This window comes from Phyllobates terribilis, unplaced genomic scaffold (genome assembly GCF_046119375.1).
Source record: "Phyllobates terribilis strain yellow unplaced genomic scaffold, ASM4611937v1 Scaffold_4__5_contigs__length_816908805, whole genome shotgun sequence".
Taxonomy (NCBI): domain Eukaryota; kingdom Metazoa; phylum Chordata; class Amphibia; order Anura; family Dendrobatidae; genus Phyllobates; species Phyllobates terribilis.
Window position 1 is genome coordinate 624,973,316 of NW_027362764.1, and position 72,089 is coordinate 625,045,404.

At 46.7% G+C, this 72,089-nt stretch overlaps 1 long non-coding RNA gene across 1 annotated transcript; it reads right to left on the bottom strand.

Moving 5' to 3' along the window:
* Nucleotides 1–15,127: 15,127 nt before the first annotated feature.
* LOC141264453 (uncharacterized) lies at nt 15,128–36,392 on the bottom strand. Its single transcript, XR_012319951.1, has 3 exons — nt 36,267–36,392; nt 35,717–35,785; nt 15,128–16,586 (listed from the first exon to the last, which is right to left on the bottom strand). It is a non-coding gene; the product is annotated as an uncharacterized lncRNA (long non-coding RNA).
* Nucleotides 36,393–72,089: the final 35,697 nt, after the last annotated feature.

The following is a 72,089-nucleotide window of genomic DNA, read 5'->3' on the forward strand; positions in this document are numbered from 1 at the left end:
GATGGGAACAGTGCTCAAATGACATGAGAACAGCATGGCGAAGACCCCTGGAAGCATCTCTGACTCCCAGATCACTGCTGTCAACAACATTGTCACAGTATTACGCCACTTTTACGGACTCACAATAAAACATACAATAACGAAACCAAAATGGATTTTCCTGGGAAATATGTTAAGGAACATCCTTTCCAGGGTAATGACTTGTATATAAGGCAAAATAAATAACCGAAAGCAAAAATACTCCTCCACACTTGGGCTATGTTCACATGTAGCGTTTTTGATGCGTTTTTGCACTTTTGCATTGCTTTCAACCAAGACAAATGCATTCACCAGGAAATGTCATTTTAACATTTTACAACCTTATCTGGCCATGTGGTGTGTGACACATCATCAGACACATGCATACAGTGCTGAAAAGACATGGGAACAGCATGGGGAAGACCTCTGGAAGCATCTCTGACTCCCAGGTCACTGCCTAAAAGTGTGCCCATCATAAGTGATCCTTGGCGCATGCGAAGATGCCTCCCGCCATGCACCTGTCGTTGCAGACTTACAACAATCACCGTCCACGTCCTTGTCCCAGTGTATCGTTCAGTTGTCCCTACCCCATTCCTTGGAATGCATTTCTCCCAGGAAGTCCTCTAAAGCTGTTTTCACTTGAAATGTAGCCTTTTAGGCTCATGAAGGCGGAAGCTTTTCATAACCTCATGCCAGCAGCGGCCAGGTGTCCATACTCGGTCCCCAGCCGCCACTATATTTCTCGGTATCGCCTCCGCCTTCCACAAGCACGGGTCCCACAACATTACCCGTGCCCTCCCCAGTGCACCTAATGGGAAGGACCGCCTAACCACAAACACGTGGACAGGTGAATGTGGCCAGGGACGGTACGGAGCCAGTCCACAGATTTTTTTGCTGAGTTGTATTTCACCACAGCCATATTCTTTAGCTTGGTGAAAGGACTTGGGAAACCATATCTACCCAGCTGTCATTTCTCCCAGGAAGTCCTTTAAAGCTGCTTTCACTTGAAATGTGGCCTTTTAGGCTCGTGGAGGTGGAAGCTTTTCATAACCTCATGCCAGCAGCGGCCAGGTGTCCATACTCGGTCCCCAGCCGCCACTATATTTCTCGGTATCGCCTCCGCCTTCCACAAGCACGGGTCCCACAACATTACCCGTGCCCTTCCCAGTGCACCTACTGGGAAGGACCGCCTAACCACAAACACGTGGACAGGTGAATGTGGCCAGGGACGGTACGGAGCCAGTCCACAGCTTTTTTTGCTGAGTTGTATTTCACCACAGCCATATTCTTTAGCTTGGTGAAAGGACTTGGTAAACCATATCTACCCAGCTGTCATTTCTCCCAGGAAGTCCTTTAAAGCTGCTTTCACTTGAAATGTGGCCTTTTAGGCTCGTGGAGGTGGAAGCTTTTCATAACCTCATGCCGGCGGCGGCTGGGTGTCCATACTCGGTCCCCAGCCGCCACTGTTTCTCCCGGTGTCGTCTCCGCCTTCCACAAGCACAGGTCCCACAACATTACCCGTGCCCTCCCCAGTGCACTTACGTGGACAAGTGAATGTGGCCAGGGACAGTACGAAGCCAGTCCACAGCTTTTTTTGCTGAGTTGTATTTCACCACAGCCATATTCTTTAGCTCAGTGAAAGGACTGACATAGAGGGAAAACGTTTCTACTCTGGGTGTTATTTCTCCCAGGAAGTCCTCTAAAGCAGCTTTTGCAGAAGCAATGGCAGCCCGTCCAACATCAACTTGCACTTCTCGGTGGTGCTTGAACACCCAAACATCTTTCTTTGCGCATTTAGTTTCATGACTACATAGTTGGGCAATGGCCTGATCTGCAATCCGGTTTGAGAAATAACTTGCATAAGCACGTTCGATCCACATTAAAATAACAGCCATAGAGTGTCCGGGAACCACCCCCCACACTTTTCTTAGCCAGGGTTGCTTCTCGGCAGGGTTGGAAGAACCCACCAGAAAACCAGAGACTCCTCCGGTGGACCCTGGCTTCTCCTTCAGGAGAGTTCATAGTGAGGCCATGATGATGATAGAAGCCACCATCTGCTTAGTTTTATGTTACTTGGAATGCAAGCGCAAGTATGCAGACAGCCACCCACCCACCCACAGGCCGCAACACTAAACTGCCAGATTTCTGGGCAGCTGCTTGCCCTTGAAATGGGGAATTTTAGGCTCATAGAGGCGGAAGCTTTTCACAGCCTTATGCCGGCGGTGGCCAGGTGTCAATACTCGGTCCCCAGCCGCCACTATTTCTCCCAATATCGTCTCCGCCTTCCACAAGCACGGGTCCCACAACATTACACGTGCCCTCCCTAGTGAACTTACTGGGAATGACCGGCTACCCACAAACACATGGTCAAGTGAATGTGGCCAGGGATGGTATGGAGCCAGTCCACAGCTTTTTTTACTGAGTTGCATTTCACCACAGCCATATTCTTTAGCTTGGTGAAAGGACTTGGGAAACCATATCTACTCCAGCTGTCATTTCTCCCACGAAGTCCTCTAAAGCTGCTTTCACTTGAAATATGGCCTTTTAGGCTTGTCGAGGCGGAAGCTTTTCCCAACCTCATGCCTCGTGTCCATACTCGGTCCCCAGCCGCCACTATTTCTCCCGGGGTTGTCTCCGCCTTCTACAAGCGCGGGTCCCGGAACATTACTGCTGGTACTTTTCTGTGGGAATCTGCTTGCCTCCTACCAGCCTGGAATATTTCCAGTAAACTATGGTACGACACCATGGTATTAGCACTGCCCCCAGTACCAGTAGCAAAGCCTTTCCCAATTTCCTTCTCAGGAATTTTATTTGGTAGATTGAGTGACTGCCCAAATACATTCGTTTATCACAAAGGAGCTGAAGATAAAGTGGCAGTAGGTGCAAGTGTAGCGCCCCGAGGGTTCGGCCGCTACAGTGGTATTGCACCTCTGCCAGAGGTGTGATATTCCACTCCCGGGTAAGGATGGAGTGTGGACCAGGGCTCAGTTAGCTGCATACAGCACACTCACCCCATTTCCGAGGGACAGTTCAATGGTGCTCCCATTAGACAGAAATTCAGGCACGACCGACCATGTCCCTGGCTGGAGTGGGGAGGGGGGAGGAATACACAGTGGTGTAGGAGCAGATAGTGGTTGGTTTCTGAGCATAGGAAGGAGCCCATTGGTTGCTGGTCACCTGGGCTCATGGCTAGAGGGAGGTATAAAAGGTGGGCACCATCGGAGAACAGGGTCTGTCAGTGAGAGGAGAAGACAGGGAGTAGAGGCTCTGTGGGAGCTCTACTCAGGAGTGGGCCTAGTGAGAGGCCGAGGAGGAGAGTGGAGTGGAGAGAGAGGAGAGGTGTAGGGGAGCTGTGATTCCTTCTCAGTCCAGCTCCACGAGAAAGGAGAAGAAGGAGGAACAGAAAAGGAGAAGAAGAGACAGAGGAACAGAGGGGCTCAGGAACAAGAAGGTGGAAGGGACCCTAAGAACCCACGAGAATACCGGGTGAAGGGTCAGGCAAATTAAGGGTACCGGATCCCAAGTTGGTGGAGGAGAAACAACCCTCAGCCAAAGACCGGAGGCTGTGACCATTTATTGGTGCGGCACCTCATCAAACCTGCTAGGAAGGCACCATAAAGGACAGCGGGGAACGGGGCCCACGTTTAACCGCACAAGTCCGCGGCAGCTGGACAAAAGTGGGTCACTGGTGAGGCAGGCCTGAGAAAGGATTTAAGGGGGTCCTGGGCCACGCTCTTGAACTGTCTGGGAGTTGACCGAGCCCCGCACCTGGTGGACGCAGCACGGCTCGGGCGGTCACTGCTGACAGAAGTGACCCGGAACAAACGAACTGTGAGTAAAGACCCTGGACTGTAACTTGTTGTCTGTGTGCTCCTTTGCGCCTCCAGCACTACCGGTACTGGGACTCTCACCACCATCACTCCCCCCCCCATTCTTTACACTGCCCTGGGACTGCACTCTTCCCGTGGGGAGTCGCACCATCCCAGCTGCTTACACTATCAGCCCCAGCGGTCTGCCTTGCAGCGGCGGTTCATAATAACCGCGATCCACGGGTGGCGTAGTCGGACATTATCAACAGCGCATAGCAGACTACCATTGGCCTGACCACCCTGAGCCACGGAACAGGGTTGCCACTACTACCCCCATCGTTTCCCGATTGCCCGGCTCCGAGTGCCCCACGGCCCAGGGGGCGAGTCACAAGTTTCTCCAGCCTGTTAGATATCAGAGGGTGAACGGCAGCACATTGAATCAGTGGTTAGCACTGAAGCCTTGCAGCACTGGGATCCTGGGTTAAAATCCCAACAAGGACAACATCTGCAAGGATTTTGTATGTTCTCCCCATGTTTGCGTGGGTTTCCACCTCAGTAAAAAAGCAACCATAGAGTGTCCAGGAACCATCCCACACACTTTTCTTAGCCAGGACTGCTTCTCGGCAGGGTTGGACGGTCCCACCAGAGAATCCTCTGGTGGGCTCTGGCTTCTACATCAGGAGAGTTCATGATAGCGCTAACTTTGCAGCTGCTATGGGGCTCTTGAGCGGTGGAGAAAGGTAACCCCTCAGAATCAAATCCTCTGGTGGGCAAAATGTTTTTCAATCTGAAACAGCTTCTCAGTGGGAGCTGTATTTCACCACAGCCATATTCTTCAGCTTTGTGAAAGGACTGGCATAGAGGGAAACCGTATCTACCGCGGCTGTCATTTCTCCGTCACCAGGTTCCGCCCATTGTCACACACGACCATGCCTGGCTGTATGTTCAGCGGTGAGAGCCACAGATCAAGCTGCTGTGATACAGCTTTCAACAACTCTGCAGTGCTGGGCGGTTTGTCACCTAAGCATTAAGCATGTTATCTCCAGCATAGCCTGTTGCTGCTTGGCCAAGGCAGTGCTGCAATGCTTTCAGCTTGTGACTGATTTGGTAATTTCGGAGATGGAGGAGGAGGTGCAGGAGCTGAACAATGTGATTACATTGAGGTTACATTGGCGACTCTGTTTTTATACTAGAGAAAGATCCTACAGTATGTTTTTTTTTACGTTATTTTTTAAGGCAAATGCATTCACTGGGAAATGTCATTTTAACATTTTACAACCTTATCTGGCAATGTGGTGTGTGACACATCATCAGACACATCCTGTTTCATTGATGATGGAGGGACTCTGAAAGACACATAGAGCAGGGCCACAGTAACGAGTACGACATGTTCCCATTAGAAAGGAGAGAGTCTGATATACAGTGAGTCCAACAGCTGACCAAATTTAGGAAAAACCCCACTAAGAAATTAAAGACACATAGAGCAGGGCCACAGTAACGACAAATTCCCATTAGAAAGGAGAGAGTTTGCTATACAGTTATAGGGTATGCAGTGAGACTAACGGCTGACCAAATTTAGGAAAAACCCCACTAAGAAATTAAAGACACATAGAGCAGGGCCACAGTAACGACAAATTCCCATTAGAAAGGAGAGAGTCTGCTATACAGTTATAGGGTATGCAGTGAGACTAACGGTTGACCAAATTTAGGAAAAATCCCACTAACAATTTAAAGAGACATAGAACAGGGCCACTGTAGCGACAAATTCCCATTAGAAAGGAGAGAGTCTCCCATAGTGTTGGCCTATGCAGTGAATGCAAGGGCTGCCAAAAATTTGGAGGCACTTCAATGCCCCTTGGAAGAGACGTGGAGGAGGGCCTCATAAAACAATGTTCCCATTAGAAAGGAGCGGGCCTCCTATACTTGTAATGCCCATGCACTAAGTGTATGGGCTGACAAACATTTACCCCTGGGGGGTATACATGAACATACTGTATAAAAATTTTTTTTACGGGCATCATAAACACCCTTTAAAAAAATTATGTGGGTGTTGCATCACGGATCACGGTCACCCTGGTGATATGGTGGTGGAGGATGAGGAGAAGGAGGAGGACAAGAGCAAATAGCCAAAATCAGGAAGAGTATACCCATGTGTGGGTGTGAAAAGGTGCATGGGAATACACCTCCCAATAAAAGACACTGGATTTGAGTTTATGTTACGCTGCTATCATTTGGTGGTGTTGAGAAGTCTGCCCCAATCCAGCCCTTGTTCATTTTTATAAGAATCAGCCTGTCAGCATTTTCAGTTGACAGGCGGATGCGCTTATCAGTTATAATTCCACCAGCGGCACTAAAAACCAGCTCTGATAAAACGCTGGCGGCAGGGCAGGCCAGGACCTCCAAAGCATAGAAAGCCAGTTCATTCCACATATCCATCTTGGATACCCAATAATTATAAGGCACAGAGGAATCACGGAGGACGTTGGTACAGTCGGCAAGGTACTCCCTCAGCATCTTCCCAAACTTTGCACTCCTTGTGAGAGTACCCCACGCCTCAGGGCCTGTGCGATGGGAGGGTCTGAGAAAACTCCCCAAGAACTTTCACAGTGTTCCCCTGCCTCTGCTGGATTGAAGTTGTGTCTCTCTCGCCTGTACTCCTTGGTTGTTCAACGAAGGGATATTACGGTAACAAGAGGGCATTCACTAAGACTAGAAGAGAAAAGGTTTCAGCACCAGCATAGGAAGGGGTTCTTTACGGTAAGAGCAGTGAGAATATGGAATTCACTGAGTGAGGAGACGGTAATGTCGGATTCACTAAACCAGTTCAAGCGGGGACTGGATGCATTTCTAGATACCAGGCAGATTTCATCATATACTTAAAAATAGAATAAAATAGTATGTTGATACAGGGATTTATTCTGACTGCTGGTTTCAGAGTCGGGAGGGAATTTTTCCTCAGGTGAAGATTGGCTAAATCATTTGGGGTTTTTGCCCTCCTCTGGATCAACTTTAGCAATTACAGAACTAACAGGTCGAACTTGATGGACGCAAGTCTTTATTCGGCTTTACAAACTATGTTACTATGTTACTATGTTACTATGAAGTGTGCCCTCTGCCTCCAGCGTTTTTAGATGGGAATTTTTTTAATAGTTCCGCAACAAGGGCCTTCTGGTACAGCCCCATTTTTGTAGACCTGTCCGCCTCAGGAAAAAGAGATATAAAGTTCTCCTTGTAGCGTGGGTCTAGAAGTGTCACCAATCAGTAATGACTGTAACCCAAAATTTTGAGAACGCGAGGGTCATGGGAAAGGCAGCATAACATAAACTCAGCCATGCGTGCCAGACTACTAACAGGCAAGACTTTCATGTACTCACCAAGAGGATGACTGACCATGCTCTCCTCCTCCTCCTCGTCCTCTCTGTCCTCTGGATATCCACGCTGAACAGACGGTATGACAGCTGTGCAGGTAGTACCGTATATAGTGCATGAAACTAGCTCCTGTCCTTCCTCCTCCTCCTATTCCTCATTGTCACCCGATCCACGTTGGGATGTTGATGAGGCTGGGCTGTGTGTAATCACCCTGTATGGTTCCTTGCTCCATCTCATTGTGCTCCGCCTGCAATGCATCCTCTTTGATTGTGAGCAGAGAGCATTTCAGAAGACAGAGAAGCAGAATGGTGATGCTAATTATGGTGTCATCGCCGCTCACCATCTTGGTGGAGTCCTCAATGTTTTGGAGGATGGTACATATGTCTGACATCCATGTCCACTCCTGAGGTCTTATGTGTGGAGTCTGAACTGAATACCGACGGCCTTGTTGATGCTGGTACTCAACAACTGCCCTCTTCTGCTGACAAATCCTTCCCAACATCTGCACTGTAGAGTTCCAACGCGTGGGGACATCACACACCAGTCTGTGAGCCGGAAGCTGCAAACGCTGCTGAAACACGGCAAGGGCGGCGGAACTGTAGCTGACTTTCTAAAATGGGCACACAGGCAGCGTACTTTAACAAGTGGATCCGGCAGCTCCGGGTAGGATTTGAAAGACCTCTGAACCACGAGGTTAAAGACATGGGCCAGGCATGGTACTTGTGTGAGCTCGCCTCACCTCAGAGGCGCCACCAGGTTCCGGCCATTGTCACACATGACCATGCCTGGCTGTAGGTTCAGCAGTGGGAGACACAGACCTGCCTGCTCTTTCAGAGCTGTCCACAACTCTTCAGCATTGTGCGGTTTGTCACCTAAGCATATTAGCTTCAGCACAGCCTGTTGCCGCTTGGCCAAGGCAGTGCTGCAGTGCTTCCAGCTTGTGACTGATGTGGTCATTTCGGAGATGGAGGCTGAAGAGCAGGAGGAGGCTGAGGAGGATGAGGTGCAGGAGCTGTAGACCGTGGGGGCAACCCTGATTGACCTAGGGCCCGCAATCCTTGGCGTCGGGAGGACGTGTTCCTTCCCAATGTCCGACTGGGTCCCGGCTTTCACTATGTTAACCCAGTGTGCCATCAGTGAGATGTACCGTCCCTGCCCACAAGCACTTGTCCATGTGTCTGTGGTTAAGTGGACTTTCCCGGTAACTGCATTGTTGAGGACATGGCTAATGTTTTGGGACACGTGCTTGTGTAATGCGGGGACGCCACACCGGGAGAAATAGTGGCGGCAGGGGACCGAGTACTGAGGGACAGCCGCCACCATCAGGTTGCGGAATGCTTCCGTCTCCAGGAGCCTGTTTGTTAAGATGGATATGTGTAATGTACGGTTTTTCTCCCTACACTTCCTAATACACAAGCAAATCTCTCCCTGACGCAGCAGCACCTCTCCCTACTCTGCCTGATACCGGAGTAACTGTGACGAGCATGGCAGCGCCAGGTCTGATATAGACCTGATGACGCTCTGCGGCCAGCCAATCACCGTAATGCCACAACCACCATGGCTGCGGCATTACAATGAGTGGCAGGAAATCCCAGCATGTTGATTGGCGCCAAACATGCAGGGAGAGGACCAGAGCTCCCGCCGAGCAACCCCGGAAATACTCAGCGAGCGCCGAGCATCTCGAGCAGTGAGATGCTCGGGCGAGCACCGAGCAGTAATGAGCATGCTCGCTCATCACTAATCATCACTGTCAATATCATCTCTTACTATGTGTATTTTTCCTGTTCAGTGACATTGCTGTGTTTATTATCCCTGTGCTGCACCCGGGGCAGATTCCCGGGGACCGCCGGCAAAACAGGGCCACTATCCATTTAATTCTACCTTACACTGTGAGCACGGGCATACAGCTCTCACTACTGAACGCTTCAGTGCATACAATGAAGGATGTCAAGACGTTCTTTTCGGGTGGAGATAGCACGCTGTGTGCTCCAGTCCCAATGGTGAAGGCAATAGTCGCAGTGTCTCCAATGTAATGTATATGCTACAGCCCAAGTGTCCGCTATATGATGTTTATGCTCCAGCCCCAGTGTCTCCTATGTGATGAATATGCTTCAGCCCGAGTGTATCCTATGTGATATATATGCACCTACCCCAGTGTATCCTAGGTGATGTCTATGCATCAGCCCCAGTGTATACTATGTGATGTACAGTCATGGCCGGAAGTGTTGGCACCCTTGAAATTATTCCAGAAAATGAAGTATTTCTCCAAGAAAATTATTGCTATTCCACATATTTTGTTATACGTATGTTTATTTCCTTTGTGTGTATTGGAACAACACAAAAAAACAGGAAAAAAAGGAAATTGGACATAAATTCACACAAAACCCCAATAATGGGCCAGACAAAATTACTGACACCCTCAACTTAATATTTGGTTGCACACCCTTTGGAATGAATAACTGCAATCAATTGCTTCCTATAACCATCAACAAGCTTCTTACACCTCTCAGTTGGCCTTTTGGACCACTCTAAGCAAACTGCTCCAGGTCTCTCATATTTAAAGACGCCTTCTCCCAACAGCAATTTTAAGATCTTGCCACAGGTGTTCAATGGGATTTAGGTCCGGATTCATTGCTGCCACTTCAGAACTGTTCAGTACTTTGTTTCCATCCATTTCTGGATGCTTCTTGAAGTATGGTTGGAGTCATTGTTCTGCTGGAAGACCAATGACCTAGGTCGCAAACCCAGCTTTCTGACACTGAGAACTGCATTGCGACCAAAATGCTTTGGTAATCTTCAGATATCATGACGCCTTGCACACAGTCAAGACTGTAGGTACTGTGTTCTTTTCTTTCTAGGCCTCATTCTGTTTTCGATAAACAGTAGAATGATATGCTTTACCATAAAGCTCTATCTTGATCTCATCTGTTCACAAGACACTTTCCCAGTATTTGGGCTTACTCACGTACATTTTTGCAGACTGCAGTCTAGCTTTTTTATGTCTCTTGTCAGCAGTGGGGTCCTCCTGGGTCTCCTGCCATATCATTTCATTTCATTCAAATGTCAAAGGATAGTTCGTGCTGACACTGATGTACCCTGAGTCTGCAGGACAGCTTGAATTTCTTTGGAACTTGATTGGGGCTGCTTATCCACCATCCGGACTATCCTAAGTTGCAACCTTTCATCAATTTTTCTCTGTCGTCCATGTCCAGAGAGGTTAGCTACAGTGCCATGGGTTGAATACTTCATGATTATGTTGCACAAGATGGACAAAGGAAATTCAAGATCTCTGGAGAGGGACTTGTTGATATTTTTCAACAATTTTGGTTCTCAAATCCTCAGACAGTTCTCTTCTCCTCTTTCTGTTCTCCATACTTAGTGTGTCACACACAGACACACAATGAAAAGATTGAGTCAACTTCTCCCCTTTTTATCTGGTTTCAGGTGTGATTTTCATATTGCCGACACCTGTTACTTGCCAAAGGTGAGTTTGAAAGCGCATCACATGCTTGAAGCAAAGTTGTTTACATACAATTTTGGAAAGGTGCAAACAATTTTGACCTGCCCATTTTGTTTTTTCTTGTGAAATTATGTCCAATTTGCCTTTTTTTTCTCAGTTTTTTTGTGTTGTTCCAAAACACACAAAGGAAATAAAGATGTGTATAACAAAACAAGAGAAGAGAAGAGGGAGAAATTTTGCTTTCCATCTTCTCCTTACAGTGTGTGCCGATTCTCTCATCAGAGAGAATTGGATCACACTTTGATGACATTTGAATCAAACTCTGATCAGAGTGTCATTTACATAATTGGTCCAATTCTCTCTTATGAGAGAATCAACGGCCGTCTGCACCTGTCCTTAGGATAAGCCATAAAACGAAATCTGTGGAGGTCTGTTAGCACCCTAGCTGATCAGTTGTTTGAAGCGAACTTCAGGTATTGGTAATTTTCACATTGGCTTCAGGCTTATACTTTTTTTAAGCGGTTCCTGAAGGTATTTTAGAGTTGTTCCATCAATGAAACAACCTTCTTGCACCACTATTTAGTTGGCCAATAAATAGACCAGCACTGATGTGAAATTGAAGACCTATCCTAAGAATAAGGCATTGATTTTGAAAGGTTGGTTACCCCCTTTAAATGTACGGCACAATTTGTTTCTGAGTATGTATTTTATGACACTTTTTTAGGGCTTTTGTGTGTCATATGGTTGGAGGGTATCATGTATACGGCAGCAGGTACAATATTAAGGACAACACTGCATTTTGTTTGCAGTATCAAGCTCTGTATTAATGGGGTTTCACCACCATAATCTATCCTATCTAAAAGATCTTGAAAAAACAATGCACCTTTCAAATAGAATTCAATTCCAGAAATGCGCCGTTTCATTATCAGTGATACCTGTCTTCTAATTTGCTTCTAACAGCATAGTTGGTTTACCAGCAGTCTCTCCTGTTGTGCCACGCATGTGCAAATAATATCTGTAGTGTTCAGATGGACAATGCTCATATCTTTCACATGGGGCAAGGCAGACAGCAGAGTTCTCATAGCAGGCTGTCAGATTTGGAGCGAACAGGCCAGTGACTGATATGAGCATTGATCATGACTGAGTGCCAGTCGGAGCGTTCATAGGATCCAGGTACACAGCAATGTTTCGCTACTTACTGTGCATTTAAAGCCAGGAGTCACAGATCATTGTGCGCACTCTCCTATAGTACAGGCAGACAGCTGCATAGGAAATCCTGGCAATGTCTTTTAATACAAGAATTATAATAATAAGAATAAATGATTCAAGATTCTGTAAATTGACAGATATCATTGCTGAAGCTGTAGCTGTCGTTCACTGTTAGGAGCACGTGGTTTCTTTTTTGTATGCTCATATCTAATCTGTTTCATCATCCTTGAAAGAGTTCACATGAGCCCAAGGCTTCATGCAAGGCTAAATAAAACGTCATAAATTGATCGTTTGTTTCAGATTAGTCTAAACCAATACAGTCAAATACACAAATACAAATAGCAGGCTGAGGGTCACATCAAAGATTGTTCTTCTGGCAGACGCCATCATCTACTGTCAATAAACAGTGTAACATTTCTTATTTGCATTGACAACGTTCCAGTTGGCAAATGATTCCATAAAATATTTCACTGTCAAAATGAACAGATTTGCTACAAAAAAACCCTTTAATTTAAGGCTTATAGTTTATTGACCGTTACAGAAATGTTTTGTCAACAAAAAATTGCAAAAAATGAACAGATTAAGAAGAAAAAAAGTCTTGAAAATTCATTCGAACTCTTGCCACCATGAATGTGGTGGTACATGTGGGACACAGCAATGTGCCCCTGATGAATATAGGAAGATTCCGCGCTTATTAGAAAATGAAAAAAAAAAAACTTGTAGATTTTAAATGTTCTAATAAGTGCTGGATCTTCTTATTTTCATCTGACTTACTGCAGCGCTATCCACAGCCAACGGGAACTTGTTTTCTTCTGCACATTTTTAAATCACAGAAAAACAATGGCTACAATGTCTCAAATAAACAATAACCTTTATTAATTAAAATAATAAAAATAAAATGACAAGGCATTGCTCTCAAAAATGGAGACACAAAATGACCATATATACTAATAGACAGATAATGCAGATAATAAATAAGGTGAATTATATCTGCAGCTTGCATGCTCAAGTGCAACAATGTAATGTACAATAGTGCAAAATAAAATAAGCTTACAAACTACTAATACATACTTAAAATGATGCTGGCCGTCTGTCACCCGCCCCAATGCATGTTTATTTTTTATTTTACTCTATTATTTAGTGCCATCAATTCCACAGCGCTTTACAGACATTATGGGCACTGTCCCCATTGGGGCTCACAATCTACATTCCCTATCACTATGTCTTTGGAGTGTGGGAGGAAACCGGAGAACCCAGGGGAAACCCATGCAAACACGGGGAGAACATACAAACTCCTTGCAGATGTTGTTCTTGGTGGGATTTGAACCCAGGACCCCAGCGCTGCAAGGCTGCAGTGCTAACCACTGAGTCACTGTACTGCCATACAAGTGTAGCGTTTCGCACTTCTTCATCAGGAGGCGTGTAACCTGGTAACACCATCATGGACTACGGGGTGACTATAACATGGTGAGCTGGACTAATCATATTTTTTCTATTTATGGGTTACTTGCACACCTAAATAAAAAAATATCTTAGACTGGCCTCTACACTGTGATGTTCTAGCTCTGTAAATTGGTACATCTGGCTCCCTGGAGAGCTGCAGCAGATAGGTCATCAATATGGAAGTCCTTGTAACCCCTTTATGGTATAGAAATTGTCATTGACACTTTATGCCACTTTATAAATTGTACTTTTACTACATATGCAAAGTAGAACATACTGTAGATGGATTTTTGCTCTCTTTAGTCTCACTAATTATGTATGCCAACTTGGAATCCACCATATTTGCAGAAATGGGGAAAAGAGGAGAAATACGGCTTTCTAAGCATGGTAACTCAGAGATATGACACTGGCTGTGAGAAAACAATAATGGCATATGCTCTTACCTTGAGATGTTCTGCAAAATTGCATTAAGTTCATAGGGCGATACAGGACACTTCAGGTGGATCATCGGGGGTATCGCCCAAGTACTGTAACTTGACAACCAATACGAAAAATAATTCACTAATCACAGGCTCATCTCCTGCAATCGGCTAATTATTTTTTGTATTTACGCATTATGTATGTTACTATGCACATGGGTTATTAAAGGACATTTTCATATATAGTGTACTTGTGAAATAAGTATTGAACAGGTCACCAATTTTCTTAGTATAAAAAGATAAAATGAGATGCAGCACCAGCTAACCAACGTGTGGGTGCAAAGCTTTCCAGGCAAAGCCCAATCCTATAAATAAGTATAAAAAAGGGAATAGCAACACAGCAATTCCAAAAAAAATGATGGTGTTTATTCGTCCAACATGGCAGCGTTTCAGTTCATGTGTAAATTTTTTAAGTAAATATATTTCTAAAGGTGCTATTGACATGAAATTATCACCAGATGTCGGTAACAATCCATCCAATCCACACAGGCAAAGAAATCACCATAGATGTCCATAAATTAAGTTATCTGTAATAATGAGAAATGACACAGGAAAAACTATTGAACACGCTTACTGAATTTTTTTTAAAATACTTCATACAAAAGCCTTTGTTGGTGATGACTGCTTCAAGATGTCTCCTGTATGGGAAACTAGTCGCAGACATTGCTCAGGTGTGATTTTTTCCCATTCTTCCGCACAAACACTCTTCAAATCAAACAATCTTTGCCTTAAGCGAAAGAAAGCTTAGCTACAAGAAGAGTAAGACTTCCATACTTAGGTAAGAGGGTGTGGGCTGTTAAATATGAGCCTCCATACTTGGAGTAATATAAAAAGAACTGTTGTCTTAAATGGAAATAATCTAAGCAAAGAATGAGAAAAGCCGTATCCTTATTTAAAATCCTTTATTTCAAATCATGGGGTATTCATGTGCAGGGGGGATGTGGGGAAGTGCAGGATGACGGCCGTTTCGCATTTCCACAATGATCCTACAGGTCCAAGTTATATGGACATCAGTCTTAAAACTTTTTGATAAATGAATGCGTGACTTTATGTATTTTACAATTCCTCTAAAAATGTTCCACATTTATTCTCTGTACTCATCTAAACAATGAGTCCCTTTTTTTTCCACCACAGAACTAATGGTCATTTTTCTAGACCATTCCCAGATTTTATAACTATTGATTAGCTTGAACAAGTCTTTTGTATGATTTGTATCCGACTTAAAGCATTATTAAGTAGCCACTTTTCAGTGACCTCTTTTGTAATTCAGGCAACTGTTCAAATCAACTTTCTTAGTTGTCTGTGTTTCTATCTTAGGGTTTGCTTCTTAAGAAGAAATATTATTATTATTTATTATTATAGCGCCGTTTATTTCATGGTGCTTTACATGTGAAAAAGGGGTATACATAGCAAAAACAATTACAATAATCTTGAACAAAAATGTTACGGCGACTGGTACAGGAGGAGTGAGGACCCTGCCCGCGAGGGCTCATAGCCTACAAGGAATGGGTGAGGATACAGTAGATGAGGGGTGTGCTGGTCGTGCAGTGGTATGGTGGAGCGAGGGTTACTGCTGGTTGTAGGCTTGTAGGAAAAGGTGGGTCTTCAGGTTCTTTTTGAAGTTTTCCTCGGTAGGCGAGAGTCTGATATGGTGGGGTAGAGAGTTCCAGAGTAGGGGGGATGCACGGGAGAAATCTTGTATGCGATTGTGGGAAGAGGAGATAAGCAGGGAGTAGAGAAGGAGATCTTGTGAGGATCGGAGGTTGCGTGCAGGTAAGTACCGGGAGCCTAGGTCACAGATGTATGGAGGAGACAGGTTGTGGATGGCTTTGTATGCCATGGTTAAGGTTTTGAACTAGAGCCTCTGGGCAATGGGGAGCCAGTGAATGGACTGACAGAGAGGAGTGGCCGGGAAATTGCGGGGGACAGGTGGATTAGTCGGGCAGCAGAGTTTAGGATAGAATGAACTGGAGCGAGAGTGTTAGAGGGGAGGCCACAGAGCAGGAGGTTGCAGTAATCGAGACGGGAGATTATGAGGGCCTGCACTAGTGTTTTTGCAGATTCGTGGTTGAGGAATGTGCGGATCCGGGATATATTTTTGAGTTGGAGACAGCAGTAAGTGGAAAGGGCTTGGATATGTGGTTTGAAGGAGAGATTAGAGTCCAGGGTTACCCCGATGCAGCGAGATTACGGGACTGGGGAGAATGGGCAGCCATTTACTTTGATAAATAGGTCAGATGGGGGGGTTGAGTGAGATGGGGGGAAAAATGATAAATTCTATTTTATCCATGTTACGTTTTAGAAATCTAGCAGAGAAGAAAGATGAAATAGCGGACAGGCAGTGTGGGATTCTGGTTAGTAAGGAGGTGATATCAGGTCCAGAGAGGTAGATCTGTGTGTCATCAGCATAGAGGTGATACTGAAAGCCGTGAAACTATGAGCTTTCCCAGGACGAAGGTGTTAATGGAGAAGAACAGGGGCCCTAGGACTGAACCTTAGCAGACACTGACAGATAGGGGGCGAGATAAGGATGTGGTGTGTGAGTGGGAGACACTGAATGTCCTGTCTGATAGGTATGAGGGGATCCAAGATAGGGCCAAGTCCGTGATGCCAAGAGATGAGAGAGTCTGTAGTAAGAGGGAGTGGTCCACTGTGTCGAAGGCAGATAACAGGTCCAGGAGGAGGAAGACAGAGTAGTGTCGCTTGGATTTGGCGGTTAGCAGGTCGTTGATTGATCATGAGCTTCAAATCCCAAACACAGCTGATAGGAGACAAACATTTCCCACCTCTTCTAAAATCCTATCCAGATAAAGATAACAATCAGTGATGCATCATTTGAATACCAGAATTCACTTCAATATTTTGGAACAATTGCAGATAAAAAAAATATTTAAGATAATTTTATGTACCTACTACAATACTTATATCATACAGTACAACAACACAAGTCTGCACACATTTACATTAGCCCATGGCAATGCTTCCACACAGACCAACAATCAGTATATATATATATACAGTGAAAGAAATAATTATTTGATCCCTTGCTGTTTTTGTAAGTTTGCCCACTGACAAAGACATGAACAGTCTATAATTTTAAGGGTAGGTTAAGTTTAACATTGAGAGATAGAATATCCCCCCAAAAAATTAAGAAAATCACATTGTATAAATTAGATACATTTATTTGCATTTTGCAGTGAGAAAGAAGTATTTGATCCCTCTGGCAAACAACACTTAATACTTGGTGGCAAAACCCTTGTTGGCAAGCACAGCAGTCAGATGTTTTTTGTAGTTGATGATGAGGGTTGCAAACAAGTCAGGAGGAATTTTGGTCCACTCCTCTTTGCAGATCATCTCTAAATCATTCAGATTTTGAGGCTGTCGCTTGGCAACTCGGAGCTTCAACTCCCTCCATAAGTTTTCTATGGGATTAAGGTCTGGAGACTGGCTAGGCCAATCCATGACCTTACTGTGCTTCTTTGTGAGCCACTCCTTTGTTGCCTTGGCTGTATGTTTTGGGTCATTGTCTTGCTAGAAGACCCAGCCATGACCCATTTTTAATGTCCTGGTGGAGGGAAGGAGGTTGTCACTTAGGATTTTGCGGTACATGGCTCCATCCATTCTTCCATTGATGTGGTGAAGTAGTCCTGTGCTCTTAGCAGAGAAACACCTCCAAAACATAATGTTTCCACCTCCATGCTTGACAGTGGGGACAGTGTTCTTTGGGTCATAGGCTGCATTTCTTATCCTCCAAACACGGCAAGTTGAGTTAATGCCAAAGAGCTCAATTTTTGTTTCATCTGACCACAGCACCTTCTCCCAATAACTCACAGAATCATCCAGGTGTTCATTGGCAAACTTCAGATGGGCTTGCACATGTGCCCTCTTGAGCAGGGGGACCTTACGGGCACTGCAGGATTTTAAACCTTTAAGGCGTAATGTGTTACCAATGGTTTTCTTGGTGACTGTGATCCCAGCTGCCTTGAGATCATTAACAAGTTCCCCCAGTGTAGTTTTGATCTCTCACCTTCCTCATGATCAAGGTTACCCCACGAGGTGAGATTTTGCATGGTGCCCCAGATCAATGTCGATTGACAGTCATTTTTTTATTTCTTCCATTTTCTTACTATTGCACCAACAGTTGTCTCCTTCTCACCCAGCGTCTTACTTATGGTTTTGTAACCCATTCCAGCTTTGTACAGGTCTATGATCTTGTCCCTGACATCCTTAGAAAGCTCTTTGGTTTTGCCCATGTTGTAGAGTCTGACTGCTTAATTGAGTCTGTGGAAGGGAGTCTTTTATACAGGTGACTATGTAAGACAGTTGTCTTTAATGCAGGTAACGAGTTGATTAGGAGCATCTAACTGGTCTGTTGGAGCCAGAACTCATAATGGTTTGTAGGGGATCAAATACTAATTTCTCTACTGCAAAATGCAAATACATTTATCTAATTTATACAATGTGATTTTCTTGATTTTTTGGGGGGATATTTAACCTCTCAATGTTACAGCTGACCTACCCTTAAAATTATAAACTGTTCATGTCTTCATCAGTGGGCAAACTTACAAAAACAGCAAGGGATCAAATAATTATTTTCTTCACTGTATATATATATATATGTATTGGACTTAGTGTATGTGTAGCACCCTGAGAATTCGGCTGCTACAGGGGTATTGCACCTCAACCCAGAGGTGTGATATTCCACTCCCGGGTAAGGATGGAGTGTGGAACTGAGCTCAGTTAGCTGCATGCACTACACACATCCCATTTCCGAGGAACAGACCAACGGTACTCCCACTTAGAAATGTGCAGGTACGACAGAGTCTGTTCCTGGCTGGAGTGGGAGGGGGGTGGAATATCCCAGTAGTGTAGGGGCAGATAGGGGGAGCAGCCTGGGTAAAGCTAGGAGCTCATTGGGTGCTGGTCACCTGAGCTCACACATAGAGGGAGTATATAAGGTGGGAACCATCTTAGATCAGGGTCAGTCTGTGAGAAGTCAGTCAGTAAGTCTTTGCAGAGCAGTGGAGGAAAGCAGAGGAGCAGAGCAGCCCCAAGGCCAAGAGTGAGAGAGGAGAAAGAAAGACCCAGAGGGGGAGAAAGAAGGAACTCTGAGAGCCCAAATACAATCACAGGGTGAAGAGTTGGCAACAGGGTACCGGATCCCAAACTGGTGGGGGCTACAGCATACCTCAGCCAGAGACCGGAGGCCGTGGGCAGCATCTGCCACGGCCACCCACCAAATCCACCCGGAAGGCAGACCACGCATAGGGTCAGGGAACCCAGAGGCAAGGGTTCGCCAACAAGAGGCCCGAGGGAGCCGGACATAGGTGGATCCCTGGTGGGGAAGGCCAGAGACGAGGACAGGACAGAAAGGGAGCTCAGAACCACGCTCCAGAACTACTTGGGGGTTGGCCGAGTCCAGGACCTGGTGGACGCAGCACGGCTCGGGTGGTCACTTAAGGCCGGAGTGACCGGTCTAAGAACAGCAGTAAGTAAAGAACCCTGAACTGCACAACCCGACTCTGACTCTCATTACCATCTTCACGGCACTTCCACAACCACCATCCTCTGCACCTGACCCCCTGAGGCTATACCCCTCCCGTTGGGGGTTATACTACCTGGGCTGCACAAACACCATCAGCCTCAGCGGACCCTGCTGCAGCGGCGGCCGTAGTGACCGCAATTCAACGGGTGGCGTAGTCGACATAAAGAACTTTAGTAACATCAGTAAGGACTGCCACACACTGAGCTTGACACCCTGGGCACGGACCGGGTCACAGCCACTCGGAGACTACAACCCCCATCTGATCCGGCTCCGGGTATCCCCAACAACACTGGCCCAGGGGGCACGTCAACTTTGGCGTAGTCGGCAGGATAACGTGCCCGCAACAACCGGGTACTGCGTGCCTGAAGAAAAGTTCATCGTTACCTTAAAAAGAAGTCTCCTGCCGGTTCCGGAGGGTCCCCACCATCGGGCCCCATCACAGGTCGTTTCCCGCCGGTTGTCCGCCATTTGCAGCTTTTTCCCGCCATCCATGGAGTTTCCCGCCACTGGGAAGCAATTCCCGCCATTTCCGAAGATTTCCCGCCTTGGAAGAGCGGACGCCATTATGGGCGTGCCAGAGGGTGGCAAGAGGTCACCTCCCATCGTGGGCCAGGTCGAAGAATGGCGCCAAAAGCGGAAACCGCCCCCACCAACAGAGACTGTGATGCTGGAAGTGTCCATCAGCGTGAGAGAACTGCCCCTGGAACTGAAGTTGCCCCGGGACCACCCTCGATGTGGGCGGAGACAGAACAAGAGAGCAAAGATGGGTGTCGCCTGGAGCAGTCTGGAGAGAGCGCACCCGGAGACAAGACGTCTGGAAGAGAGTCCAGAGAGAGCCTACCCGGAGATGGAGGGAGAGCCAGGCAGCACCGACCCAGCGGTCAGGAGCCTGATGCGGGCCGCAACTCCAGGCAGCACCGACCCAGTGGTCAGGAGCCTGTTGCAGGTCGCCACTCCAGAAGGCCTGCTGGAGATCCTAACACAGCTCCCCCGAGATCGGGAGTGTGCACAGACCGCGCTGGAGGGCCTCACACAGAGGTTGGCTCGGGTGCAGCGAGAGACGTTGGCGGAGTGGAGCCGGGAGATGGCCCAGCAGACCGAGACTCGTCAGCGGAGCACGCCACCCGAGACGAGGAGACAGACCGCCTCTGAGGATGGCGCAGGAGGACTGAAGGCCGGAGACGGCGCCGAGAAGGGAGCCGAACGAAAGGAGGCAGGTAAAGGGGACGTCTCTACCCCAAACCGGGAAACCGCGTACCTGCCCCAGCTCCCCGTCGCAGAGCCCGAAGTACCCCCTGCCGTGCCCGTCGCTGCAACGTCACCGCCGCAAACTAGGCCTCAACCGGAAACCGCGGCCGCGACCCCTGTGACGTCACACGCCTCGACCCCGAGCGTGGCCAAGCAGGAAGTACCATCGGCCTGGTCGCAAGGCCTAGTACCCCCGGGCGCCGCAATACCAACAGCGCCCCCTACCTCCGCGGAGCCACCGGCCTGGTCGCAGGGCCAAGTAACACAGGGCGCCGCCGTTCTTACGGTGCCCTTTACTTTCAAGGTGCCCCAGGCCTGGTCGCAAGGCCTGGTTAACCCGGGCGCCGCTACCACCACGGCGCCCATAACACCTACAGTACCGCACCTGGGTGAGGACCTGTTCGCCCAGCATACGTGCCCGGATGGGCAGCCCTTCGTATGGCCCCAGGAATACATCCAGCTGGAGCTGCAAAAACCAAGGGCCATGTGCGAACCCCTGATCCCGGCTCCAAAGCCCATGAAGAGGATCTCGCCCCCGCTAGAAGAGACCCAGTTTGAGTGGGATCCCACCGGAGAAGACCTCATGGGGTTCACTCAGGAGACTCGGGCAGCCGCAGCGGAGCGTGCAGAGTGCTGCCGCCAGCAGCTCGGGGTCTTTGAGAGGGAGCGGAGAGAGAGGCGGGTCCGGGAACAACAAGCCCAAATAAGGAGCGCGGAGCAGAAGAGCCGGACCAGGAGAAACCCCCGTGCAGCGCATGGTCCCCGTACCATCGGGACTGTGATAAAGTTCAATCTGCAGCATGGGTGGGGTTTCATCAGGGATCACCGCACCCCAGGCGACGTCTTCGTGACCAGGAGAGACGTTGAGTCCCACCTACCGGAGGGACACAGAGGTCGTGATCTGTATTTAGGGGACGAGGTCACCTTCACCCGGCACAAGTGTGCCAAAGGACCCTACGCCCTCCATGTGCATCGCCTGACGGAGGAGGAGCTGCGGTGTGAGGAGGAGCAAGAGGACCCGGACGGGTCTGAAACTGAAACTGTCCACAAAGAAAGAGCAGGAGGACGCCGTCGTTGAGTACGGTAGTGAAGAGACTGTACATAGTTACCCGTCAGGGTATAAGAACTGTTCTAGTTAAAATATAGTCCCCGTTGGGACCAGCCAAGAGTGAACTGTTAACCCCGTGTGTCCCTAGTTCCTAATACCTGGCCAAGGACTGAGAGCGGCCATAATTCCCTTGTATATAGTTGCGCTTCCTAAAGCGCCCCCTACCGGTTTTATAGGAAACCGTGTTTCTTCAAGAGACTGTCGCACTTTACCCGGTCACAAGTTGCACCGTGACCGGAGGTACCAGAAGACAGGAATGTTTACAAAAATGTTATTTATATGAAAAGTTTATTGCTGATAATATATGTGATGTTTTATATGTTTATATGTTTATGTTATGAAAAATAATTGTATGTTTTGGATGTTTTTTATCTTTAACAGCCCGAGGACGTGCTGTGGTTTACCAGGGGGGAATGTAGCACCCTGAGGATTCGGCTGCTACAGGGGTATTGCACCTCAACCCAGAGGTGTGATATTCCACTCCCGGGTAAGGATGGAGTGTGGAACTGAGCTCAGTTAGCTGCATGCACTACACACATCCCATTTCCGAGGAACAGACCAACGGTACTCCCACTTAGAAATGTGCAGGTACGACAGAGTCTGTTCCTGGCTGGAGTGGGAGGGGGGTGGAATATCCCAGTAGTGTAGGGGCAGATAGGGGGAGCAGCCTGGGTAAAGCTAGGAGCTCATTGGGTGCTGGTCACCTGAGCTCACACATAGAGGGAGTATATAAGGTGGGAACCATCTTAGATCAGGGTCAGTCTGTGAGAAGTCAGTCAGTAAGTCTTTGCAGAGCAGTGGAGGAAAGCAGAGGAGCAGAGCAGCCCCAAGGCCAAGAGTGAGAGAGGAGAAAGAAAGACCCAGAGGGGGAGAAAGAAGGAACTCTGAGAGCCCAAATACAATCACAGGGTGAAGAGTTGGCAACAGGGTACCGGATCCCAAACTGGTGGGGGCTACAGCATACCTCAGCCAGAGACCGGAGGCCGTGGGCAGCATCTGCCACGGCCACCCACCAAATCCACCCGGAAGGCAGACCACGCATAGGGTCAGGGAACCCAGAGGCAAGGGTTCGCCAACAAGAGGCCCGAGGGAGCCGGACATAGGTGGATCCCTGGTGGGGAAGGCCAGAGACGAGGACAGGACAGAAAGGGAGCTCAGAACCACGCTCCAGAACTACTTGGGGGTTGGCCGAGTCCAGGACCTGGTGGACGCAGCACGGCTCGGGTGGTCACTTAAGGCCGGAGTGACCGGTCTAAGAACAGCAGTAAGTAAAGAACCCTGAACTGCACAACCCGACTCTGACTCTCATTACCATCTTCACGGCACTTCCACAACCACCATCCTCTGCACCTGACCCCCTGAGGCTATACCCCTCCCGTTGGGGGTTATACTACCTGGGCTGCACAAACACCATCAGCCTCAGCGGACCCTGCTGCAGCGGCGGCCGTAGTGACCGCAATTCAACGGGTGGCGTAGTCGACATAAAGAACTTTAGTAACATCAGTAAGGACTGCCACACACTGAGCTTGACACCCTGGGCACGGACCGGGTCACAGCCACTCGGAGACTACAACCCCCATCTGATCCGGCTCCGGGTATCCCCAACAACACTGGCCCAGGGGGCGCGTCATATGCTTATGAGTGAGAATTTGATTGGCTAGCAAGTAGTGGACAGATGGATACCAGTATACCTGAATGACCAGACTATAAAGGGTTTGTAGTCTGTTACTAGGAGGAGATAACAGGGCTTCATAAAAGCTGTAGAATTGTATTAAAAGGGTGGTCTGAAACTGATGTTGACTTTCATTCTAAATGTCGCTCTATTTATTTTAAAAATATAATAGTTTTTCTAATATGGTTTAATTAAAAAGGTTCCTACTGTTCCTTCTCTGGCGATAACCCAGGGAGAAGACCCCAGCCCTGCCACCACGAAGCAGACATTGCTCGTCGGGTTATCTCCTTACAATACGCACTGACAGTGCGCTCTGTTGCTGGCTCGTCACTTCTAATTAGAGGTGACGAGAGAGCACACTGTCACTGTGCACAGAGAAAAATATTGCACATTAAGAATGGAGCTCATACTGAGCATATGTCGGAATTGACAACAGACGCATGCTTAGTACAGCTGGGACTAGCCCAGGCCTTAAAATAGACAACATTGATGACACTTCGTTTCAGGGTGGGGACACAGGCTGTGGCAGTGACCGCAGCCTCTGTCCCCTGATGATGTCTCATTTGAGTATCCCATCATGCACTGGGGGTTTCCAAATGAAGCGTCATCAAAACGGAAGTAGGAAAAAAAAATAGAGCAATACGATTAGAGATGGAAGTGTAGGGACTTTTTAAACAATGTTAGAAAATTATTAAAATTATTAAAATAAATGGAGAGACATTTAGAATGAAAATCATTATTAGTTTTGGACCACCCATTTAAGACTATTTGCAAAGTTGATTCATTTATGTTTTTGTCCTAGATGTATTAGAATGATGCAAATGGTTGAGAAGGTAGACTTTACCTTTAAATTCTGAGAAAAACTGTATTCCACATTAAGAGTTTATGACAGGAGACACTTATCACTGACTATAGTGCAGTATTGGAGTAATTTACTATATATCCCTGAACTTTATACCTCTGATGATTTCAAGCCAATAGGTTGGATAAAAAGTAATATTTCTTGACAAATGTACTTGGACTTTTACTTGCCACTCTTTAAACAGTCACCTGAGCACTGTGAAGATTATTTGTGCAAATTAATTCTTAAATCCTATTAACATTTTTACTTTAACCTCTTGATGACCTTGCAATTTTCCGTTTTTGCGCTTTTATTTCTTCCTTCCCCTTTTCCCAGAGCCATAACTTTTTATTTTTTTGTCAATATAGCCGTTATAAGGGCTTGTTTTTTGCGGGACAAGTTGTATTTTTGAATGGTACCATTGGTTTTACCATGTCTTGTACTGGAAAATGGGGAAAAAATTCCAAGTGCGGTGAAATTGCAAAAAAAGTGCAATTCCACAATTTTTTTATTTTATTTTTTATTTACCATGTTCACTAAATGCTAAAACTAACCTACCATTCTGATTCTCCAAGGCAGTACAAGTAAACACATACCAAACATATATAGGTTCTTTTAATTTAAGCGGTGAAAAAAAAATCTGAAATTTGTAAGAAAAAAAAAATTTGCTTATGTCTCAATTTTCCGAGATCCGTAGCGTCTCTATTTTTTGGGGTCTTGGGTTGGTTGATGGCTTATTTGTTGCATCCTGAGCTGAATTTGTTACTGATACGATTTTGTGGTAGATAGGATATTGTGATCGCCTCATGTTGCATTTTATAGCAATGTTGCGGCGACCAAAAAAAATGTAATTCTGGCGTGTTTTTTTTTCTCGTTATGCCGTTTACAAATTGCATTAATTTACTTTATATTTTGATAGATCGGACATTTCTGAAAGCAGTGACACCAAATATGTGTATTTTTTTTATTGTTTTATTTTCAATGGGGCAAAAGGGGGATGATTTGAACTTTTGTGTTTTCTTATTTTTATATTTTTAAAACATTTTTTTTACTTTTACTGTCTTCAATAGTCCCTTTAGGAGACTTGAAGCTGCAATCATCCAATCGACTCTGCTACACATAGCAGGGCTTCAGCACCGCTATGTGTAGCAAAAATCACGATCTCCTATGAACGCCGGCCACTGGCCTGCGTTCATAGGAGACTCACAATGACAGGCACATGGGTCTTCTGCAAACCCCCAGCTGTCATGACAACCCATCACCGCCCCACAATCATGTGACAGGGGCAGGATTTAAGACACGCTTACTGGGAGCCAAAACCAGATGAGGAACCATCAGAGAAAAGGTTTTGGCTCCTACTCCTGAGAAAAAATACTAACCGAATACTGACAAAATACTGGTAGTGGCCAAAGGCAGGGACACGACCTTGGACGTACCTATACGTACAAGGTTGTGAAGGGGTTAACCCATTCCCAATATGACGATTTTCTATTTTTCGCTTTTCATTTTTTTCCTAATTTTCTTCCAAGATACAGTACAGACCAAAAGTTTGGACACACCTTCTCGCTTAAAGATTTTTCTGTATTTTATTGACTATGAAAATTGTACATTCACACTGAAGGCATCAAAACTATGAATTAACACATGTCGAATTATATACTTAACAAAAAAGTGTGAAACAACTGAAAATATGTCTTATATTCTAGGTTCTTCAAAGTAACCACCTTTTGCTTTGATGACTGCTTTGCACACTCTTGGCATTCTCTTGATGAGCTTCAAGAGGTAGTCACCGGAAATGGTTTTCACTTCACAGGTGTGCCCAGTCAGGTTTAATAAGTGGGATTTCTTGCCTTATAAATGGGTTTGGGACCATCAGTTGTGTTGTGCAGAAGTCAGGTGGATACACAGCTGATAGTCCTACTGAATAGACTGTTAGAATTTGTATTATGGCAAGAAAAAAGCAGCTAAGTAAAGAAAAACGAGTGGCCATCATTACTTTAAGAAATGAAGGTCAGTCAGTCCGGAAAATTGGGAAAACTTTGAAAGTGTCCCCAAGTGCAGCTGCAAAAACCATCAAGCGCTACAAAGAAACTGGCTCACATGAGGACCGCCCCAGGAAAGGAAGACCAAGAGTCACCTCTGCTGCTGAGGATAAGTTTATCCGAGTCACCAGCCTCAGAAATCGCAGGTTAACAGAAGCTCAGATTAGAGACCAGGTCAATGCCACACAGAGTTCTAGCAGCAGACACATCTCTTCAACAACTGTTAAGAGGAGACTTTGTGCAGCAGGCCTTCATGGTAAAATAGCTGCTAAGAAACCACTGCTGAGGACAGGCAACAAGCAGAAGAGACTTGTTTGGGCTAAAGAACACAAGGAATGGACATTAGACCAGTGGAAATCTGTGCTTTGGTCTGATGAGTCCAAATTTGAGATCTTTGGTTCCAACCACCGTGTCTTTGTGCGACGCAGAAAAGGTGAACGGATGGACTCTACATGCCTGGTTCCCACCGTGAAGCATGAAGGCGGAGGTGTGATGGTGTGGGGGTGCTTTGCTGGTGACACTGTTGGGGATTTATTCAAAGTTGAAGGCATACTGAACCAGCATGGCTACCACAGCATCTTGCAGCGGCATGCTATTCCATCCGGTTTGCGTTTAGTTGGACCATCATTTATTTTTCAACAGAACAATGACCCCAAACACACCTCCAGGCTGTGTAAGGGCTATTTGACCAAGAAGGAGAGTGATGGGGTGCTACGCCAGGTGACCTGGCCTCCACAGTCACCAGACCTGAACCCAATCGAGATGGTTTGGGGTGAGCTGGACCGCAGAGTGAAGGTAAAAGGGCCAACAAGTGCTAAGCATCTCTGGGAACTCCTTCAAGATTGTTGGAAGACCATTTCCGGTGACTACCTCTTGAAGCTCATCAAGAGAATGCCAAGAGTGTGCAAAGCAGTTATCAAAGCAAAAGGTGGTTACTTTGAAGAACCTAGAATATAAGACATATTTTCAGTTGTTTCACACTTTTTTGTTAAGTATATAATTCCACATGTGTTAATTCATAGTTTTGATGCCTTCAGTGTGAATGTACAATTTTCATAGTTATGAAAATACAGAAAAATCTTTAAATGAGAAGGTGTGTCCAAACTTTTGGTCTGTACTGTACATAAGTATTTTACTTTTATATCCACATAGCAGTATAAGAGCTTGCTTTTTGCAGGATGAATTGTAGTTTATTCATTTTAACATTCAATGTACTAGAAAATGGGAAATAAATTCCAGATGCAAAGAAATTGCACATAAAATGCAGTTGTTTTTTGGATTTGTTTTTAAAGCATTCATTTTACAATTGACCTGGCAACATGATTCTTCAGGTCAGTACAATTGCGGCAATAACAAACATGTATACACAGTGGCATGTAAAAGTTTGGGCACTCCGATCAAAATTACTGTTATTGTGAATAGTTAAGCAAGCTGAAGATGAAATGATCTCTAAAAGGGCTAAAGTTAAAGATAACACATTTACTTTGCATTTTAGGCAAAAAACATATATAGTGTCATTTTTTACATTTTAAAAATTACAAAAATTAAAATGGGCCAAGGCAAAAGTTTGGGCACCCTTGGAGATTTGTGTGCTCAGATAACTTTGACCAAGGTTTCAGACCTTAATTAGCCTGTTAGGGTTGTGGCTAGTTCACTATCATCATTAGGAATGGCCCGGTGATGCAAATTTATCAGCTTTATAAAAACCCAGCCTCCTCTAACCTTGTGCCAAAAAACAGCAGGCATGGGTCCTTCTAAGCAGCTGTCTAACACTCTGAAAATGAAAATGCTGGAGGCCCACAAAGCAGGAGAAGGCTATAAGAAGATAGCATAGAGTTTTCTAGTCGCTCTTTCCTCCGTTCTAAATGTAATTAAGAAATGGCTGTTGACAGGAACAGTGGAGGCCAAGATAAGGTCTGGAAGACCAAGCAAAATTTTAGTGAGAGCTGCTCGTAGGATTGCTAGAGAGGCTAATCAGAACCCCCGTTTGACTGCAAAAGACCTTCGGAAAGATTTAGCAGACTCTGGAGATGTAGTACATTGTTCTACTGTTTAGAGACACCTGCACAAATATGACTTTCATGAAAGAGTCATCAGAAGAAAACTTCTCCTGAGTCCTCACCATAAAATTCAGTGTCAGAAGTATGCAAAAGAACATCTAAACAAGCCTGATGCATTTTGGAATCAAGTCCTGTGGACTGATGAGGTTAAAATAGAACTCTATAGCCACAATGATCAAAATTATGTGTGGAGAAAAAAGGGCACAGAATTTCAGGAAAAGAACATTTTAGCAACCATTAAGCATCGGGGTGGATCAATCATGCTTTGGGGTTGTGTTGCAGCCAATGGCACGGGGAACATTTTACCGGTAGAAGAAAGAATGGATTCACTGAAATGCCAACAAATTCTTTATGCAATCATAACACCATCTGTAAAAAAGCTGACGTTGAAAAGAGGATGGCTTCTACAAATGGATAATGATCCTAAACACACATCAAAATTGACAACAGACTATCTGAAAAGGCGCAAGCTGAAGTTTTTACTGTGGCTCTCACAGTCACCATATCTGAACATCATTGAAAATCTGTGGCTAGACCTCAAAATAGGAGCGCATGCAAGACGACCCAGGAATCTCGCAGATCTGGAAGAATTTTCCTAGTAAGACAGGATGAAATTCCCTGAAACAAGAATTGAAAGACTCTTGTCAGGCTACAAAAAGTGTTTAAAAGCTTTGATACTTGCAAAAGAGGGTGCTACTAGATACTAACAATGCAGGGTGCCCACATTTTTGCATAGGCCCATTTTTTTTTGTAAAAAAATGACAATACAAATATTTTTTTTTTCCTAAAATACAAAGGAAATATGTCATTTTTAACTTTAGGCCTTTTAGAGATCATTTCATCTTCAACTTGCTCAACTGTAAACTATTACATGCCACTGTACAGTATACATCATTTAAAAATGTGCGCACCGTGGACAAAGGAACATCAAGATCTCTGGAGATGGACTTGTAACCTTGAGGTTGTTGATATTGTTCAACAATTTTGGTTCTCAAGTTCTAAAACAGTTCTCGTCTCCACTTTCTGTTCTCCATGCTTAGTGTAGCACACACAGATACACTATGCAGAAATTGAGTCAACTTATCCCCTTTTTATCTGGTTTCAGGTGTGATTTTCATATTGCCCACACCTGTTACTTGCTGCAGGTGAGTTTGAATGAGCATTACATGCTTTAAACAAAGTAGTTTACCTACAATTTTGGAAAGGTGCCAACAATTTTGTTCTGCCCATTTTTGGTATTTTGTGAAATTATGTCCAATTTGCCTTTTTTTCTCTTTTTTTTTAGTTTTTGCAATACACACAAAGGAAATAAACATGTGTATAACAAAACATGTGTAATTGCAATAATACTTCATTTTCTGTAACAATTTTAAGGTTGCCAACACTTTCGGCCACGACTGTGTTACTATGTTATGACAGTATACAGTACAGACCAAAAGTTTGGACACACCTTCTCATTTAAAGATTTTTCTGTATTTTCATGACTATGAAAATTGTAAATTCACACTGAAGGCATCAAAACTATGAACTAACACATGTGGAATTATATACTTAACAAAAAAGTGTGAAACAACTGAAAATATGTCTTATATTCTAGGTTCTTCAAAGTAGCCACCTTTTGCTTTGATAACTGCTTTGCACACTCGTGGCATTCTCTTGATGAGCTTCAAGAGGTAGTCACCGGAAATGATCTTCCAACAATCTTGAAGGAGTTCCCAGAGATGCTTAGCACTTGTTGGCCCTTTTGCCTTCACTCTGCGGTCCAGCTCACCCCAAACCATCTCGATTGGGTTCAGGTCTGGTGACTGTGGAGGCCAGGTCATCTGGCATAGCACCCCATCACTCTCCTTCTTGGTCAAATAGCCCTTACACAGCCTGGAGGTGTGTTTGGGGTCATTGTCCTGTTGAAAAATAAATGATGGTCCAACTAAACGCAAGCCGGATGGAATAGCATGCCGCTGCAAGATGCTGTGGTAGCCATGCTGGTTCAGTATGCCTTCAATTTTGAATAAATCCCCAACAGTGTCACCAGCAAAGCACCCCCACACCATCACACCTCCTCCTCCATGCTTCACGGTGGGAACCAGGCATGTAGAGTCCATCCGTTCACCTTTTCTGCGTGGCACAAAGACACGGTGGTTGGAACCAAAGATCTCAAATTTGGACTCATCAGACCAAAGCATAGATTTCCACTGGTTTAATGTCCATTCCTTGTGTTCTTTAGCCCAAACAAGTCTCTTCTGCTTGTTGCCTGTCCTTAGCAGTGGCTTCCTAGCAGCTATTTTACCATGAAGGCCTGCTGCACAAAGTCTCCTCTTAACAGTTGTTGAAGAGATGTGTCTGCTGCTAGAACTCTGTGTGGCATTGACCTGGTCTCTAATCTTAGCTGCTGTTAATCTGCGATTTCTGAGGCTGGTGACTCGGATAAACTTATCCTCAGAAGCAGAGGTGACTCTTGGTCTTCCTTTCCTGGGGTGGTCCTCATGTGAGCCAGTTTCTTTGTAGCGCTTCATGGTTTTTCAACTGCACTTGGGGACACTTTTAAATTTTCCCAATTTTTCGGACTGACTGACCTTCATTTCTTAAAGTAATGATGGCCACTCGTTTTTCTTTACTTAGCAGCTTTTTCTTCCCATAATACAAATTCTAACAGTCTATTCAGTAGGACTATCAGCTGTGTATCCACCTGACTTCTGCACAACACAACTGATGGTCCCAACCCCATTTATAAGGCAAGACATCCCACTTATTAAACCTGACAGGGCACACCTGTGAAGTGAAAACCATTTCCGGTGACTACCTCTTGAAGCTCATAAAGAGAATGCCAAGAGTGTGCAAAGCAGTCATCAAAGCAAAAGGTGGCTACTTTGAAGAACCTAGAATATAAGACATATTTTTAGTTGTTTCACACTTTTTTGTTAAGTATATAATTCCACATGTGTTAATTCATAGTTTTGATGCCTTCAGTGTGAATGTACAATTTTCAAAGTCATGAAAATACAGAAAAATCTTTAAATGAGAAGGTGTGTCCAAACTTTTGGTCTGTACTGTATATGCAGTCTGGAAAATAAGTATTTGATACACTGCCGATTTTGCAAGTTTTCCCACCTACAAAGAATGGAGAGGTCTGTAATTTTTAGCGCAGGTACACTTCACCTGTGAGAGACAGAATCTAAAAATAAAAACCAGAAAATCACATTGTATGATTTTTGCATAATTAAATTGTAGTTTATTGCATGAAATAAGTATTTGATATAATAGAAAAACAGAACTTAATATTTGGTCCAGAAACCTTTTTTTGCAATTTCAGAGGTCAGAGGTCTCCTGTAGTTCTTGACCAAGTTTGCACACACTGCAGCACGCATTTTGGCCCACTCCTCCATACAGATCTTATCCTCCAGATCTTTCAGGTTTCTGGGCTGTTGCTGGGCAACATTGAGTTTCAGCTCCCTCCAAAGATTTTCTATTGTGCCAACAGTTGTTGCCTTCTCACCAAGCTGCTTGCCTATTGTCCTGTAGCCCATCCCAACCTTGTGCAGGTCTACAACTTTGTCTATGGTGTCCTTAGACAGCTGTTTGGTCTTGGCCATGGTGGAGAGGTTGGAGTGTGATTGATTGAGTGTGTGGACAAGTGTCTTTTATACAGGTAACGAGTTCACACATGTGCAATTAATACAGGTAATGAGTGCAGAGTAGGAGGGCTTCTTAAAGACAAACTATCAGGTCTGTGAGAGCAAGAATTCTTGCTGGTTGGTAGGTGATCAAATACTTATTTCATGCAATAAAATGCAATTTAATTATATAACAATCATACAATGTGGTTTTCTGAATTTTATTTTTAGACTCTGTCTCTGTATATATACAGTACAGACCAAAAGTTTGGACACACCTTCTCATTTAAAGATTTTTCTGTATTTTCATGACTTTGAAAATTGTACATTCACACTGAAGGCATCAAAACTATGAATTAACACATGTGGAATTATATACTTAACAAAAAAGTGTGAAACAACTGAAAATATGTCTTATATTCTAGGTTCTTCAAAGTAGCCACCTTTTGCTTTGATGACTGCTTTGCACACTCTTGGCATTCTCTTGATGAGCTGTCTGTTTTTATCTGTGCTGGTTTTAAAATATAGGTGGGACCCCACGCTGTTTTTTTTCATTTAATTATTTATTTAATGCGCTGACTGCAACTATCATCATCGTCGCCTGGTCTCACTGAGCACAGAGATACCAGGCGAGGATGATGATAGTTGTAGTTAGCGCTATTTCAAGGAGGCGGCGCTAAATGTACTGCTTTTCTCGGCCGTTGAAGGTTTTCATTCTGGTACATTTCCCACAGATGTCACACAGATGTCATCTGTGTGTCATCAGTGTGCTTGTGTTCAGCACGCATTTCCTCCATCACGCCGGAAAAAAGCCATGGGCGAGGTACTTGTCTCTTACACCATGGCGCGTTATATGAAGGTGGGGGTCCTGGCTGGGTGTGTGAACTTGTGCTAAGGGGGCGCTATGGCCTTGCAGTCGGCATGTTACCGATGACTTTGGTTGGCCAGGACCAGATGTTCAGGACTTAAATGAGGGAGACAACCAGTCAAAAATAAACTTTTCACTGAACATTAACTTGGTGGGGATAATATACAGAAGACAATGGGTACACAGCTTAATTGACATTTCCTTCACAATATTGATCATCCTTTCTCTTCACTCGCTTGGTTTCTGTCTCCACCAGTTCACCTGTCTTCACCACAACCCAGCTCTGTACTACAGTCCAGTTAGTGAGAGTCCTATTCACAGCCCGCGGTTAAACATCTTCTTTCCTCTCAAAGGAGCTGGTTTGCCAATATGGCCGGTGCTTAGCTTCTGTGCAACGTGCTACTGATTCCTTGGAACTGCCACCTGGGGCATTCTCTAACTCTCACGTTCTCTGTCCCGTCCTGGCCCGTTACCTCTCAGAATTATAAACTTGGGGCCATACTGCTAGGTGTCCTCTGCCAGGACCCATCTCCGGTTGACCACTCTGTCCTTCTGTCGGTTTTCCTTTTCTCTTTACTCTAGATCATGCTAAACACTGCCTCGGTCTCCTTTCACTTCGGGACTCCCATATCATGCAGCACTGCTTACTGTTCAGACATTAGCTCTTCTTCTGACACGCACTGGGCCCTGTTTGTCACGCACGGTGTAGGAAAGACTAAGTGCAACATGAAGGGATGAAGGGAAGGGAGCCCAGACTCTAGGGAAAGGGGGGAGTGGAGACCTCCTAGGCTGATCTGATATCACCCTGTCTCCCCTATTGTTCCTATATTGGTTTCTCACCAATCGCCACACAGGAATATAAGCCCTGTATTTCCCTAGTGCTTCGCCCTGGATAGGGGAAGGGGGGGTGAGTCCCCACTAAATACTAAAGACAACAATTGACACAAACACGGGGGAAAGTAACTTTGCTTGAGCCGACTTCAGAGAGATTACACCGAACGTCCTCCTAGCACCAGAGAGAAAGTAAGCAGACTGAAATAGCACCAAGCCTTCACAAGGGAACATGTGAATGTCACCGGCACCTCCATGTAGCAAACAGAAAGTATTTAAACACAATAAGGTTGCAGCCGGACAGGTCGTGGACGGTAGGTATGTGTTCCCGAGGTGCCAAGCCTCAGTGACGTAGGACTCGGAAAAGCAGGCTTCAGCACACGTATTGCTGAGCAGCGTTTAATTGGCCCGGATTATGGGGCCGGGTTTTACGAGCAGCTGAAAGAGCTAGGTGGGATCAGCTGCTCACTTACCTCCAGTCCAGGTCTTGGAAGGTCTGATTTAAGACAGCTGCGCCTGTCTCAGTCTGTGTGTTGTGCAAGGTGAGCAGACCTTGTATGTGCTGCTCAGACTCTGCTGGAGGCAGAGCAAAGCAATTTATTTAAAAGTGCTGTATGGACTTGTTACTTTGAGTTTTGTTCTGTTATATCTTTTTGTGCTGGGAAAAGGCTGTTTTTGTGTTTGCTTCATGAGCGGTTTATGCTGTCAAAATAAACCAGCCTGGATACTCTAATGAAAGAGTCTCCTGTGCCTACCTCAACCACAGCTGAGTACCAAACCCTACAACACCTGGCCTGGGTGTCAATTAGAGCAGGAAGGAGGTAGCCGCTGGGTCCTATAGTGACACAGATTTAAGAAGGTGTCTGTAATGCCAAATGAAGAGATCTTCTACAACCAACTGCAGGGCGACTGTCACATCTGACACACCCGTGACACTATCTGACATCCTGACAGGAAACTGTCTCTTTACATTAGTCTTTCCCACTCTGGGCTAGTATCAAAAATTAACCCTAACTAACATTAGCACTAATAACGCATATCTTAATTCACATTATACATCATAACAAACATTCGTGTCTTCAAGGGGGAACGTGGGCAATATGTCCATCTCCTTACAACTGCAGATGTAAGAACCCAATAATAAATGTATGACAGCCTGTCACTACAACAGATTAATTTCCACTAACATCTTTTTGAACTTACATAGCCCATTAATCGGAAGTTGCACACATACCTTTTGCTAGCCAAACGAAGTAGCAGATAGTCCCCCTTCACCCAAATATAGATACATACTTAGCTTTGCATAAATCAAAAGACTAAGAATGAATATCGGAAAATTTATGTAGCGCTATTGCCGGCGCCCCTGCATGGTGTCTTCTTCTCCCTCCACGCAGGCTTACTCACCGCCCCAGTCCTCGGTGTGCCCCCTGGCGTGCTTCCTTCTCTCTGTTGTGCACGCCACGCTGTGTGCCGGCATTGCGCCTAGTGTGCGCGCGCCTGCTCTTAAAGAGGCAGCACACGCATTTGTTCCTGTGACCGCTTTGGCGGTGTCCAAATCCTGAAACCGCATCGGCGGTACCTGTCTGCTATACCGAAATCTGTGTGTCTGAACCTGTCCCAGTGGCTGCCATGTTTGCACAGTCTGAATCTATCCCAGTGGTTGCCCTGTCTGCACAGTCTGAATCTGTCCCAGTGGCCGTCCTGTCTCACAGTCTGAACTTGTCCCAATTTGCTGTTCTACACTGATTGAGAATCTGAATTAACGTCTCTGACCTCACCACTAGAGGCTCTAGTGAACACCAAAATATCTGCTTAATTATGTCCCTCCAGGGTAAGTCCGGTCCAAGAGAAACAATTTGTAATATATTTGTTCAGAGAAATTAGCATTTTTCTCCATTAGTCACTTTTTTTTCGCTCTCCCTCATGAACTGATCATCTATTCCTAAGAACAGCTCAAATCTGTCAGTCAAGATGCACTGCCAACACAGAGAGGTATCACTTCACTGAGTATATTGGAGTTTATAGAAAGGGGAGGAGGAGCAGTAAGAGGCACTGACACAGGCAAAGAAACAGATTTATTTTCTAGCAAGTAATTTATCTTACCCAAGCGTTAAATTCACAGCAACAGTACTCCTATGTAATGTCAACCATGCTGCTGCTTCTGTCTGTGTCCTACACAGAGTAAGAAAAACTGTTGTATTGAGTATAGGAGACATTATGGCAGCCAGTCTTCACCCACTAGCTCAGAGACAACTGAAAATTAGAAATAGAACCTGCAAAGGGGAAAACTGGTGAAAAGTACAGGATGTTATTTCTCATGTACACACATGAAAGCTTACTTTGAAACGTTGAAGTATGCTTTAAGGCTATAAGCAGACACCAAAGCTGTGTGCACAGCACTTTATGGCAACACACAAAGTCTCTTCTTGGGCACTCTGTGTGGCATCATGTGGTGCCTCTATATGGCACTTTATTCTCCCTTAGAAGCTGTGCAAGAAATGAAAAAAAATACTCTTTGTCTCTGTATGAAATTACTCAAGTACTGCTTGTGCCAATAGTTTTATAAGGGTGTTGTAATATGAATCTGTACAGCACACATACTAAAGTAACGATATAAGCCATTAGTAATTAATACAAAATAAAAACAAACTACCTTCTCTTCGTTGTAAACCATCATTACTCCTCATTTTTGTGTTGGCTTCTGAGCAGCAACTGCCTTTCACCAATCCTTACATCACATCATCCCATGTATAATACATGTACAAAACAATGCAGAAAATAATAAATCAATACAACTGTACAAGGAAATTAAATGGACATGCTTTTTTTTTTTTTTGCATCAAGCAACTATGTTTTTATCTGAACCCCTCAGCAGATCAGAGTTTGCTATGATCTTCTAATCACTGAGCAATAGAGCCAGTAAAGAAAGGGCATTTTCCTGACCAATGTGTACTATAGTTACCTTTCCTGATGGATACAAACCTGAGGTTACTATCAGTGTCAATTTCTAGAGGTTACATTTGTTCATTGTATTTTGTGCAGTTTTATCACAAACTGACTTTTGGAAACAAAGTGTTCATTGCTAACAAACAGGACCATATGATTTATATAAATAACTGATGACCCCCATGTCTCTTGTAAGCATGTATTTGAAGGACGAATAATAAGAGTAGCGCAGAAAACAAAATAGCCAGTACTTTCTATAGAAGTAAATGAATACATTACTGTAGTTTGAATCCTAATATAGAGAGAGAGAGAGTGCTCAACATAAATGAGTACACCCCTTTGAAAAGTAGGATTTTAATCAATATCTCACTGAATTCAAGAACAATGTCCATGATTTTGACAAGACTGAGTTTCATAGAACAAATTATTAACTGATAACATGAAAGAAAGGTTAATAATATAACTTTCATTAGAGATTCTTCTCTTTTACTCAAATAAGTTGATTAAAAAATGAATCCACCCCACATCAAAAACAACTACATCTAGTATTTTGTATGACCTCCATGATTTTTAAGGACAGCACCAAGTTGGCAATATATTACAACATACTTAGCCACTGAATAACTTTCACCCTCTTCTTCTTTGGAAATGCAACAGTGGCCTTAGATGTGTTTTTGGATCATTGTCATGTTGAAAAAATGCACGACAAACAAGGGAATGGAGTGATGGTAGCATGTTATCTTTCAGTGTAAAGCAGTACATCTGTAAATTCATGATACCATCAAATGAAATGTAGCTCCCAATCATCAGCAGAAGTCATGCAGCTGCAGATAATGACACTGACACCACCATATTTTACTGTCAGCATGCATTTAGAAAAATGAATTGAGAAAACTGCATGGTGCCTACAGTGAAACATGGTGGTGGTAGTGTCCTTATGTGTGGCTGCTTGAGTGCTGCTGGTGTTGGGGAGCCATATTTCATTGATTGTATCATAAATTCACAGATGTACTGCCCTACTGAAGCTGCTTTCAGTGTCCTTGGTAGATGTGCATTTTTTGTCATGCATTAGATCAAGGAGACATTCATTCCAGGGCCCTACGGGACATTCATTTAATGTTCAGGGGGTTTCCCAGTTGCCCATGTTTCTCTCTCCATACCCCCAACCCCTCCCAACATCAGCTATTACTTGCAAAAAGTAAGTGTAGGGCAATAATGTGATGTGAACAGACCCTAACCATCCAAGTGAACGGGAGGAGTGAATTTAAATGTAATCCACTTCTGATGAAGGGGGAAATGCATAATAATACAGATACATCTTATGGACCATTCCATTTTATTGTGGCTGTGTTAACCTGCATTGTTATGAACATAAGATGAAGGATTAGGATTACCAGTAAAATGAAAGTTTGCTCAACATTTTTTTTTTTCAAACTCTTTTTATTATTTTCAAGCGGTACATATCAAACCAATAACATGTCATTGAGTCCAAGTCAATTTGTCTTTTTCATTCTGTATCAATATGAATATGACTTAGTGCAACAAGAATCTCATTCAAACTTTACTTATTCTATATACCCTCCTCCCCCCTCCCTCCTCTCTGCGTGCAACCATAAAGATCTAGAATTTATGGAATCGGGATATGTCCTTCAATACATTTAAGGAGATACCATCTTGTGTCCTTCAACTGGGCTCTCAGTCTATCTTTAATAGCTGGTGATAATGTGGGAATAAGGAAAGACCAGGTTGTGAAAAACCTCCCCGTTAATCTCTCTCTGTCAGTTAATGTTTCCAGCCAATCCATTTTGAATAGGAACATTATTTTTTTCTGTATTAATGATTGGGATGGTATATTAGGCTTCAGCCAATGGTGTAGTATACTCTTCCTAACTGCTGAGGCCCATATTACCAGAACTGCTTTTATATGTTTGGGCAGAGATTGTTGGGACTCCCCCAGTATATTAAAGATCGCCCATTGCGGTGTAAGTGGGAACGTAATATGAAGGGTAGTCTGTATTTTTGTATGTATTCTGTGCCATAAATCCTGTATTCTTGGACAGTTCCACAGGTGATGGAGTATGTCTGTATTGTGTGTCTCACATTTTGAGCATGTATACGATGTTGTAGGTGTCATTTTGGCCTGCATTGACGGGGTGATGTATGCTCTATGGAGGATCAATAGAGAAATGTCCGTATAGCTATTATAGGGGATATATTTCTTCTGTGACATCGTAGCATTCAAAAAGTCTCCCACTTCAAACCCTGGGATATCTCTCACCCATCTAGAAGGCCCGGTGCTCTTCCCCTCCCAAGACCAACGTTGACGTAGTATGGAGTATATTTTGCTCGTTGAAGCATTTTGCAGCCTCGAGGTTTTAAGAAAAACCTCCATGTTATTCATCTGAACAGTCTTTCCTACCACTAATATATTTTTGGGCCAGACTACGCGCCTGAAAGAAGAGGAAAGGCCTGTGTCTGAAAAAAGGAAAGAGCTGCTTTACTGTTGCAAAAGATAGTAGGGAGAAATTCTTATCCAGCATGTCAGTCACCATGGTGCATCCCTGTTTTGCCAAGGTTACATAATGTGTAGGTGGACAGTTATTCATAAAATTGGGGTTGCCTAGAAATGGCTTGAAGGGAGATAGATCACCTGTCCCTCCACAAATTTTTCTCCCTCTCCTCCATGTCAAAATAGTTTGCCACAGAACTGGATGCTCTCTGATGTCACCAGGGAGCTCATCATTACCCAGGTGGATCAGGGCGGTTGGTGACACCCGAGGACTCAACTGCTGCTTCAGTTGTACGTTGGCGAAATGGGAGATCTTGCGAATCCAATCCACTATGTATCTGAAGTTCGCTGCCAGATTGTATCTTCCAATATCTGGAAAATTAATTCCTCCCTCTCTCTTTTGCAGTTGTAGCTTGAGCAATCCTATACGCGTTCTTCCCTTCTCGCCCCATATGAATCTCCTAAATGCTGCATTTAATTGTTTAATGTCTGGTTGTGTCAATAGCAGCGGAAGAGTTTGGAATAGGTATAATAACTTTGGAAAGATGACCATTTTAATCAGATAGCATCTACCTGAAAAAGATAGTGCAAAATGTGTCCACGAGTTTAGGAGACTAATTATCAATGCTATATGTGGTTTAAAATTAATTGTATATAACTTTGAAGGGACTGCCGGAAGTCGTATACCCAAATATTTAATGGATTCCTCGCTCCACTGGAATGGGAACGCTACATTTGTTATTCTGCCCGATGGGAACAGCGCTAGAGCCTCCGACTAGCTATAATTCACCTTAAAGCCAGAATTTCCTCCAAATGAGTCCAAGATCCTCATTATGGCTGGAATTGCTTCAGTCGGGTTGGCAATAAACAACAATATGTCATCAGCAAAGGCTAGTAGTTTTACTGATGAGTTTCCCACTGTGATTCCTTGGAAAGCAGGTAGATTTTGTAGAGTTCTTAGGACAGGGTCTAATGCTAGGTTGAATAATAATGGGGACAGTGGGCATCCCTATCTTGTGCTCCGTTGTATTTGGAAGAGTTCAGAGAATGTATTGTTTATGTAAAGTCGGGATGTGGGGTTTTTATATACTGCTCAAAAAATAAAGGGAACATTCAAATAACACATCCTAGATCTGAATGATTGAAATATTCTCATTGAATACTTTTTTTGTACAAAGTTGAATGTGCTGACAACAAAATCACACAAAAATCATCAATAGAAATCAAATTTATTAACTAATGGAGGCCTGGATTTGAAGTCATTGTAGGGAGGTCATACAGGCACGTGGAGGCCACACAAAATACTGAGCCTCATTTTGACTTGTTTTAAGGACATTACATCAAAGTTGGATCAGCCTGTAGTGTGTTTTTCCACGTTAATTTTGGGGGTGACTCCAAATCCAGACCTCCATTGGTTAATAAATTTGATTTCCATTGATGATTTTGTTGTCAGCACATTCAACTTTGTACAGAACAAAGTATTCAATGAGAATATTTCATTCATTCAGATCTAGGATGTGTTATTTGAGTGTTCCCTTTATTTTTTTGAGCAGTGTATATTAGCATGACAGTCTCGCAGAACCGTGGACCAAAATTGCGGGTTTCTAGCAATTTATGCAGGTAGAGCCAAGATACTCGGTCGAAAGCCTTGTCTGCATCAAGGCTCACCACAATGCTTTTTTTGTGTCCATGCAAATGTGTCACCCTGGCCTGGATGCCACAAATATAATAAAGCTGTGTCTGAGAGCAAGGGGGAGGTTCTCTGGTCAGGGGAACATTAGCATGCAATACCTCCTGTCACAGGCCAGTAGGGGGAGCAGGCTGCCCCTATAAAAGCTGGAACTGGGGGCAGGGTTATGGAGAACTGGACGACCTGTCTCAGGATTGAGAGGTGTCCCAGAGCAGTGAGGGACAGTTGTATTGCACCCTAAGAGGACGTGTGGCAGTAGGAGAGCCACAAGCCAGGGACAAGAGGTGAAGTACGCCTGTCCTGGCAGATAAAGAACCAAATTTACCAGACTTTGGTGTTTGAGGCTGTGAGGATTCCACGTCCTACAGCAGATAGCCAGTCCGCAGGGGACTATATGTTCCTTGGCCTAAAAAGCCCGGAGGTTCCGCCACACCAGAAGGGACCAGCAAAGCCGTACCAGGCCGGGAATAGAAAAGGACACAAGTTGCAGGCTATACGGGCGAGAAGACATGGTGAGCTCGGGCCCGTGGGCTGATACCCTACCAGGAGGAGATAGCCAGAAGGAGCGCAGAGAGCACGGTAGGCCTACACCCTCACCCTGACCAGGGCCAATTTCCCAATTGCTCTCAGACATCCAGGTCCCCTCCTAGTCGGGACTGTTTGTGGGTCAGTTCACCTGTTCTAGTAAAGACCCTGGACTGCAACCTGTTGTCTGTGTGCTCCTTGCTCCTCCAGCACTAACGGTACTGGGACGCCCTACACCATCACCCCCATCTTCCATTATAGTGCCCTGGGGCCGCACTCTTCCCGTGGGGAGTCACACTATCCCAGCTGCATACATCATCAGCCCCAGCGGTCTACCTGGCAGCGGCGGTCCGCACTGACCGCAATCCACGGGTGGCGTAGTCGGACACACCAACAGCGCGTCGCAGACTACCACTGGTCTGACCACTCTGAGCCACGGAACCGGGTAGCCACTTCTACCCCCATCGTTCCCCTATTGCCCGGATCCGAGTGCCCCACGGCCCAGGGGGCGAGTCACATACTGCCAGAGGATATCGCCCCTATTGCTGTCCTAATATTATACTTGATGGATTTTCCGTGAACAAATCCCGTTTGGTGTGGTGATATTAGATCAGGAATCATCTGTTGGACTCTATTGCTCAACATCTTTATCATAGCTTCTGACTCTTGGCAGAACATCAACAATTTTATTTTCATGCAGTATTATTTGTGCCGTATTGGAAGTCAAGAGACATAATTAAAAATTAACAGCCAAATGTTTCTCCTAAAATTGATTTACAGCTAATCGATTTGCAACAAATTGTAATGCTGTAATTGTCCTGAAAAGACACGTATAACACTCTGAAGTCTTCTATGACTGTATCCAACCCCCTTTCTAGTTCTTTAACACAAACACAGCCTTAGTAATGTCAACATGACCTCACCATAGAAATGATTGTTAACTGGTAGTAACCAACAGACCATTTAATAACATAGTGCACTGATAGACTTTTCATGTTCATGTTTTTAAAAATTAAAAAATTATCCCTCTAAATCATTTGTGATCATGCAAACTTTTTTTACACAATATTTTCTCAAACTGATGGAGTCACTGGCAGTGGTAGCATCATCCTGCTGTGACTGAGACCAGTGATGTTCTATATATTACATAATGACCTCTGCTTACTCTCTACTAATATGATTTCTGGATGCAAAGGAGGCCAATTGTTACCTGCATTAGGTAGTATTACTGTCCAGATGGCTGGTGCTAGTGGTCGTGCTTCTGCTGTTAACAACTTCCTCATTCTTTGTCTGGTATGTTTTTTTTTTCTTCACACTACCCTGTTCATTCCCATTGACACTTTTTCTTTTACCATACATTTTGTACAATACAATTATTAACTTCTGACAATATTTTCGGCCCCAAATTATTCAACCTTTACCAAAAAAAGACATGTCAAGAAATGGTAGGTAGGTAACTACACGTACAAAAAGCAAAATTTGGCAGCATACTGCAGTATACAGTGGGGAAAATAACATAATACACCTATAGTGGGGAAAATAAGTATTTGATACACTGCCGATTTTGCAATTTTTCCGCCTACAAAGAATGGAGAGGTCTGTAATTTTTATCGTAGGTACACTTCACTGTGAGAGACAGAATCTAAAAAAAAAATCCAGAAAATCACATTGTATGATTTTTACATAATACATTTGCCTTTTATGGCATGAAATAAGTATTTGATACAATAGAAAAACATAACTTAATATTTGGTCAAGAAACCTTTGTTTGCAATTACAGAGGTCAGAGGTTTCCTGTAGTTCTTGACCAAGTTTGCACACACTGCAGCAGGGATTTTGGCCCAGTCCTCCATACAGATCTGCTCCAGATCTTTCAGGTTTCAGGGCTGTCGCTGAGCAACATTGAGTTTTAGCTCCCTCCAAAGATTTTCTATTGGGTTCAGGTCTGGAGACTGGCTAGGCCACTCCAGGACGTTGACATGCTTTTTACGGAGCCACTACTTAGTTGCTCTGGCTGTGTGTTTTGGGGTATTGCCATGCTGGAAGACCCAGCCACGACCCATCTTCAATTCTCTTACTGAGGGAAGGAGGTTGTTTGCCAAAATCTCACGATACATGACCCCATCCATCCTCCCTTCAATACGGTGCAGTCTTCCTTTCCCATTTGCAGAAAACAACCCCAAAAATATGAAGTTTCCCCCACATGCTTCATGGTTGGGACTGTGTTCTTGGGGTTGTACTAATCCTTCTTCCTCCAAACACGGCGAGTGGACTTGATACCAAAAAGTTCAATTTTGGTCTCATCTGACCACATGACCTTCTCCCATGCCTCCTCTGAATCATCCAGATGGTCATTGGTGAACTTCAAATGGGCCTGGACATGTTCTGATCGTGAGTAGGGGGACCTTGCGTGCCTTGCAGGATTTTAATCCATGACGGCGTAGTGTGTTACTAACGGTAATGTTTGAGATTGATTTTAGGCTGATTCCTGACCTTTCTCAGAATCATCCTTACCCCACGAGATGAGATCTGGCATGGAGCCCCAGACTGAGGAAGATTGACAGTCATCTTGTGTTTCTTCCATTTTCTAATAATTGTGCCAACAGTTGACGCCTTCTCACCAAGTTGCTTGCCTATTGTCCTGCAGCCCCTTCCAGCCTTGTGCAGGTCTACACTTTTGTCCCTGGTGTCCTTAGACAGTGTTAGGAATCGTGCTTCTGTGCTCCCACCTGGGAATGGAGGAGGTCCGGTTCTACGCTACTCCGATCGCAGGTGCCGCCATTGTCTTGAACCTGGAGGCGGAGCTACACGGAGTGAATGGAGACTGTCCCAATCTTATGGAGCATAGCGTTCTGGTGTTGTAGGATGTGTGAGGATGCGGGACGCCGTGTCTCTCACTGATTTCCCAGGTTGTGATATACAGGCTAGGAGGGAGTGGCTGTCTGGGGATGATAGGGAGGTATTCAACACTTAATCATTAGGTGGGCTATTTAATCCTGTTCTCTGCTCAGTGCTTTGCAGTGCTGTGGTGGCGAGTGGTGCTAGGATTAGTGTTGCTATCTATTCAGGCGTTTTCTCATTTTCTCTTCTTATTTCACTTCCTGGGGTTCTTGCAGAGGTACTCACCTTATTCTTGACCAGGCACCAGCTGCGTCACCAGATAGTCCGGCTCTGACAAAGTCCCCCTTCCATCACTGGGAGCTGGGTGAAGAGTATTCCTGGCCCACAAAGGCTCGCCTAGCTGGGCAGCTTGTGCCACGTGTGTCTGTGGCTGCGCTTTTGCTGGTTTGGTGCCAGTCTTGCTGGGTTCCTCTGCACAGCGCATGACAGACAGCTCTTTGGTCTTGGCCATGGTGGAGAGGTTGGAGTGTGATTGATTGAGTGTGTGGACAGGTGTCTTTTATACAGGTAAAGAGTTCAAACTGGTGCAATTAATACAGGAAATTAGTGCAGAATAGGAGGGCTACTTAAAGAAAAACTAACAAGTCTGTGAGAACCAGAATTCTTGCTGGTTGGTAGGTGATCAAATACTTACAGTGGGGAAAAAAAGTATTTAGTCAGCCAACAATTGTGCAAGTTCTCCCACTTAAAAAGATGAGAGAGGCCTGCAATTGACATCATAGGTAGACCTCAACTATGAAAGACAAAATGAGAAAACAAATCCTGAAAATCACATTGTCTGATTTAGGCTATGTGCCCATGATGCAGAAATGAAGCAGAAAATTTCTGCAGCATTTCTGCAGCATTTCTGCATCTCCCTGGCAGAAAAAACGCATGCAGATTGTGCATGCGTTTTTCCTGCAGAATACATGCGGAATACATGCGGATTCACATGCGTACCCACATGAGTTAACGCATGTGTTTCCGCATGCGGACTGACAAGCACTTTCCAAGCGATAGCATCACTTGGAAAGTGCTTGACAACTAGGTCACACTATATAAATCCATGCAAAAGGCATGGATTTATATAGTGTGACCGTAAAAATAAAAAAATAAAGCTATACTTACCCCCGATCCCCCGCCGCGTGTGCTGTCGCGCTCGTCCTGGCTTCTTCCGGGTTGCCGGCATCTCGCGAGACAGCCTGTGGTCACATGACCGCGACGTCATCTCAAGTCCTGGAAGGTAAGCGCTGCAGGGTCCGCCGGACAGGTGAATATAAACTTTATTTATTATTTTATTCTTTTTTTTACAGGTACAATGGTACCCAGGTCTGGAGGAGAGTCTTCTCTCCTCCAGACCTGGGTACCATCCGCACATAGAGACGCATATAATCCGCTTGTACAAATGTACAGACATGGATTCTATGCGTCTCAATGCAAGTCAATGGCGGCGCTTCCGCAAAATTAATGAACATGCTGCGGATTTATTTGCGATGCAGAAACGCTGCGGAATAATCCGCAGCATGTGCATTGACATTGCGGAATGCCATTGGGGACCATGGGGTGCGGATTACCATGCGTTTTTGATGCGTTTCCGCTGCGGAAATTCCGCAGCATAAAGGCATGAAAAACGCATTGTGTGCACGCAGCCTTAGAAAGAATTTTTTTTCAAATTATAGTGGAAAATAAGTATTTGGTCAGTTACAAAAGTTCATCTCAATACTTTATTATATTTCCTTTGTTGGCAATGACAGAGGTCGAACGTTTTCTGTAAGGCTGTGTGCCCACGATGCGTTTTTTAAGCGTTTCCGCAGCGGCAAAAATGCTGCAGAAACGCTTAAAAAACGCATGGTAGAAGGCCTGCCATGTTCTCCAATGATAATCCGCATGTGCTGTGCACATGATGCGGAAATTTCCGCTGCGGATTATCATTGCGGAAAAAAACGCAGCACTATCAATTATTTTGCGGAAGTGCTGCGTTTTCGCCGCCATTGACTTGCATTAGAACGCATGCATTCCGCTTCATTACATAAGAACATGCGGAATGCATGTGTTCCAATGTGCGCATGGTACCCAGGTCTAGAGGAGAGGAGACTCTCCTCCGGACCCGGGTACCATAGAAACTGAAAAAAAATAAAATAAAATAAAGATTATATTTACCTTCTGATGGCCCCCGCTGCACTCATCCTTTCATGCCGGCAGCTCGCGGTAGACTAAAGGACCTGCCCTGACGTCATAGTCATGTGACGGGTCACGCGACGCTGACATCGGCAGGTCCTTCAGTGTACCGCTGCCGGCTGCCAGGACGGAGGGAATCAAGACTGCGGGGGCCATCGGAAGGTAAGTATAGATTTATTTTTTAATTTTTTACCATTCTTTCGGTCACAGTATATAAATCCATGCCGATTGCATGGATTTATATAGTGTGACCAAGTTGACAAGCACTTTCCAAGTGATGCTAAAATCGCTTGGAAAGCTCTTGTCAACCCGCATGCGGAAATGCATGTGAAGAACGCGTCATATCCGCATGTCCCTGGCAGGAAAAAGGCATGTACAATCCGCATGTACAATCCGCATGCGTTTTTTCTGCCAGGAAGATGCAGAAACGCTCAGGAAAAAATCCGGAGCATTTCTGCATTGTGGGCACATAGCCTAAGTGACGTGATGGGTCACATGACTCAGTGACGTCATAGCAGGTCCTTCATAACAGTGTGAGCATTGCAAGACACCGGACGGACAACGGAAGTTGAGTATAAACTTTATTTTTTACCATTCTTATTTTTTTTTTTAACTAACACTACTATAAATCCATGCCGGTTGCAATATCACTGATCACTCACACTGAATGTGTCACTCCCTCCTAGCTATCTTTCTCCCTTTCAATTGAATTTGCGTATTATGCACAGACTACTACTCTCATCTTCTTCATTTCATGTTAAATATTAGTCAGTACACAGGTGCCATCATTTAGTGATTCTGATTAACCCCACATAAAGCTTAGCTGTTCTAGTTTTCCTGACATTTTCTTAGTTAAATTTTTTTCAGCAAAAGCCATGGTCCATAAATAGCTTACAGCACAGCCACAGATTTTATTGTTGAACGTTATCAGTCTGGATAAGGGTACAAAAATGTTTACAAGGCATTAAATAAATCATGGAACATGATGAAGACTGTCATCATTAAAGGAGCTGTAGAAATTTCTGGCAAGTACTGGTTGTATTCTGCTATGTTTGGCAAAAAAACTATATCAAGTCTGCCAAAAGCATTGTTACGCTTGTAGGTGGCGCACGAGGCTCGTGGACCCACTGTGCCACTTACCAGACTTAGCCTGGAGGGGCGTAACTATCAGCTCCCTTGGTGTTCACTGGAGCCTCTAGTGGTGAGGTCAGGCTTGTGCGGCAGGTAGCTGCCAGGTGCCACTCCAGGGTGGCGTCCGACAGTAGCAGGTGACCCCAAGGGTCAGGGACATTAATTCAGATTCCTAGACAGGACAGGACAGCCACTTAGGACAGGAACAGACTGTACAGACAGGATGACCAATGGGAAAGTTCAGACTGTGTGGAAAAGGGAAAGGTTCAGACTGTGGAGACAGGATGGCTACTGGGACAGGTTCAGATACTGCCAATGTGGCTACGGGGTACAGATACCGCGGGAGCGGTTTTAGGGTAACGTAAGCTAAACACCCTTACAGGGACAGTAGAGGATAGGGAACCTCTAAAATAAACTATGAGAACACCATCGGCTGGGAGACATCTTGCAGGTGATCACCAGTAACTTACTACCTCCCAGCTGTTTGCTGGGGGCATTTACCAAATGCGCATGCTGCCCCTTTAAGAGCTGGGGAGTGTGCGTGAGCGCGCACTAGGCGCTCCGTCAGAGTAAAGTGTGGAGTGCACAGAGGAAGAAAGCAATAAGCACGCCGAGACCATGCTGGAGGACCAGGGCAGTGAGTAAGCTGGCGTCTCTGCATGGAGGAAGAAGGGGACACCATGCAGGGGCACCAGCCATAGCACTACAAGCATGTTGGAAAACGTGTTATGGTCTGATGAGACCAAGGTTGAACTTTTTGGTCATAATTCCAAAAGGTATGTTTGACACAAAGGCAGCACTGTGCATCATCAAAAGAACACCATATCCACAGTTGAGCCTGGTTGAGGCTGCATTATGCTTTTGGGCTCTTTTTTTAGCAGATGGAACTGGAGCTTTAATCAAGGTGATGGGAAATATGAAAGGTTCCAAATAGTCGATTTTGCAACAAAACCTTCAGTCTTTCTGTTAAAAAGCTGAAGATGAATTTCACATTTTAGCGCGACATAAACCCTAAGCATATCTCCAAATCATGAAAAGAATGGCTTAGTCAGAAGAAGATCAAGGTTGTGCAATGGCTCGGCCAGAGCTCAGACCTGAATCCAAATGAAAATCTATTGGGTGACTGGGAGATTGCTGTATAAAGGAGATGCCCTTGCAATCTGACAGATTTTGGAGCGCTACTGTAATGAAGATTTCCAATTCCAGATGTGCCATATTGATAAACCCTACCCAAAAAGACTGAATTCTATCATAAGTTCAAAGGATATTTCAGCAAAGTATTAGTTTAATGGTGTGCATATTTATACAAGTGTAATAGTGGGGAAGGGCGTAGCCTTCCCTTGGCACTGAGATAGTTAAAGGAAGTGTTCCTGAAGTCAGACCTCTCTGAACTGTTGGTAGACCAAGCTAAGGGGTTAGCTTCAGTGGTCCAGTCAGTAGAGTAGAGGGGGAACTTAGTGCCCTGATCAAACCTTGAGTGATATAGAGCTTGTTCCTGGCATAATTCCTTGTGGGCAGCAGTACCTGTAAACAGCCACAAGATGCCACTGTCCTGGGTGCAGATGTCAGGTTGAGTCTGCTAGCAGTGTTACAGACAGTGATGAGTTATTGCTGTGTGATGACAGCTCACTGAGGGTGGGCACATTAGGAAAATCTCTGTTTAGTTTCCAGAATCAGGAAGTGATTCTTCAGTAAGAGATAGGACAGTGAATTGTATGGGCAGCTAATATATGTGGTTGCTAGGGTAGACGGGAGCTCCATACCCTCAGACAGTGGGATCACCAGTGTGAAAGTCTCCCTACGTAAGAGCAAGAGTCCTGTTAGCCGGCCGGAGAAACTCATCAAAGGTAGTGAGGACCCGGGGCACTTCTAGTCTGCAGGAAGCAGAGGAAGATAAATAGGACTCCAGGCTAAGACGTGGGGGAGAGATATCGGATCTAGATCACTGTTGGTATTTCAGAAGAGTCTCTTGGGCCAGAGATTAGAGTCACAGAGATGATTCACTTAAAGAGGGAACCAGGGCTGAAGGAGTTACCAGCGCCTGTGAGAGAGATGATAACCTGTCGGGCCTTATCCATTATATCTGCCTGTAAATATTGTACATATTCCTCTTCCCCAAGTAAAGTTCAAGTTCTGGTTAAGAACCTCTTGTCCTGTGAATTTATTGCTGCCCTGGTCCCAGAAGAGAAATGCCTGGAGACAGCCGCGATCGGATGGTTTGAAGTAAGTGGAGAGCCCCACATACACAGCCACACATCAGAGTGAGGACACGTATTGTCTGTAGGGTGCCAGAGCGAGAAGGGGCTACAGCTCGCCCACGACTACCTCGCTGGGGCACCTTACACAAGCATACTATTTTAGTTCTTTTTCTGCCTGAAAATATTGGAGTTTATTTTTCAATTTAATTGTAAAGATTATGGGTCACCTTAAATGTGGAAAACATTCTGAATGATTCTTCTTGGTATCATTTTTTTTACATCACAAAAATCTGGCATATTTTATCATTAGTGTGTTCACTTTTTATAGCCACTGTATATGAGAAATACTTTTCTTTTGGAGAAAGCTAATGGACTGGTCTGGTCACATAATGAGACAGCGCTATACATTATAGTGTAGGAAGTTATGTAATTATGGACTGCGCTATACATAATTAGAAAGAACACTATGTGATAATTGAATGGTGCTACATAAAAAGGGAATAGCTATGTAATAAGAAACTGAGCTAAGTGGAGAGAGAGAGTGAATATTCATTCTCTTTAACAGCGGACACACGTAATTGCCCAGCAGCTGCAGGAGTCGGCAGTGTTCCCGCTATTATAGAAAATGAATATTCACTGCTCTCACTCCCATAGTCCCGGGCGTGGGGAGCAGTGAGTAGCTGACCTTGGCATTTGGGGTCACATGGCAGTAATGTCATGCACTTCTTACACACTGAAATTAGCTGCTGGCATCAGAACAGGATGCAACACTGTGAGGAAACAGAGGGAAGGTGAGTACAATCGTTTATTTTTTTATGTGTGCAGTGTGATGGGGGCCATATATACCAGGATGGAGGGCCATGTATACCAGGATGGGGATGGGGCGGCCATGTATGCCAGGATTGGGGACCACGTACTGTATACCAGGATGGGGATGGGGGCCATGTATACCAGGATGGGAATGGGGTCCATGTATACCAGGATGGGGATGGGGGGTCATGTATTCCAGGGTGGGGATGGGGGGCCATGTATACCAGGATGGGGGGCCATGTATACCTGGATGGGGGGCCATGTATACCTGAATGTAGGGCCATGTATACCTGGCTGGGGAGCCATGTACACCTGGACGGGGGAGCAATGTATACTAGGATGGGGGGCCATGTATACCAGGATGGGGTGACCATGTATACCAGGATGGAGTGACTATGTATACCAGGATGGAGTGACCATGTACAGTATACCAGGATGGAGTGGCCATATATACCAGGATGAGAGGCCATGTGTACCAGGATGGGGACATATATATATCAGGATGGGGGATATTAGTAGAGATGAGCGGTGTTCGACTAGAACTGTTCGCCAATCTCAAATTCGAGCTGTTTTGGGCGGTGTTCGAGTTGTTCGACGAACCCGAACGATTTGCAAAAAATTCGGCTGTTCGAGGTTATGTTCGATAACTGTTCGTGCACCAAAAGCGTGTCCTGCATGTCTGGCGCTATTTAGAGCACCAATCATGCAGGGATTGTCTGCCACTCACTGTAATGCCACAGCCATGGTGGTTGTGGCATTACAGTGATTGCCCAAATCGATGGGAACAGTGCCAACAGTGAAACATGAAAAGCCGGCAATTCAGCAGCGGCATACACCTGTACCCGACAATTTAGAACCGAAAGAATAGAGCTTCACACATAGATTAGATAGATATAAACATGTCAGCCACATATATACGAAGTACAGTGAAAGTGCTGCTTACTGTACTTGTCATTTAGCGTAAAGGATTTATCAAAAAAAATAATAGTGTTTTCATGCACTGTCTCTTTAAAAAAGCCGGCCGGCAATTCAGCAGCGGTACCCGACAATTTATAACAGAAAGAATAGAGCTTCACACATAGATTAGATAGATAGAAACATGTCAGCCACATATATAAGAAGTACAGTGACAGTGTTGCTTACTGTACTTGTCATTTAGTGTAAAGGATTTATTTAAAAAAATATTAGTGTTTTCATGCACCGTCTCTTTAAGAAAGCCGGCCGGCAATTCAGCAGCGGTACCCGACAATTTATAACAGACAGAATAGAGCTTCACACATAGATTAGATAGATAGAAACATGTCAGTCACATATATATGAAGTACAGTGATAGTGTTGGTTACTGTACTTGTCATTTAGTATTAAAATAAAGGATTTATTATTAAAAAAATTGGCGTGGGGTTCCCCTTAATTTTAGGCTCTAGTGGAGGTTAAGCAGACGGCTGGGGCAGATGTTTGAAGCCTGGGAAGGGGGTAATACCCACGGAGCTTCCCAGGCTACTAATATCAGCCCCCAGCTGAATACATAGCCTTTACTAGCTATTAAAATGGGGGACCCCCCAAAAAAAATGACGTGGGGTCCCCCCTAATTTAATAGCTAGCAAAGGCTAGGCAGACAGCTGGGGGCTGATATTAATAGCCCAGGAAGGGAGCCATGAATATTGGCCCCCTCCCAGGCTAGAAACACCAGCCGTCAGCCGCCCCAGAAATGGCGCATTCATAGGATGCGCCAATTCTGGCACTTAGCCTCGCTCTTCCACGCTGCCCTGGTGCGGTGGCAGGGGGTAATAGGGTTGGGGTTGATGTCAGCTTATAATGCCAGCTGACATCAAGCCCAGGTTAGTAATGGAGAGGCGTCTATAAGACACCCCCATTACTAACCCCATAGTCAAAGTTAAAAAAAACACAAACACCCAGAATAAAGTCCTTTAATTGAAATAAAGACACAATCCTTTATTGTTCTAAATTAAACCATACTTACCATCACGCCCATTCCAGCTGAAGCCAACGATCTCCTGCAATAAAAGAAAAATAATAAAGCAACCTCATCCTTACCTTTCCATGGTTCCCACGACAGCTTCAGCTCTGCTACATCGAGATGACAGGCTGGACCGCAGCAGAACGCTGCCATCCAGCCTCTCATCCCGCAGACACTGAGAAGCGCAGGCTTGCTTGCGCTGCTCAGCGTCTCTCTGTGACGACATCCAGATGAGCCGAGTTCATGTCCAATGAACTCGGCTCACCTCATGCACGTCACTGACAGCGTGGGAAAATTCTCACGCTGAAGCGGTGAGTGCAGGAGAATTCTCCCACGCTGTCAGTGACGTGCATAAGGTGAGCTCATGTCCAATTAACTCAGCTCACCTCCTGCACGTCACTGACAGCGTGGGAGAATTCTCCTGCACTCAGCGCTTCAGCGTGAGAATTCTCCCACGCTGAAGCGCTGAGTGCAGGAGAATTTTCCCACGCTGTCAGTGACGTGCATAAGGTGAGCTCATGTCCAATGAACTCAGCTCACCTCCTGCACGTCACTGACAGCGTGGGAGAATTCTCCTGCACTCAGCGCTTCAGTGTGAGAATTCTCCCACGCTGAAGCGCTGAGTGCAGGAGAATTTTCCCACGCTGTCAGTGACGTGCATGAGGTGAGCCGAGTTCATTGGACATTAACTCGGCTCATCTGGATGCCCTCACAGAGAGACACTGTGGAGCGCAAGCAAGCCTGCGCTTCTCAGTGTCTGCGGGATGACAGGCTGGATGGCAGCGTTCTGCTGCGGTCCAGCCTGTCATCTCGATGTAGCAGAGCTGAAGCTGTCATGGGAACCATGGAAAGGTAAGGATGATGTTGCTTTATTATTTTTCTTTTATTTCAGGAGATCGTTGGCTTCAGCTGGAATGGGCGTGATGGTAAGTATGGTTTAATTTAGAACAATAAAGGATTGTGTCTTTATTTCAATTAAAGGACTTTATTCTGGGTGTTTGTGTTTTTTTTAACTTTGACTATGGGGTTAGTAATGGGGGTGTCTTATAGACGCCTCTCCATTACTAACCTGGGCTTGATGTCAGCTGGCATTATAAGCTGACATCAACCCCAACCCTATTACCCCTTGCCACCGCACCAGGGCAGCGTGGAAGAGCGAGGCTAAGTGCCAGAATTGGCACATCCTATGAATGCGCCATTTCTGGGGCGGCTGACGGCTGGTGTTTCTAGCCTGGGAGGGGGCCAATATTCATGGCACCCTTCCTGGGCTATTAATATCAACCCCCAGCTGTCTGCCTAGCCTTTGCTAGCTATTACATTAGGGGGGACCCCACGTCATTTTTTTTGGGGGGTCCCCCATTTTAATAGCTAGTAAAGGCTATGTATTCAGCTGGGGGCTGATATTAGTAGCCTGGGAAGCTCCGTGGGTATTACCCCCTTCCCAGGCTTCAAACATCTGCCCCAGCCGTCTGCTTAACCTCCGCTAGAGCCTAAAATTAAGGGGAACCCCACGCCAATTTTTTTAATAATAAATCCTTTATTTTAATACTAAATGACAAGTACAGTAACCAACACTATCACTGTACTTCATATATATGTGACTGACATGTTTCTATCTATCTAATCTATGTGTGATGCTCTATATTTCTGTTCTAAATTGTCGGGTACCACTGCTGAATTGCCGGCCGGCTTTTTTAAAGAGACAGTGCATGAAAACACTATTATTTTTTTAAATAAATCCTTTACACTAAATGACAAGTACAGTAAGCAACACTGTCACTGTACTTATTATATATGTGACTGACATGTTTCTATCTATCTAATCTATGTGTGAAGCTCTATTCTTTCTGTTCTAAATTGTCGGGTACAGATGCTGAATTGCCGGCCGGCTTTTTTAAAGAGACGGTGCATGAAAACACTAATATTTTTTTTAATAAATCCTTTACACTAAATGACAAGTGCAGTAACCAACACTGTCACTGTGCTTCTTATATGTGTGACAGACATGTTTCTATCTATCTAATCTATGTGTGATGCTCTATTCCTTCTTGTCTAAATTGTCGGGTACCGGTGTATGCCGCTGCTGAATTTGCCGGCCGGCTTTTTTAAAGAGAGTGTCTTCTGAGCAGTTTGTCAGCTTTTGGACACCTTTGCAGGTGTTTTCTATGTGTTTCTATGTGTTTTTGTTTGCCTGCCATTGGTTTTAACGGTGTTCGACGGTGTTCTAAGGTGTTCGACGAACAGTTCGACGAACAGTTCCTCGAACATCCCGGTGTTCGACGAACCGAACCGAACCCGAACACTACGGGGGTGGCTCAACACTAGATATTAGTACAGAATTGGGGGACATTACCCCTATAACAGTGTCAACAGCAGACCCCCCCCCACATAACTGTGCATCATAACCACATTTTTTGCTTCAATTTTTTTTTCTATTTTCCTTCTCTAAAACCTAGGTGCGTCTTATGGTCCGAAAAATGTGGTATATACTAAGAGATGGTGCTGTACATAAAAATGGAGGATTTTGTTTTACAAACAAATTTTACTCCCATCATCTCTCTGCAAGTCATACAGTATAGATACAGAATAAATCTTTACCACTAACAACTCATCTGAGTAGTTTTCTTTTATTTCTTCATCTGATCAGACTTTTGTGTCAATATCTTACAGCTACGACTCATCATGCGGCACTGATTACCGCAGCACTGAAAATAACAAGGTCATATATATTGTAAATATACATTTGACTCCGAAATAAACAAAACTCCCCCGTACTGCATCCCTAAATACAAATATGTACAACGCAATTAATATACAATTAGCCATACACTATTCAAGATACAATTTGATGAAGCCAGCAGTAAGCCCCCATTAACTACAATTAGCTACCATACTTTTGCATTACCTATTAAATATAAATCAATTAGCCACCATAACATTGCAAATTCCTGCCATGAGTCCTCTCTCTCCCTCCAATTCATTATAAAACCATGCACTGCCCTCTCTCTCCCCCCAATTCATTGTAACCCTGTATTGCCCTCTCTCTACTCTAATTCATTATATGGCCCTGTATTATCTTTCTCCCCCCAATTCATTAAAATATATTGTATTGTCCTCTCTACCACTCCCGGTTTATTATAAAACACTGTAGTCTTCTCTCTCACCCCCCCAATGTATTATAAGACCTTCCTATTCATGTGTGGCACCCCTGAGGGTTCAGTCGCCACAGGGATACTGCACCTCAGAATGTGAACAGCTGGAGGTGCGGTGAAAAGCCGCCAAGGCCCAAGCCAGACAGGTCTCCCATACTAGCCCCCGGGAGGAAGGACTAATCGTCCGGTTCCACCAGGAAGCGGAATGGGGCTTCATCCGCAGCCCCCAGTTCAAGCATGACGTCTTTGTGAATCAGCGGGACGTTGAGCCCCACTTGGAGCAAGGCCACCCCGACCGCAATCTCTACCCGGGAGACTTGGTCTCGTACACCCGCCACCACGGAGTCCGTGGATGGTACGCCCTAGAGGTGCACCGGGTGTTCAAGGAAGATGCCCCCCTGCTCATTGCCACGGGTGATCGGTCCGGATCTGTGGGCAACCATGAGCCGCACCCCCGGTGGGGATACCATCATTAGTGCGGCCCCGGAGGCTGAACTTCCTTATTTTTCAGTTATTGTTAAGACATTGTGCCTGTGGACAGTGAGCAGTCAACAAACTGAATTGTAAATAGTTTGCACCTATTAAGGTGCCCCCTATTGGTTTTATATGCACAACACCAGGCCTCAGAACAAAAACCTGTCTGGTGTGGCACAAGCGGAGGTCCAACTCAGGATCACCATGCCCTGCAGCCACCCCAGGGCCTACTTTGAGGGTTTGCTTTGGACAGGTCCCTCATGCTGCTGAACTTGCACTTATATAATATTTTCTACTGTTTTCTATGTATACAATGTTCTATATTTATCATGTATAATGTTAGAACTCTCCTGTTGTTTTTTTTCTTGCTTGCTGGTCACATGACCTTTTTTGCCTATTTAATCCGGCTCCGCCCTCCTGGCCTTGCTGGACTTCATTGTAATTACTACTCTTGAGCTAGCTTGGTGCTCTGTTACCTTTCTCTGTTAGTTTTGCTAGGTCTTCTGACCTCTATGTTCTATGTTGTGTGTTTGTCGTTTACTGCTACAATTTCTGCTAGGAGGTGTCCAACTTTATCCCAGTCCCTAGTTCTTGTAGGGATCCCTCCCTTGCATCTATAGGTCTTCGTACAGACTAGCTGAGGACTTTAGCGGGTCTGATCGCAGGATCAGGTTCTCCGTTACATCGTAGGGATCCAGTTTAGTTCTATTGTAGGGACAGATCTCCTGTCTTTCCTTAGTGCTTGTAGCAGATCATAACATATAACCTGTAACGTTCAAGAAAAGTGCCTCCCATAAAGGGAAGATTGTTTTGTTTAAAAATTTTGAATGTCTGAAATATACCATGTCTTTGCTCTATTGCAGCCCGCGGACGTGCTGTGTTTCACCAGGGGGGAATGTGGCGCTCCTGAGGGTTCAGTCGCCACAGGGGTACTGCACCTCAGAATGAGGTGTGGTATCTCCTCTTCCAGGTAAGGATGGAGTACTACACATGACCCCAACCACACACTCAACACTACACCACTCCAGTTCTGAAGGGGGCCTAAAGCACAATAGTGCTGCCCCCGGACCTGAATGGAGGAGTTGGGGGGAACCAAAGTTAGGGGGAACCACGTAGTGAGTGAGAGTGGAGGAAGCACTTTACTTAAGCACTTAATTAGAATCATATATAACTGGAGGACATCTTAATAACAAGGTCTTTGGTCGTGGGTCTTTGGGACGGCAAGTCAGCACAAAGCTGCAGCCGGCTGAGGGTCCACGGTTCCCGGTCTCAGGCCTCGAGACGGGGGGGTCGGGGCAGAGTTATAACCGGCTCTTTGCCCGGTCAGGGTCCAAGCAAGAAGGCCCAGGAGGGGAGCAGAGGAGATAGGCTCCACAGGCGAAAGGATCTCAGGGGGTGCGGACGGAGCGGAGTCGCCACCTGCATAACTTATTCTGGCCCAGCCAGAGAGACCCTGCCGCAAGAGGGGGTACCGGTCCCCGATTATCTGACTTTGCACTTCACGTCTCTGTCGGAAAAGTCCGGAGGCTTATGTGGATCCCAGGGGGATAAGGACTGAGCGGAGTCGCCACCTGTATGCCCTAATCTGAGTTTATCCAGAGGGACCCGGCCTTATGCCACATTCTCACAACAAGTCACCAAAAAGGGCACCCAGTCGGTCTGGGAACTACACGTTACCCACAAGGGACATCGCAGTACCCGTACGGGACACAATGGGGGACACAAGGCGGGAGAAGTTCAACAAGAGAGGAACACACTAGAGCGGGGGTCCTGTCAAGCGCTCCTGAACTACCTGGAGTGTGGTGAACCCCACTCTGGCGGCCGCAGCTTGCCGTGTGACAGCAGAGAGAAGCTCTGAGCTGAGAAAACACTACCGTGAGTAAAGACTTGGATTACTTCAACTACTGCCTCTGTCTGCTCTTCCTCCGCGGCTCTGCACCCGCCAACGCTCTATTCTACACACTCTCTCTATGCTGCCCTGAGGCCCCGCTCTACCTGTGGGGAGCAGCACCAACTAAGCTGCCTGAACACCGGCCACAGAGGACTGTTGCAGCGCTGGTGATCCTCACCAGACACCACAGGTGGCTTCACGAACATTCCCCTATCCCATATACCTTCCCCCCTTCTTTTAAGAGTGACCCCAGGGTATGGGCCCGGGAGCTGGCCACCGCGACATCCCCCCCAGGATCGGGCAACAACAAGGCCCGGGCACCGAGTCGTTCCCCCATCCCCTGAGCGCGTCACATGCCCACTGTGTTAAAAAAAGAATCACTTACATCCCCAGATTATCTGCAATGCTGCTTATATCTTCTTCTGCCAGAGCACCTGATAGATGACACTCGCAGATGGAATAATGATGTCATTGTGCCATCTCAGAAATAAAAAAAAGCGCTGGGCAACAAACTAAGGACTTCCTGCAGCTCCGCTGATACCTTTTATTGCTGGCTGTGGAGCTGCAGGAACACTCTCAGCCTGTCAATGAGCCAATACCAAAATAGACTATGACGAGGGCACTCTGGCCTCGAACCCTGAGTGGTAGCCCAGATTGGACTCATCATATTCCGATACTGCACAGCAGGCATGGGTCCTCCTCTCACTCTAGGCACTTTTGCAGCTAAACCGGTACTATGTCTTTCCCTGGTACCATGGCAGGTAGTATGTCATTCCTTAACTGACAATGTTAATTTGTTTCAGGAAGACCGAAAAATGTGGTAACTTGAGACCATAATTTTATAGAAAACTAGGCTTTGATTTCCAAACACCCAAAAAAGCAACTCAAAATAAGAAAAATTGAAGATTAAGCCCATAACTAATAAGGAAAAAGTGTCTGGAGCTTTTTAGAGTCCTACACAGAACACACAATATTCCCGGAAATAAAATGTAAGAACCATCATATTTTCACAGGTAGAGGCAGCACAGAACATGTGGTAGCACACTGTACTGTAGAGAAGCGATACTAGAGCACCAGACTTGCACTGCAGTGACACAGGTGTTTTACCAGTAACATGCCCATCCTTATAGGTTGGATTTTCCAGGCAATCACACAGTGTGTGTGACATTGTATAAAGGGTTCTTGAGTTGTGATGGCCCCACAAAGACTATTTTATGTTACAATTCTTGTAACCCCGAGGCCATGGTAAGTTGTGTTAAGGGGACTTTTGCAAACAACTTTATTAAATAATGGAAAGCAACCGAACCCGGGGTCCGCGATGCAGCCTGGAGGACTGCGGCCGAACACCTTCCGGGTAAGAAGGTAAAGCAACCAACTGAAATAACAATCCCCTCCGTGTTACTGCACACCGGAGCGAGAATAGGGATTCGCACTATCTCTGTTAACTGCACGAGAGATGTGCGATAAATAATGTATCTGTAGCCCTGTTTACAGCACAGGGACTACACAGCAGGCACTAGGATGCGTGTGTGATACACGCCAGCTTATACGTGCTCCCAGCCGGCGTGCTACCGGACTGAGGAGTATCTCTCCATGTGGCTTACAGGCGGTGCCAGGAATACGGCGTCTACAGACTGCTCGGGGTGTATGGCGACCCCTTTGTCGGAGCCAGACTGTCAGACGAAGCTACCTGCCTCTGTCCATCTAAGGCTGCCTATCCCCCACTAAACCTGCCTGACAGAAGCTAAAGCACACGTGGAGCCCAAACGACCAAGCGTCCACACAACAACACCGTCACAGCTCAATGATCAGAGCGCACCGCCATGTTTGTGGGCGGGCTATTTAAAGATTAAGCCCTGCCCACCGTCGCACTATTGGTGACGTCACCCGCGACCAATCAGGCGGTGCCAGGTCACCGAATCAGCTGACTCCCAAACCACCAACCACGGTCCGCCATGTCACGAGCATGCTCAGTGCAGTGAATCCTGGACTTAGGCTGTAGCAGCCCTCTTTCCCTCCTCAACCTACGCTTCATGTTGCTAGGAACAAAGACCCAAGAGACAACTTGTACATGTCGTGCACCAGGTAGGCATTGGGATGTATGATGATGCTGAGCATCATCAGCCCTGGCTGGACCAGAATGGGAGACCACCAAATCCACTGATAGTTCTGAATCCATTTCAAATCCATCCTAACAGTTGCACTCTTTTGCAATTGATATGGCTGGCATTAATATTTGGAAGCGGATAATAGGTTCTACTATATATTAATTTAGATAAAAATAGTATTACATGTCATAATCTTTCAGAGACTATACTGTGCAATGTTATTGGGTCACATCCTCCCCAAGGTAAAATTAAATTAAGAAAGAAACAACATGGATTTATTTATCAGTGTAGACATTTCGGTGCGCTACTTCTTGACACTGGATGATTGGAAACATACATTTTTTTTGACTTGGTAATTTACGTAGCATGTGTATTACAATGGGGGGGTGAGGAGTAATGGAATAAAGGGTGCTGTGAAAAACATTGTTAGTTGGGTCTGTGGAAATGGGAAAGGATGTGACTGGTTCTCTTAATTCAATTTTCATAGTCTTGACCATGTCAATCAGCTGAGACTTCGTGTAAGCAATTAATGTTTATAGAAGATAGAATACAGTAGGATCGCATGAGCAGCAATATTTGCAAAAAAATTTAACTTTATTCAGATTATAAATGCAATTTAATGTTTTTTTTTAGAATCATTATATTAACAGATTAGTTTTAGGATAGGCCATCAGTGTTAGATTCGGGAGAGTCTGCCTCTTGGCTCCCCTCTGAACAGCTTTTTCGTGGGCCATAGCAGCTATGCGACCTCTGCAGTGTCTTCAATGTCTATATTTTGCCGTTAGTGTAGTCAAGGTGCAGGTAGATTGTCCACTGTGAACACTGAATGGGCACAGTGCTCACACAAACACCGCGGCCCCGCCAAAGAGTTTATTGATAGAGGTGCTAAATATAATATTATCACCAATCTAATAGTCATGGCCCATTCTAATCATAAGTCATCAATATTTTAAACCTTGCAAAATCCATTTAATATAAAATTAAATAACCTATTTTAATGGAGCTGTGACCACACAACGCTCTGTATCAATGGAAGATTTCAGAGACCCACTCATTGGATCCGTGGTGGGACCCTCAGCATTCAAAAGGTAAGGACTAGTGATGAGCGAGTACGCCTCATTAACCCTTTCGGGTTATTTTGGCGTGCTCGGCGTTTCATTCATTGTCGCCGCGCCGTGCCTGCTAGACAGCTGTGACACATGCAAAGATAGCCTGGCGAACAGGCAATCTCTGCATGTATCACAGCAGACTAACAGCCGTGACACTTGCAGGCGCGGCGACAATGAATGAAATTGCCAAGCATGCCAAGCTCATGAGCACCATTGCAAAATCCTGAATACACAGACTTGCATCTGTAACGGGTCTGGGAGGCGGAACCTCTGGGCTACTATACAAGGGAGCGGTCCTTGTAAGGGAGCGGGTGGCGACCAGGCAGGCAGTCACAGCAGGTGACCGGGACAGTCTCTGGGTGTACGGGCAGAAGGTCACGGCAAGTGATCAGGGCAGTCTCTAGGTAAAGGGTAGGTACGACCTGTGATGGCTGAACCTCCAGGTAGGCTAGCAAGGCAGATGGAGGATGTGTGCTCCCAGGTGAGCAAGCGAGAGTCTCTGGAATAGCAGGTGGTCACAGCACGTGACGGCGGAGCCTCCAGGTAGGCAAGCAGGCAGGTAGCGGAGAAGCGCTCCCAGGTGAGCGGGCAAGAGTCTGGAATAACTGGTGGTCACAGCACGTGACAGCGGAGCCTCCGGGCAGGCAAGCAGGCAGGTAGCGGAGAAGCGCTCCCAGGTGAGCGGGCAAGAGTCTGGAATAGCTGGTGGTCACAGCATGTGACAGCGGAGCCTCCGGGCAGGCAAGCAGGCAGGTAGCGGAGAAGCGCTCCCAGGTGAGCGGGCAAGTTGGTCCTTAGACAGACTGACCGGAGTTGTAAGGCAGACCGTCGGACCTCAGGCAGGCAGGCAGGTAACAGGAAATCAGGCAGGATTAGGACAGCAAGCTGGCAGGAATCTGGCAGGTAACTGGCAGGTAACTGGCAACGGGACCTGAGGGCTGAAGCAGAGTAGAACGGTGCAACAACATTGCTCGGGCACCTCCATTTTGGAGGAGGTGCCTTATATATGGTAAAGTCCTCCGGCCATTGGCCGGGGACTCCTTAGGACGGCGCGCGCGGCCCCTTTAAGAGGGAGGGAGGGCGCGCGCGCGCGCCCTAAGCACAGTGGCCGGGAAGGAGCGCGCACTGCCAGCAGAGCGGGAGAGGGACGCCGGGCACGGAGCAGAGCGGTGAGGGGAACAGCGTCCCTGCCTAGCAGAGGGCAGGGACGCCGGCACTACAGTACCCCCCCCTTTAGGCCCCCCCTTTTTTAGGCCAGATAGAAATTTAGCTAGGATGAGAGGGGCATGGATGTTCTCCCGGGGCTCCCACGTTCTCTCCTCAGGACCAAACCCCTTCCAATCTACCAGAAAAAAGGTCTTTCCTCTTACCCTTTTGGTGGCAAGAATGTTCTCTACCTCAAACTCGTCCTCAGCAGAAACCGGAGCAGGAGGCGTACCTGTAGACTTGGAAAAAGAGTTAAGCACCACGGGTTTGAGGAGAGATACATGGAAGGAGTTAGGGATCCGTAAGTTGGCCGGGAGTTTCAATTTATAGGCCACCGGGTTGATCTGACTGATGACCTCCAGAGGACCGATGAACCGAGGCCCTAACTTGTAAGAAGGTATCTTGAGTCGAACATATTTAGATGAGAGCCAGACTTTATCTCCTGGACGAAATTGTGGAGGATCCAGGCGTTTTTTGTCAGCGTGTCTTTTCATACGCTCGGATGACAGAAGGAGTGCGGACCGGGTACTCTCCCATATGGAGGAAAATTTGCTAACGAGAGATTCCGCAGCCGGGTTGTCCACAGAGGTGGAGACAGGAAAAGGAATCCGAGGATGCTGACCAAAGACTACAAAAAACGGGGATTTGGAGGAGGATTCGCTCTCGTGATTATTATAAGAGAACTCGGCCCATGGTAGGAGATCCACCCAGTCAGAATGGTGGGCATTAACGAAGTGCCAGAGGTAACTGGTCAGGTTCTGATTGATCCGCTCCACTTGACCATTGGACTGTGGGTGGTAAGCGGAAGAGAAGTCCAGGGTGACGTCTAGTAGTTTACAAGTGGCTCTCCAGAAACGTGAGGTGAACTGTACCCCACGATCCGACACGATGTGGAGGGGCAGGCCATGAAGACGGAAGATGTGGCGGATAAAGTCTTTAGCCAGCTCGGGTGCAGACGGAAGGCCTGGCAGGGGAATAAAGTGAGCCATCTTGGAAAAGCGGTCAGCGACCACCCAAATGACCGTACAACCGGCAGAGACGGGGAGATCAGTTATAAAGTCCATTGCTATATGCTGCCAGGGGGCAGCAGGTACAGGAAGCGGAAGGAAGCGTCCGGCTGGCAGACGTCTCGGGACTTTGTTGCGGGCACAGGACACACAGGCAGAAGCAAAGTCTATTATGTCCTTGTGCAGGGTAGGCCACCAATAGTGCCGGGCAATAAGCTGGAGGGTCTTTTTCTGACTGGCGTGGCCAGCTAGTTTAGATGAATGGCCCCAGTGTAGGATCTTCTCCCGATCAGGTACTGAAACAAACGTCTTACCGGGAGGGAGACGATTTAGACTCACGGGAGCCACCTGCATTACTCTGGCGGGATCGATGATATGTTTAGGTTCTTCCTCGAGATCGGACACCAGAAAGGATCGGGACAAGGCGTCTGCTTTGATGTTTTTGTCTGCCGAGCGAAAATGAAGAACAAAATCAAAGCGAGCAAAAAACAAGGACCACCGGGCTTGGCGCGGGTTAAGTCTCTGGGCATGCTGGAGGTAAGCCAAGTTCTTGTGGTCAGTGTAAATTATTACCGGATGAAGAGCCCCCTCGAGTAGGTAACGCCACTCCTCCAACGCCAGCTTGATGGCCAATAACTCTCGGTCTCCTATGGAATAGTTGCTCTCAGAAGAGGAGAAGAGTTTGGAGAAGAAGCCACAAGTTACCATTCTCCTGGAAGATGATTTTTGAGTAAGTACCGCTCCGGCTCCAGAGGAAGAGGCGTCAACTTCCAGGAAGAACTGCTTGTTGCCGTCCGGGCGATGCAGCACCGGGGCGGAAGAGAAGGCCTGTTTTAGGGAAAGAAAGGCCTCCTCTGCTTCGGGCGGCCACTCTTTGGGATTAGTACCCTTACGGGTGAGCGCGGAAATTGGGGCAGTCCGGGAAGAGAAGTGCGGGATGAAGAGGCGGTAATAGTTGGCGAAGCCCAGGAACCGTTGAATAGCCTTCAACCCCTCCGGTCGGGGCCATTTCTCGATGGCAGACAGTTTCTCAGGATCCATTTGTAGGCCGGTCTGAGAGATAATGTAGCCCAGAAACGGAAGCGAGGTCTGCTCAAAGAGGCACCTCTCATATTTAGCGTAGAGATGGTTCTGCCTGAGCCTGAGCAGGACCTGACGAACATCCCTCCGGTGAGTCTGGAGATCCGGAGAGAAGACCAAGATGTCGTCCAGGTACACCACTACGCAGGTGTAGAGAAGGTCCCGGAAGATGTCATTGACCAACTCTTGAAAGACGGCAGGAGCGTTACAGAGGCCAAAGGGCATTACCAGATATTCATAGTGGCCGTCCCGGGTGTTGAATGCCGTCTTCCATTCATCCCCCTGACGGATACGAACCAGGTTGTACGCCCCACGGAGGTCCAGTTTGGTGAAGATTCTAGCCCCCCTCAGACGATCAAATAACTCCGGAATGAGCGGAAGGGGGTACTTATTCTTCACCGTGATCTGGTTAAGGCCTCTATAGTCTATACAGGGACGGAGAGAGCCGTCCTTTTTTTTGACGAAAAAGAAGCCTGCTCCCGCCGGGGAGGTAGATTTCCGGATGAATCCCCTGGCCAGATTCTCCTCAATATATTCGGACATCGACCGGGTCTCAGCAGCGGATAATGGATAAATACGCCCACGGGGAGGAGAAGTACCAGGTAACAGGTCGATAGGGCAGTCGTATGGTCTATGAGGGGGTAGTGTTTCTGCCTCCTTTTTATTAAAGACATCAGCATAAGACCAATAAGGAATCGGAAGTCCAGGTAGATTAGCTGGGGTAGGAGAAGGACGGACGGGATGAACGGGAACCAGACAGGTCTTATGGCAGCCCTGTCCCCAGCGAAGGACTTCTCCGGTCTGCCAGTCAAGAACGGGTGCATGTTTCTGGAGCCAAGGTAGGCCTAGCAAGAGGGCGTGAGAGAGTCCAGGCAGAACATGGAAGGAGATACTTTCAGAATGCAGCATTCCCACCTGCAGAGTGATGGATTCGGTGATGAGTTGGATGGGGCGTGGTAAGAGCCCCCCATCCACGGCAGCAACAGACAAGGGTACAGCCAGAGGTTTGGTGGGGATGCGGTATTTCTCTACCAGGGACTGTGAAATAAGATTCCCGGCTGCTCCAGAGTCCAGTTGGGCTAGTTCGAAATAACGGTTCTCCCCGTAGACGATTGAAACTGACAACAGCAGGGATGGAGAGGATTTATTCTTGTCTAGGTGGACCTCTCTGAGCGAACCTAGACACAGGCGTTTCCCGACCTCTCCGGGCAGGCACGGATCCGATGCTCCTTACTGCCACAGTAGAAGCAGGTCCCCTCGGCACGGCGTAAGTCCTGACGGGTCTTGACCATCTTGGTCTGGTCGACCTGCATAGGCTCAGGAGGGTGTACCTGGTTAGAGACAGAAGGAGTGACGGGTTTCTGAAAAGTAGGAGCTAGACGTGGTAACCTCCTCTCACGGGTGACCTCTCTGGCACGCTCCTGGAACCGTAGGTCAATCCGGGTGGCAAGAGTTATTAAGTCATCGAGAGTGGTAGGAATGTCCCGACCGGCAAGTTCATCTTTAATACGGCCGGACAGGCCCTCCCAGAAGACGGAAACCAGAGCGTCGTTATCCCAGGCCAGCTCCGAGGCAAGGGTACGGAACCGTATGGCATATTGGCCCACGGTGAGACTTTCCTGACGGAGGCGTAGCAACGATGATGCGGATGAGGTCTTCCGTCCGGGTTCGTCGAAGACTTTCCGGAAAGCCGTGAGAAAAGCAGGCAAGTTGGACACCAGGGGGTCTCCTCTCTCCCATAGAGGATTTAGCCAGGCCAGGGCCTCCCTGGTGAGATGGGACATGATGAATGCAATTTTGGCTCGGTCGGAGTTAAACTGGTGGGACAATAGTTCAAAGTGCAGGGTGCACTGATTTATGAAGCCCCGAGCCTGGGCTGAGTCGCCTCCGAAGCGAGGAGGTGCAGAAAGCCGAGGTCCGGAGTAGGATATCATGGTGTTAGTGGACAGCGGAGCTGCCGGATTGCGAGACATGGCACTGGCGGAGGTTGTTGGTGGAGCAGTCAGAGTGTCCAGGCGAGTATTGACATTCCGCAGGTGACCCAGGATGGACTCCTGTTGGGACCTTTGACGGGACAGTTCATGACACAGGTCCGAGAGCGAGGGAGCTTGGGTGCCACCGGGTTCCATGGCCCGAGCAAACTGTAACGGGTCTGGGAGGCGGAACCTCTGGGCTACTATACAAGGGAGCGGTCCTTGTAAGGGAGCGGGTGGCGACCAGGCAGGCAGTCACAGCAGGTGACCGGGACAGTCTCTGGGTGTACGGGCAGAAGGTCACGGCAAGTGATCAGGGCAGTCTCTAGGTAAAGGGTAGGTACGACCTGTGATGGCTGAACCTCCAGGTAGGCTAGCAAGGCAGATGGAGGATGTGTGCTCCCAGGTGAGCAAGCGAGAGTCTCTGGAATAGCAGGTGGTCACAGCACGTGACGGCGGAGCCTCCAGGTAGGCAAGCAGGCAGGTAGCGGAGAAGCGCTCCCAGGTGAGCGGGCAAGAGTCTGGAATAACTGGTGGTCACAGCACGTGACAGCGGAGCCTCCGGGCAGGCAAGCAGGCAGGTAGCGGAGAAGCGCTCCCAGGTGAGCGTGCAAGAGTCTGGAATAGCTGGTGGTCACAGCACGTGACAGCGGAGCCTCCGGGCAGGCAAGCAGGCAGGTAGCGGAGAAGCGCTCCCAGGTGAGCGGGCAAGTTGGTCCTTAGACAGACTGACCGGAGTTGTAAGGCAGACCGTCGGACCTCAGGCAGGCAGGCAGGTAACAGGAAATCAGGCAGGATTAGGATAGCAAGCTGGCAGGAATCTGGCAGGTAACTGGCAGGTAACTGGCAACGGGACCTGAGGGCTGAAGCAGAGTAGAACGGTGCAACAACATTGCTCGGGCACCTCCATTTTGGAGGAGGTGCCTTATATATGGTAAAGTCCTCCGGCCATTGGCCGGGGACTCCTTAGGACGGCGCGCGCGGCCCCTTTAAGAGGGAGGGAGGGCGCGCGCGCGCGCCCTAAGCACAGTGGCCGGGAAGGAGCGCGCGCTGCCAGCAGAGCGGGAGAGGGACGCCGGGCATGGAGCAGAGCGGTGAGGGGAACAGCGTCCCTGCCTAGCAGAGGGCAGGGACGCCGGCACTACAGTACCCCCCCCTTTAGGCCCCCCCTTTTTTAGGCCAGATAGAAATTTAGCTAGGATGAGAGGGGCATGGATGTTCTCCCGGGGCTCCCACGTTCTCTCCTCAGGACCAAACCCCTTCCAATCTACCAGAAAAAAGGTCTTTCCTCTTACCCTTTTGGTGGCAAGAATGTTCTCTACCTCAAACTCGTCCTCAGCAGAAACCGGAGCAGGAGGCGTACCTGTAGACTTGGAAAAAGAGTTAAGCACCACGGGTTTGAGGAGAGATACATGGAAGGAGTTAGGGATCCGTAAGTTGGCCGGGAGTTTCAATTTATAGGCCACCGGGTTGATCTGACTGATGACCTCCAGAGGACCGATGAACTGAGGCCCTAACTTGTAAGAAGGTATCTTGAGTCGAACATATTTAGATGAGAGCCAGACTTTATCTCCTGGACGAAATTGTGGAGGATCCAGGCGTTTTTTGTCAGCGTGTCTTTTCATACGCTCGGATGACAGAAGGAGTGCGGACCGGGTACTCTCCCATATGGAGGAAAATTTGCTAACGAGAGATTCCGCAGCCGGGTTGTCCACAGAGGTGGAGACAGGAAAAGGAATCCGAGGATGCTGACCAAAGACTACAAAAAACGGGGATTTGGAGGAGGATTCGCTCTCGTGATTATTATAAGAGAACTCGGCCCATGGTAGGAGATCCACCCAGTCAGAATGGTGGGCATTAACGAAGTGCCGGAGGTAACTGGTCAGGTTCTGATTGATCCGCTCCACTTGACCATTGGACTGTGGGTGGTAAGCGGAAGAGAAGTCCAGGGTGACGTCTAGTAGTTTACAAGTGGCTCTCCAGAAACGTGATGTGAACTGTACCCCACGATCCGACACGATGTGGAGGGGCAGGCCATGAAGACGGAAGATGTGGCGGATAAAGTCTTTAGCCAGCTCGGGTGCAGACGGAAGGCCTGGCAGGGGAATAAAGTGAGCCATCTTGGAAAAGCGGTCAGCGACCACCCAAATGACCGTACAACCGGCAGAGACGGGGAGATCAGTTATAAAGTCCATTGCTATATGCTGCCAGGGGGCAGCAGGTACAGGAAGCGGAAGGAGGCGTCCGGCTGGCAGATGTCTCGGGACTTTGTTGCGGGCGCAGGACACACAGGCAGAAACAAAGTCTATTATGTCCTTGTGCAGGGTAGGCCACCAATAGTGCCGGGCAATAAGCTGGAGGGTCTTTTTCTGACCGGCGTGGCCAGCTAGTTTAGATGAATGGCCCCAGTGTAGGATCTTCTCCCGATCAGGTACTGAAACAAACGTCTTACCGGGAGGGAGACGATTTAGACTCACGGGAGCCACCTGCATTACTCTGGCGGGATCGATGATATGTTTAGGTTCTTCCTCGAGATCGGACACCAGAAAGGATCGGGACAAGGCGTCTGCTTTGATGTTTTTGTCTGCCGAGCGAAAATGAAGAACAAAATCAAAGCGAGCAAAAAACAAGGACCACCGGGCTTGGTGCGGGTTAAGTCTCTGGGCATGCTGGAGGTAAGCCAAGTTCTTGTGGTCAGTGTAAATTATTACCGGATGAAGAGCCCCCTCGAGTAGGTAACGCCACTCCTCCAACGCCAGCTTGATGGCCAATAACTCTCGGTCTCCTATGGAATAGTTGCGCTCAGAAGAGGAGAAGAGTTTGGAGAAGAAGCCACAAGTTACCATTCTCCTGGAAGATGATTTTTGAGTAAGTACCGCTCCGGCTCCAGAGGAAGAGGCGTCAACTTCCAGGAAGAACTGCTTGTTGCCGTCCGGGCGATGCAGCACCGGGGCGGAAGAGAAGGCCTGTTTTAGGGAAAGAAAGGCCTCCTCTGCTTCGGGCGGCCACTCTTTGGGATTAGTACCCTTACGGGTGAGCGCGGAAATTGGGGCAGTCCGGGAAGAGAAGTGCGGGATGAAGAGGCGGTAATAGTTGGCGAAGCCCAGGAACCGTTGAATAGCCTTCAACCCCTCCGGTCGGGGCCATTTCTCGATGGCAGACAGTTTCTCAGGATCCATTTGTAGGCCGGTCTGAGAGATAATGTAGCCCAGAAACGGAAGCGAGGTCTGTTCAAAGAGGCACTTCTCATATTTAGCGTAGAGATGGTTCTGCCTGAGCCTGAGCAGGACCTGACGAACATCCCTCCGGTGAGTCTGGAGATCCGGAGAGAAGACCAAGATGTCGTCCAGGTACACCACTACGCAGGAGTAGAGAAGGTCCCGGAAGATGTCATTGACCAACTCTTGAAAGACGGCAGGAGCGTTACAGAGGCCAAAGGGCATTACCAGATATTCATAGTGGCCGTCCCGGGTGTTGAATGCCGTCTTCCATTCATCCCCCTGATGGATACGAACCAGGTTGTACGCCCCACGGAGGTCCAGTTTGGTGAAGATTCTAGCCCCCCTCAGACGATCAAATAACTCCGGAATGAGCGGAAGGGGGTACTTATTCTTCACCGTGATCTGGTTAAGGCCTCTATAGTCTATACAGGGACGGAGAGAGCCGTCCTTTTTTTTGACGAAAAAGAAGCCTGCTCCCGCCGGGGAGGTAGATTTCCGGATGAATCCCCTGGCCAGATTCTCCTCAATATATTCGGACATCGACCGGGTCTCAGCAGCGGATAATGGATAAATACGCCCACGGGGAGGAGAAGTACCAGGTAACAGGTCGATAGGGCAGTCGTATGGTCTATGAGGGGGTAGTGTTTCTGCCTCCTTTTTATTAAAGACATCAGCATAAGACCAATAAGGAATCGGAAGTCCAGGTAGATTAGCTGGGGTAGGAGAAGGACGGACGGGATGAACGGGAACCAGACAGGTCTTATGGCAGCCCTGTCCCCAGCGAAGGACTTCTCCGGTCTGCCAGTCAAGAACGGGTGCATGTTTCTGGAGCCAAGGTAGGCCTAGCAAGAGGGCGTGAGAGAGTCCAGGCAGAACATGGAAGGAGATACTTTCAGAATGCAGCATTCCCACCTGCAGAGTGATGGATTCGGTGATGAGTTGGATGGGGCGTGGTAAGAGCCCCCCATCCACGGCAGCAACAGACAAGGGTACAGCCAGAGGTTTGGTGGGGATGCGGTATTTCTCTACCAGGGACTGTGAAATAAGATTCCCGGCTGCTCCAGAGTCCAGTTGGGCTAGTTCGAAATAACGGTTCTCCCCGTAGACGATTGAAACTGACAACAGCAGGGATGGAGAGGATTTATTCTTGTCTAGGTGGACCTCTCTGAGCGAACCTAGACACAGGCGTTTCCCGACCTCTCCGGGCAGGCACGGATCCGATGCTCCTTACTGCCACAGTAGAAGCAGGTCCGCTCGGCACGGCGTAAGTCCTGACGGGTCTTGACCATCTTGGTCTGGTCGACCTGCATAGGCTCAGGAGGGTGTACCTGGTTAGAGACAGAAGGAGTGACGGGTTTCTGAAAAGTAGGAGCTAGACGTGGTAACCTCCTCTCACGGGTGACCTCTCTGGCACGCTCCTGGAACCGTAGGTCAATCCGGGTGGCAAGAGTTATTAAGTCATCGAGAGTGGTAGGAATGTCCCGACCGGCAAGTTCATCTTTAATACGGCCGGACAGGCCCTCCCAGAAGACGGAAACCAGAGCGTCGTTATCCCAGGCCAGCTCCGAGGCAAGGGTACGGAACCGTATGGCATATTGGCCCACGGTGAGACTTTCCTGACGGAGGCGTAGCAACGATGATGCGGATGAGGTCTTCCGTCCGGGTTCGTCGAAGACTTTCCGGAAAGCCGTGAGAAAAGCAGGCAAGTTGGACACCAGGGGTCTCCTCTCTCCCATAGAGGATTTAGCCAGGCCAGGGCCTCCCCGGTGAGATGGGACATGATGAATGCAATTTTGGCTCGGTCGGAGTTAAACTGGTGGGACAATAGTTCAAAGTGCAGGGTGCACTGATTTATGAAGCCCCGAGCCTGGGCTGAGTCGCCTCCGAAGCGAGGAGGTGCAGAAAGCCGAGGTCCGGAGTAGGATATCATGGTGTTAGTGGACAGCGGAGCTGCCGGATTGCGAGACATGGCACTGGCGGAGGTTGTTGGTGGAGCAGTCAGAGTGTCCAGGCGAGTATTGACATTCCGCAGGTGACCCAGGATGGACTCCTGTTGGGACCTTTGACGGGACAGTTCATGACACAGGTCCGAGAGCGAGGGAGCTTGGGTGCCACCGGGTTCCATGGCCCGAGCAAACTGTAACGGGTCTGGGAGGCGGAACCTCTGGGCTACTATACAAGGGAGCGGTCCTTGTAAGGGAGCGGGTGGCGACCAGGCAGGCAGTCACAGCAGGTGACCGGGACAGTCTCTGGGTGTACGGGCAGAAGGTCACGGCAAGTGATCAGGGCAGTCTCTAGGTAAAGGGTAGGTACGACCTGTGATGGCTGAACCTCCAGGTAGGCTAGCAAGGCAGATGGAGGATGTGTGCTCCCAGGTGAGCAAGCGAGAGTCTCTGGAATAGCAGGTGGT